This window comes from Cibotium barometz, chromosome 20, assembly GCF_041138505.1.
Source record: "Cibotium barometz isolate CiBa-2024 chromosome 20, ASM4113850v1, whole genome shotgun sequence".
Lineage (NCBI taxonomy): Eukaryota > Viridiplantae > Streptophyta > Polypodiopsida > Cyatheales > Cibotiaceae > Cibotium > Cibotium barometz.
Genome location: NC_141065.1, coordinates 55,688,608 through 55,760,696, shown reverse-complemented (window position 1 = coordinate 55,760,696; position 72,089 = coordinate 55,688,608). Strand labels below are relative to the sequence as shown.

At 43.2% G+C, this 72,089-nt stretch overlaps 2 protein-coding genes across 2 annotated transcripts; one reads left to right on the top strand and one right to left on the bottom strand.

The window, feature by feature from the left end:
* The first annotated feature begins 30,086 nt into the window (after nucleotides 1-30,086).
* LOC147628057 (uncharacterized) lies at nucleotides 30,087-30,596 on the top strand. Its single transcript, XM_086814300.1, has one exon. The coding sequence runs from the start codon at nucleotides 30,087-30,089 to the stop codon at nucleotides 30,594-30,596; it is 510 nt and encodes a 169-aa protein (XP_086670426.1).
* A 13,150-nt stretch (nucleotides 30,597-43,746) lies between these two features.
* Nucleotides 43,747-63,189, bottom strand: LOC147628056 (peptidyl-prolyl cis-trans isomerase FKBP16-1, chloroplastic-like). Its single transcript, XM_086814299.1, has 6 exons — nucleotides 63,106-63,189; nucleotides 62,736-62,965; nucleotides 62,571-62,631; nucleotides 62,439-62,472; nucleotides 62,117-62,187; nucleotides 43,747-43,824 (listed from the first exon to the last, which is right to left on the bottom strand). The coding sequence occupies exons 1-6, from the start codon at nucleotides 63,187-63,189 to the stop codon at nucleotides 43,747-43,749; spliced, it is 558 nt and encodes a 185-aa protein (XP_086670425.1).
* Nucleotides 63,190-72,089: the final 8,900 nt, after the last annotated feature.

Below are 72,089 nucleotides of genomic sequence, written 5' to 3'. Positions count from 1 at the left end.
CAAAGGAAATACCAAAGAGAGCTAAGGATGTATACTGGTGTATATGCTTGCAGAAGAGAAGCAAGGTGGAGTCTGGATTGAAGGTTCAAGTCATGGAATATTTCATCTTGTGCATGATGAGCCCACATCTAGATGGATCTCTCGAGAGCAATGTGAGGGGAAATTCCAAGAAATTGCGCTTGACCTCCTATCTGCATGTTGTATCTCCTTATCAAATCATCACATCCCTTCGTTTTAGGTCTCTTGATACTCTGCTAAAATCTTGATCAATGTCCTCATGTGTATGCCCAACAAATAAAGACCCTAATTTTATCTCGTTGAAGATTTTATGAGCAACCAACATAGAGCAAAATGAGAACATGAACACATTCTTATTCTCTCTCCAATGATTATCTGCTTGTATTCTTAGAATGCCTGGTAGATGACCTTTTGTTGCAAACATTTTGAATCGCCCGCATAATGGAAGTTATAACTTGATTGCTATAGTGGGGATGTAAGGAATCTATCCAAATGTCTCCAAGGAACTTAAATCCATGCACCAACACTCCACATAAGTGTGTCTTCAAAAAGTGCTTTCCTTGTAGTTTTGGAGGAGTACAAAACAAGTGTGGCAATGTTGTTGTATTCTGATCCATACCATCTACAATAAGGCACATGTACTTCTTTGGATGTCAAATAGCTTGCTCCTTCCAAAATGCATATTTACATCTTGCATGTCAGACAAGTCCATGGTGATATTGGCGCTTCCTTTTATACAACTCTTTTTCATCTGGATAGGGTGTACTCTCAATTGCATGCTTCAAATTATCACAATCATTACATTTTGACATCTTCTATCTCTTTGGAATCTTCACATTTGTAAAGTTTTGTCGCCACCTCACATACAAAGTGTGAGAACCAACAAGCAGTAATGGAAAAGCAAGCAAACATAAACCACACACAACACAAGGGAGTGGGAGGGAACGGGAGCTTGTATTTCTTGCAATAGAGAATGAATACCAAAGTCAAAAGACTTGGCTTTTATACATGACCTTTTCCAAAGGGAGGTACCCTAATTCCCCTTCTAGACCTAAAATGCTCTAGTTTGGTCAAAATAGACCCAAACTAAGATCTGGCAAGACTGGCCTATTCCTAGTAGGATCGAGAACAAAATACAAGGCTTCCAGGCCCTTCTCTCATTTCAATTAAATGGAGGCCGCATATATACAATAAAAGGATGCGTTTTTGCATATGTACAAAAGAATGCCAAAATTGGTGTGCCTCCTGTTAACCCTTCACTGAAGCGGTTAACATCGAGAGGATTAAAATCTCTTCTTCCCAAAATGAAACATTATGAGGTTTTTGTCGGATGCATAAACTAACATTGAAGGAGCTTCCCATTTGCTTCAATGTAACCAGGTTCAATACCTCTGTCTCCTTAGCAGTCTTAATTCAAACCAAGTTTCCATCTGTTGTGTCTCCTGAGACACACACATTTACAATATTTTAAATATAAACACAAGCATGATCATATTAAAAACACTTTGAGTGAGAAAATGCAAATAATCACGTCATATGATTACATGGGATGATCGAGACTAACAGGGTGTGATCGTGCATGCTAACTTATTGTAGCTCCTAAGACAAGCACATTGCCTTCTTAATTTACTGAGAAAAGGAAATGATTTAAATATATGTGGAGGACCAAAAATGATATAATAAATTGCCTTTTGAGTTTCCACAGCATGCTCTCTTGGACATGTAGCTCCAAGTTCACTATCATCACCCTATTATGGCAAAACTGTCGTGTCTTAGAATCTTAGATGAAGAATATGACACTTTCCAGTGTGCTAAAATTCTTTTTCCTTACCAATAAATGCAAAAGACAACATTCATACAAGTAGTCATGGTATTGGACCTATGTCTCCTTCATTGCATCCCATCAGCAAGGCATCCCATGTGTCATTCATATCCTTATCTTAAATGCACTAATCATGATTTTCACTATCACCCTCATCTCTAGTTGGGACTTCCTGCTCATCCTTTTCTATCTCAGAGTCTTCAAAACCCATGGCAATGTGAGCTCCATCATCCTTAGAAAAGGATATTGTCAGTTGAGCTTGCACTTGAAAGTAATCCATTCAATCTCTTGCTTCAATGATATTCGTAGAATATCCTTTTTTGAGAGGTGCTTCAAACATATATCCCATTTGACATAGCGTCACCTCCCATCCGGATAGGTGCAAAGATTCATCATCTCTAGCACAAGACTGACACGTTTGCATATTGGAGCTTCGGAGAAGTTTGGCTTACGGTGTGGGGATGTAGGTACATCTCTCTCCTCCCATATCGGAAAGAAAGCTCACAATGCCCTAAGCTACAAAGGATGTATGAATGAAAGAACTTTATTAAACCCTTTTTGAAGATGGTTAGCAATGCTTTGAAAGGGCATAGCCAACCACATTATTAATTTTTTTTCTTGAAAGATGAAAAGCTAGTAATGCAGTGGCAACACTATTCTTTCAATACAAAATAGGAGATGGAAGATCCTTACTCTATTTTAGCTTCGATCCCAAGCAAGGAAATGGCTCCAATGTGGGCTTGCATACATGAATCCAATGACAAAGCTCAAAGTGAAATTGATGCATTATGAGCTTTCATTGCATACAAAGTGGAAATGATGTCAAGATTTTCCCCTATCGTTATTGTCTCGAAGAAAAAGACCAACAAAATCCGCATTTGTGTTGATTTTTGCTCCTTAAACACTACCACCCTCAATGATGGGTTTCCCATTCCCTTTATGGATAGAATCCTCAAAGATGTTGCTGGCCATTCCTTATACTCCTTCATGGATGGATTCAACGGCTACAATCAAGTTGTTATCATCACTGACGAAGATCAGGACAAAACGGCATGTGTCTCTCCGTGGGGAACATACAAATATACAAAGATGCCCTTTGGCCTCAAGAATGCCCCGTCAAACTTTCAGTGCATATTATCACTCACATTTTCTACAAATACTTGACCACATTCATGTGTGCATTCCTCAATGAATTTACTTGCATGAATGGTCCCAAGTCACAGCCTTGGGAACTCTCCCTGAACAAACACTTACATTTACTCTCTTTGTGCTTCGACAAGTGTTGGACCCATGGCCTCAAGATTAACCCATTCAAATGCAACTTCTTGGTCACTCGAGTCACCCTATTAGGTCATGTCATCTCCCAGCATGGACTCGCCCCATCCCCTAAGAAAAATTTTCCCATCTTGCGCATTTCTACCACCCACTACTCTATGGGGCATCATGTCCTTTCTTGGCCATGTGGGCTACCACCGCAAATTCATTCCTCGTTATAGGAACATTGTGGTCCCCCCTAGCCTAACTCCTCCAACACGACAAACCCTTTCTTTGGGGGCCACACCAGTAGGTTTCATTTGACACGATCAAAACTGCTCTTATCACAGACCCCATCCTTACCCATCCTGATTGGGATCGTCCATTTCACGTCCACACTAATGCTACTACAGTTGCCAATGGTGTTGTCCTCGCCCAACCTGAGCCAGATGGCTCCTTACACCTCCCCTTCTTCTTTGCTAGTCGTCAGCTAAACTCTGCTGAATGTAACTATTCTACCACTGAAGCGAAGGCCAAGCCATAGTTTTCCCCTTGAACAAGTTTTGGCACTATCTCCTAGTGACCCGTTTTGTCATTCTCATCGACCAGCAACCCTTGAAATACCTTCTTAACAAAACTCACGTCTCTGGTCGTATCCAATGATGGCTACTTCTTTTCCAAGAATTTGACTTCGCCATTATCGTTCGTCCCAACCGACATCATGTGATCGTTGACCACCTCTCATGCGTGCACACTATGAACCTAGTGGTCCAGGTGTTTACAACAATCTTCCATACTCCCACCTCTTCCATGTCAGCCTCTTCCCTCCCTCTCATCCTCATATCGTCATCCCTCTGCTCTACTCTGTCGGACCACTCCACCCTAGTACGACCACATAACCTTCGTTCTTTCCACTGGCCTCCTTCCCCCTCACCTCAGAGTGCGACAAAAGCAAAACCTCCTGCTCAAATCTTCTCCATACACCCTCCTTGGAGGCCACTTGTACCTTTTATGTCAGGATGGCATTTTGCAACGTTGCATTGATCCCCAAAAGGTCCACAATATTATGGAAGATGCACATGCTGGTCCCGGTGGTGGCGGGGACATGTCTCTGCTCATCTGACTATTCACTGCATGTTGATGGCGGGCCTTTGGTGGCCTACCTTGCACAAGGAATGTCACGAGTACATGCAACAGTGTGATCCTTATCAATGCGGTGGACCACATCCCACCGGCCAAAACCAAAGCCCCCTCCATGTAGCCAAGACTTGGGCATTGTTCGAGCATTGGGGGCTCGATTTTATCGGACCCATTAATCCCCCATCAGCCTTCTCCTCCTCCCGTTACATCCTTGTGGCTACTGACTACACAAAGTGGACCAAATCCAAATCCTCTAATGACAATATTGCCGCAACTATTGCCACGTTCCCTTACGAGCAAATCTTTTCTTGGTATGGCTACCCTGTGAAAGTCATGACTGATCGCGGTAAACATTTCATCAATCACGTATTGCATATCATCATGACCAAGTATAATATTTTCCACCGCCTATTACCCATGCACCGCCAATGGTCAAGCCGAGAGCACAAACAAGGTCCTCGCTTGTCTCTTACTCAAAATTTGCAATGCCAACCCCTCTCACTTGGATGAAGCCCTTCTAGGAGCTCTCTTTGGACATACTGCACTACGTACAAGGCTACAACCCAATATACTCCATTTTCTCTCGACTACGACCTAGAGGCCCTCATGCCTTTTGAGTTCACAGTTGGGAGTCCCCGTCTTTTGTCACCTTCGACAGAGGATTTTCATGCAAGTCTGGTTGCATGCGCCGAGGCTCTCTCCCTACTTGATGAAGAATGTCTACTTGCAGAGCTTGTCGCTTACATGGAGGTTCAACGACGCAAGGCGTGGCATCATTGCCACCTTCGCCACCCACGCTTCACCCAAGGTGACTTTGTACTGCTCTATGAAGCCAAGTACCTTAAAAAGGGGTAAAAACTAGTCTATGCATGGATGGGCTGTTATCGTGCCACTGACGTCCTCCCTCATGATGCGGTCATGCTCACCAACCTTGACAGCTCTGACAAGGACATGGTCAACAAATTGTGTCCCAAGTGCTACCATCAACAGCCAATTGCATCCTTCTCCCCGTAAACCTCCTCTCCGGCTCTCTCCCTGCTTCTATCCCGTGCCAATTTTCTTCTTCTCTTTCCTACTCTCCTTTTGTCCATGCTTTCCTTGCCTCACGGAGCCTTACACCATCGACTTTCTACTCCATCCCCTCTCCACTCTCTAATCCCCTCTCTCCTCTCTCTTCTTTTCCACCTATTTTCACCATTTCCTTCCACCTTTTTTCGAGTTTCTCTCTCCTTCTTCCCTTCAATCTCTCTCTTCTTCACCCTTTATTTCTTCACATTCATTACTTACTTACATCTCAATTCCCTTCTTTATGAGATCTCATTCTTTTTATCTCATGCTTAATTTTTTGTTCATTTTCTCTTATTTTTTCTTTTTCTTTTCATTTTCTTCATTTTTCCCCCAAAAACAAAAAGAGGGGGATCCTCTTCTCACAGTCCTCCCCCGCTTCCAACTCATGCACCTCACCGTCTTGCACCCTTTTTTTAAAAAAAGAAAAACAAAAAAGGGGGCGGTGCCAAAATAGCCCCAGTGTCCCAAAATAGCCCTCTCCCCTACTATATTCCCCCTTCCCCTTCCTTTCTCGCCTCCCTCCTATAGTTATATGCTCAGCCCTCCCCCTCTAAGGTAGCCCGCTACCTCCCCAACTTGCCACTCCAACCCGCCCCCTCTGACATCCTCCTTCCCTCCTAGCCCTTGTCCGCTCCTTCGTGCACTCCTCTGCCTCCCCGCCAGCGGTGCTCCTCCTCCTTTCGATAGCCCTCCGCTCCTATTTTGGCAGTTATGATCTTGGCAATCATTTTGGCATTTATGATTTTGGCAATATTGATGTTATGCTCCACTTCTTACAGCAGTATCATCTTCTACTAGCTATTTTCCATTGCTTTCACCGAGGACAGTGAAACATTTAAGTCCGAGAGGCACATCCCACACATGTAGATGGCTCCTGCGGTCTCATGCCAGCCATTACAAATTTGGAGACACACACACATGGTAGGTGTGGAGGGGGAGAGGATGAATCAAGGCCACCCATGATTGGCTCAAGGAATTCTTTTATCCTCTAGAACCTACCTATGGGGACCTCTCCTCTCCACCACCCCTATCTTGGAAGAAGGAAGAGACTGTTGGCATTCTAGTCTTCTCTCCTTGGCACCACAAGTTTTTGGCTTGTGATGACGGCTTTTGCAATCCCTCTCCATCTTCACCCTGTAGGACCATCGCTCCTCCCTTTGGCACACCCCCCTCGTCACGTCTCCTTCTCCCCTCCTTTGGCTTCCCTCCCTTGGCAACCAACCTTGACTTATACATGCTTATATATCCATCTACATTATGCTTTACTTTGTAAACCCACTTGCATCCAATTGCCTTTTTATCTTTAGGCAAAGGCACTAGCTTATACATGCTTATATATCCATCTACATTATGCTTTACTTTGTAAACCCACTTGTATCCAATTGCCTTTTTATCTTTAGGCAAAGGCACTAGCTTTCATGTTGCACTTGAATCCAATCAGCCATCTCCGCATCCATGGCATTCTCCCATTTTGGATTCCTAACTGCCTCCTCAAAAACAAGTTGGCTCAACATCCTGTATAACCTTAACCATATATAGATAGTGGTGGGTTGTAAGGCCATCATACTTCAACCTGTCAACATGATACTTCACATGTGTGGATCTATGCAAAGTGGGCTCACTACTCAGAGTCCTAAAAGCATTACTGGTTTTCTTTACACCAGGTGTAACAACAGAGAGGATTCCCAGCTCTTCATCATCAAGGATCAGTTCTGAGCCACTGGATTCACCATCAACATGTGAATTTCCTACAAACACATCAAACAATATGGACAGATCCACCTTTTCTTTTCCCTTATGTGATACTTGCATACCACTATCTACACCATGACTATTAGAGGAATCTCCTAGTTCACTTAATACTTATGACTGTTGCTCTACATTTTGTGCAAGATTGTTATCTCTAGCATCAGCATCTGCTGCTGCAATCTTCATTCGTGCATACCAGCTACTCATCTCATCAAAAACCACATCTCTATTCACTTTCATCTGCCGAGTAGCAGGGTTATAGCATTTTGTATCCTTTCTATTGTATAGAATAACCAATAAAGACACACTTTTCTAATTTAGGGCCCATCTTTGACGTTCTCTTCTCATATGGAATGTGCGCATGTGCAATGCATCCAAAAACTTTCATGTGTAAAATATCAAGCTTCTTGCCTGTGAACTTCTCTTCAGGGGTCACTCCATGCACTATTGTAGTGGGGGATCTGTTCATGATATAAACAACAGTTGCTACCAAAAATGATTAGGTATATTTCTCTCATTCAGCATGGCATGTGCTATTTCTGCAATGTGCCTATTTTTCCTTTCTTCAACCCCATTTTGCTACGGGGTAGATTTGCATGAGTACTTTCTCTTTGAACTTCCTGAGCTTGAACCACCTCCATTTCTCTTTTCTTCACTAATCAAGAGAGCAATCACTTCGTTAAAGTCAAGAAAAGTTTCACAAACTCCAATGGATGTCCAAAACTAAGTATAATCCTTCCCAAGATCATTTAAGGTCACAGACACTAGGCCATCATCTTCCACTAGTAATCCAATAGAAGTAAACAAATTTGCAAGCTTCTTCACTTTGATGTGGTAGTCATTGATATTCATGTTCCCCCTTGATGCATTGTGCAACTCCTACTCGAGTTGCATCTTTTCGTGCCTACATATTTGTGCTATACATTCTTCTCAATGTTTTCTTCACTTTGATGTGGTAGTCATTGATATTCATGTTTTCTTCACTTTGATGTGGTAGTCATTGATATTCATGTTCCCCCTTAATGCATCTGCTCAAGTTGCATCTTTTTGCACCCATATGTGTGCTATACATCCTTGGGTGTCATGGCATCATGAATATGCACAAGGATAGAGTCTAAACTAATAACATACAGCCATTACATAACATTTCTACATTTCTCGCACCATGTCTTAAATGCTTGCAATTTCTGCATAGTGGGGGCTTTAGGAAGAGTAGGTTCTTGTTCATCTCCTATACAAGGGGGTGAGATACACAAGAGTTGGAGGCTAAAAGTATTTGCATTGGAGTGGACAAAGGAAGGGCCTTCATGACCCATCCCTTGACTAGCAGTACCCCTGGATCGTAGGGTAAGCATGCCACCAAGATCTTGACATAGGTGACGAGTTTGGAAATAGTCTCCTTGGGTCCCATATGAAGAGTGTTGAGCTCTTGCACAATTAAATTTAAAAAGTCTTAAGAAATGTGTCACAAAGACTTCCCCAAGTAGGGAAGTGGCCAAACGAGTACTACCTATACCACCCACTTGTATGCTCCATCCTCCATAGAGGAAGGGAGCAAAACCAACTAGGCATCTTCTCTCTCGACACCCTTTGACTTACATGCATCGATAAACCAATGGATGTGGTCCTCGGAATCCTCCCCAAGTGCGCCATGGTAGTGAGGAGCCTTGCTTGACATTGAGCCGGGCTAAGATATTGGAGAGTGGCTCCATCGACGGGTGGCTTGGGGTGCATTAGCCATGATCAAGCTAGGTGGGGGAGGGGTAAAGGAAGACGAAGAGAAGGAGAGATGGGGACATGGTGGTTGGGAAAGGTGGAGTGGGGAAGGGGTAGATGAGGGTGACTAAGAAAAGAGAAGTATAGGGGAAGGAGGGTGGCAATAGGGGCTCAATTTGGATGATGGAAGGATTGGTTCTTTTCAAGGGAAACCTCAACTAGAGGGAGGGTAGGAAACCTCAACTAGAGGGAGGGTAGCTATCGGCTCGACCACTACCTACTGAGTGTCCTTGGGCAAGATGGCCTATTGGGTGGGGAGGAGAAAGAACTACCAGCACGAGTAGACGACCAAGTGCATCAAAACATCAAAAGGGGAGACAACCAAGGATGGCGCCTAGAGAGGCGAGGACAACACCACACAACAACACACTACACAAACAAGAGAAAACACAAGAGACAGAAGTAGGAACATGGGTTATCACCAACAACACAAGGACATGAAATGTAACAAGTACTAGTAGGAAGAATACACAACCCAGCACCACACACAACATCAAACAATGACCAGCGATTGAAGAGAGACCACAACAAGCAACAAGAGGGGAAACAATAGCCAATCCAACATGAAGCGACAACATACAACGACCAACCCAACACAACATACAATTTCACCATCTAACCACGTGCACGATCGTGGACATCTAGAGAGTTCTTCCCCTTGAGCTCCCTAGCAAGATCGCCAAATTTTTCATAATGGTAGACAGTCACATTAGTCCCGCCCACAATGAGCGCACGGGTGGTTCAAAGCTCAAGCAATTTTCCTTGAGGGGAACCTCTCTGCAACCAAGGATGAAGGGAAGCACACACAGTGCAACGCTACTCGTTCACCAACAACACTCAAACACGTGTCAATCGTTCACACCTACACTCGTGGTGATCACTCACACCTACACACTCATGGATAGCACACACTTGCAAGATCACTCATGCCTACACACCTACACGCTCACGGGGATAGCACACACGTGACTTGTTTTCACATAGCACACATGCGCACAATCATTCATGCAATCGCTCAATATCTTAGAGAAACAGGAACATGTATCACTTATCATTTATCAATTCTTACATAAGCTCCCCCAAGTGGAGCAACAACAACGTACAATGCACAACAACAAACTCACAATTCGCAACTAAAAGGTGGCAAGAGGTTGCTCGAAGACACTGTGAAAAAGCATAACCATCCAGCTCTATCAAGCACTCTGGGGAGGCTTTTTGTAGATGAGCTCCCCAACGACTTCTGGTGGTCCTGTACCATGCATGAGTCACGTTCAAGGTTTGATTGTCAAATCTCATGTCTAATCTAGTCCAACCTCGTCCATGTACAGTGACAGTGTTGTGCATGGATCTGTGCGTGGAGGTGCTGCTCCGAAGGAGTGATTTTAGGATCCTTCACAAGATCCGTTCTTAACCTTCACCCAAGACCATAAATGTTGTGGCCCGTTGATCGGAGTGGAGATAGAGCCCAAATGGTTGGCCATCATCCAATGTCCGAGGGTGATGGAGAGGAAGCTTGGATAGTTGGGTGGAAGGAGTGGATCATCCTTGGTCATCTTGGTGGTTTATGATGCCACTTGGCCAATTCTGACACCTTGGGCGGTTATGATGCCTTGGATGGTTTTGCTGAGGGGGATTTCCATCTTGGACACCTTGGATGGCAACCGTGGACGCTTCTGGCCACTGGACGTTTCATGGCCACTTGGATTGTTCTGTGACCGGGATGATTCATGGCTACTTGGATGGTTCTATGACCAAGACGGTTCATAGAACGGTTCATGGCCAATTGGATTGTTATGTGACCATGGCCATTGGATGGTTCATGGCCACTTGGATGGTTCTATGATGCCACGATGGTTCATGGCTACCTAAATGGTCGGACGAAATAGAACCATGATAGTTCGTGGCACCAGCATGGTTCATGGCCACCTTGGCACCATGGACGGTTCAAGGAGTGACACATCACCATCAAAGAGGACTACCATGGCTGTCTATAGAATGCATGCAAGCCCATTGCCCACTATAGAAGTTTCCTAGTGTCTCATAATTTAGTTTACCACGGGAAACCCCATTAGATGATTAGCCATTTTTATGGATTTCTACATTTTTTGTTGTAAAAGGAAATGTTTAGACAAGTTGCATAGTTGGATAAAATGAAATTCTAGATTCTCCCATGTGTCCATTTTGCAATATTGCGATTTCCTATAATCCAAGAGTGCCCATTATATGCGAGTGCTTTTCTCTCCAAACATCGAGGAAAGCTGCTCAAACAAGATCCAAGGGCCCAAAGTTTCTTCTAGTCATGTGGTTCCTCTTCAATTGGTAGAATCATTGTGTGCCAAAACCATGGAATTCCTTGCACTCCTCGTTGTGGAGATGACTTTGTCTTGTTACGTCAGGCAGACCTACCTGGATGCAATGTGTTGTGGGGATGTGATGCTATGCCATCGCGAGGTGCTTTGGACCTCCGAACCGCTCGCCATAGTCGATGCACGCCTCCGTCTACTCCGATCCACGGGTGTCATGACTGCGGCCTCTAGAATCTCTCTACTCATCGCTCCACAAGAAGGGGAAAGTGGAAAGAGGGGGTAGGGGATGAGAGGATGCATAGGAGCGTGGTGAAGGGGGAATGTGTAATCGTAGCAACAATGAGAAGGCAATAACTGGAAAGCAAGCAAGCATCAACCAACAACAACCCAAGGGAGTGGGAGGGAAATGGAGCTTGTATTCCTTGCAAAAGAGAATGAAGACCAAATTCAAAAGACTTGGATTTTATACAAGACCTTTTTCAAAGGGATGGTTTAACCCTAAGCTCCCCTACTACACCTAATTCTCTAGTTTGGTCAAAATAGACCCAAACTGAGATCTGATTGGAGTGGCCTCTTCCTAGTAGGATCGAGAACAATATGCAAGGCTCCATGCCCCTCCTCTCATTTCAATTAAATGGAGATGGCTGCATATATACAACAGAATGATGTGTTTCCGCATATATATACAACAGTGTCAAAAATGGTGCCTTTTGTTAACCCTTCACCAAAGTGGTTAACATGCTCCCCGGCCTGATGTAGATCCAGTCCCTTGGATCTATGTGGCGGAGCTTTTGCATATTTTCATTAGAAGTGCAGCACGTTTGTAGTCTCGACCCATTTGATGAACTAGCATCGAGCTAGCAAGTGAGGTAGATGGCAGTTGAAGAGTTGATAGGGCCTCCAAAATACATGCTTGAACATGTCCTCGAATGTCATGAAGTCATAAGAGATGCAGTTGTGTACTCTGTAATATAGCCGAATAATCTGCCTCAGATTAGGTCCTTTGTTGAGGTCAAAGATTATCGAGGATGCTGCATCTATACCTCCATCTCCCCTTTGCTTGGGGGACTTACATCGATTAGCTGCAGAATGAGCTCGAAGAAATGCCTTTTCGCCTTGATTGTTGGATCTGGACAATGCTTGTGGCGTTTGTGAAAAGTTATGGAGCCTTGCCCAAAATGCCTCCTGGGTGGTATCGGGTAGGACTGGGCCGAAATAGGGATAATTCCAAAGAATATCCGTATCATGCCTTTGTAGTTTCCTGAAGTTGGCCCACGACCACCGGCGGTGTATCGGCATGTAAGATGGATCAACTCAGATGGATGGGGGTGCTATGCAATAGATTTGCCAATGATAGCGGTCCCTCAACCATTGGACCCGCCATTTGGGCTGCACACCATAGGCAACTTGGGAGATATGCTTAATATTAGGATCCAAAGGTTGTGCACCCCCCCGAGTGTGCCATGGGTGCTGCTTCTTCCACACAACAAAATCATCCTATATGAGCTTCAGTGTGGTCTGGATGTCAAAATGCGTCCTGGGTGCATACTCAAGGGGATCATATACCGGCTTCAGATTGGCATAACCTATTAATTGCTCTTTCATGTGGTGTGTCAACATTCTTGTGGTCCAATCATCGACCATTAAAAAGAAGGGCGGCATGTTAACCGCTTCAGTGAAGGGTTAACAGAGGCACCATTTTTGACACTGTTGTATATATATGCGAAAACACGTCATTCTTTTGTATATATGCGGCCAACTCCATTTAATTGAAATGAGAGGAGGGAGACTTGCAGCTGGACAAGCTGGGCATCCCCCTTAGTTGGCATGTGTAAGGGATAACGCGGGTGCGTAGACTCTGAAAAATCAGGCAAAAAAGTACCAGAAAATAACAAATCAGGCATGCAAAAGATGTCAGAAAAAATTAAAAAAGATTCCCGTCTGAGATCCCCGCTTGAGGTAAGATTCGTGCATGGATCTGGGCACATCCGCGCGTGGATCTCGCTTTTCTGTGTGGATACTACCGAGATCCGCGTTGACCCAGAGATACTCGTTGACCCAGAATTCAAAAATTCAAAAAATGTACGCGGGAAAATCGGTACGGCCCTGGAAGATCCGCGCGGGGATCTCAAGGGCGATATCTGTGCATGGAAGACGCGGGATTAGTGCATGGATCTCTCGAGATCAACGCGTGGATCTGGACAAATCCGCGCGTGGATCTTGTGCTCGACAAAACTGCGCGCGATTCCGTCCGCCGTCGCCCACTGCCCTACGAAAATCATCCATTTGAGTTCATTTTTTCGTGTTTTTTCAGTCTATGATTTGATGGGAGTGTAGGGGGGAAGCTACTCTATGTATGCATAACGCGAAATCAAACAAAAACATGAAAAATGACCATGAACGGAACCGTCCGTCTCCTCCTACAATTCCATCGACAAAAAGCTTAAAAATGCAAATTTTGTTTCTTCTTTGTGGGGTTTGTCTTCACTACCGGCTTAGAAATGCTATTGCCCTTCCCCTCCCGTGATCTAAGCCTATTCTATCACAAAAAACATGACAAAAAAGCAAGAAATGTCCTCCCAACCCTCTTTTTTACCCTTTTTCAAGCTTTTCACATCTCTCTCCCTCTCTCTCTCTCTCTCTCCCAATCTCTCCACCTAGCTCCTTGCGGAGCTAGGCAATGGGTATAACGGAAGAAGAAGCAAAATGAAGCATAACATGCATCTCTAATCCTCGACAACGGTGCCAAAAATGTTACGTCAGGTCCACCGAAAATCAACTACAATAGGCCAGGGGCTCTGTTTGCCCAACTACATCAAGGTGCACCTCCGAGCAAGGAAACTTCATGGAACCCCGCTCAAAAACGAAAGGCAGGGGCATCCATGCCCTATCACACTCCAGTGGGCTCACAACCTGCTTCATGGAACCCGATTGCCCCTGCACCGTGGTTCTTAGGGGATTACTCGGATGCAACGCATTACCAGGGTACCCAATACCATGAGATCTCAACCAAGCCAACCCAAGGTTGGACCTTTCCCTATCAACACCCACTCTACCCAGAGCAGAACCGGAATGACATTCCGGAAGAGACGGAGGATGTGGGCACCCGATCCCAATCAATTGCAGCTAGAATGTCAGCCCCTCCTCCCACAGTATTAATAAAAAACCAGGGGCCTGCACAAGCCCCTGCATCAATAGCAACCGCCAGTGGTCTGAATCTCGAGACCACTGCTCCCGTATACATCCCGGTGGGACCAAGGCCACAACCAATCACTCAGAACCCGATCCCGATGGTTTAAGGGCTACGACCGGTTCGCACGTAAGTACAACCACAAATGCCCATACCCCCAAATGCTAGACCAACGTGAAGTGCATTGCCACCTCAGGGGTATAACCAACCAGAATTCGCGGCTCCTAGGGCACCATATAGGGCCCCACCAGTGTATTACCCACCTCCACATCAGTATTATCCATACCCCCCACCAGCCACCAAAATTGCCAGCCCTCACGAGAGCTATAGAGGATTTGGGAAGGGGTGCAGAAGCTTTAGGTCGGGGAGCGGCTGCCGCAGCTCCCCACCCACCTAGAGAGTCCACTTATAAGGTGAGGCCGCACAATGTTGCAAAGCTTGTACGCAAGTTTACGGGTGAAGGCGACCCAATCTTCCATGTAGAGCAATTCGATCAGGTATGCTCCACCTTTGGTGATCTCGACGATCTAACCAAGGGTGGTGCATTCGGGCTACCGATGGAAGGCAAGGCAGGATGATGGTTCAGAGCCCTCAGTCCCGCCGAAACGATCACCTTCACCGCAATAAGCAAGGCTTTCATTTTGGGGTTCTCCCCTAGCGGTCATAAATGGAGTCCGATCACGCAATTATATGAGGTCAAGCAGACCCCAGGAGAGACCATGCGAGATTATATGGCCAGAATTAAACATCTTAATTCCCGCTACGAAGAACATGTGAGGTTGAGTGACACACAGTTAATGGTTCTGCTTGCATAAAACGCATGAGATCAACTCTCTTCTGGGGTACAAGTGGGGATTGGACACCCCAACTTGTTGGTCGGTCTGCTTTGCATCCTTGATGTTTTGAAGGATGAAAGACTCCATCTGCTCCTTATCCATTGGCTTTAGGTCCTTGTTTTTAGGGAGACTCTTGGAGCTTGAGGGCTTCAAGGATGCGACCGAGGCTGCATCCCTTTCTTCCTCGGACTCCTTCATGTTGTTACTAAGGTGAATGGCAAGCTTGGAGCATAGCTCGAAGGAGGTGGGTTTGTTCATAAGTAGGATTTCATGCAACCATACACTCCGAATTCCCAAGATGAATCAAGGTAGTGTGTGGACATAATTATTGGGTTATCTTTGTTTAAGTCCAAGGATGGCTCCAACCGCCCCTTACCCCGGCTCGAAAAACAAAAAACTTAGTTGGACATTATTATTAGGGTTGGTAGAGTTCGTAGCCAACTCACCAACGTTACGACACTATAAATGGGAGTCTAGGTCTTCATCATATTCATTGATTGATTAGGTAGTCATTATTGAGTCATTGAGTGCTCAGGAGTAGTGCTACCATTGAGTATCTCTATTCAGCCACACCAATTCGACATAGCGCAGGCCATGCTAGAAGAACCACAAGAACCCTCCCCAGCGCAGAACCACAAGAACCTTCACAACGTGACATGCATTTCCACGACAAGATTGCGACCACCCTACAACACTACACCACATGGTTCACCAACGCCTTCAACGGCCGCACCTCACCCAAGTAAGTGACATGTTGTTGTAGTATAGTGGTAAGTAGTATGATCATGTGCACATTACCATACACGGCACCACACACGCTTGTAAAGATTGCGGGAGAAAGGGAGGAGACTCACGAGCAGCTACTTCACAACTCACAAGAGAGAGAGGACACAAGGTGTGGAGGCTGAAGTTTATCTTCCTTAGTTGGTAATGCCACACAACAACAATACAATAGAAGAGGGGTATACCCAATATGTCTAACCCTAAAATATATGGTTCATATGTGAACCCAATCCAAAAACATACATGGCAGTCTAACTATGCCACAAGTATAGCAAACCAAAACGGTGACATAAATGAGAGTCACCTGGGAGATACATCAGGGGTAGAGCTTGATATCTCAACACTCCCCCTCAAGCTCAAATCCATCTCGAGTACACCAAGCAAGCTCCTAAATCTGCGAAGCTTCTCTATACCCAAGGCCTTCGTAAAAATGTCAGCCACCTGTTCCTCTATGCTGACATACACAAGATCAATCTCACCTACTAAACCTTCTCTCTCACAAAGTGATAATGCACCTCAATGTGCTTTGTTCTAGTATGGTAAACTGGGTTATTAGCAAGCATAATGCTGCTAATGTTGTCACAATAAATGACAACTGCTCCATGTAATGACTGTCCCAAATCTGCAAGTAGTTTTCGTAACCAAGCTACCTCACATGCAACCATAGCTACACCCCTGTACTCAGCCTCTGTGCTCGATAAGGCAACTCTTGGCTGCTTCTTGCTAGTCCAACTGATGGCAGCACTTCCAAGGGAAAACATAAAACCACTAGTAGATCTCCTGTTAGAGATACTACCAATCCAGTCAGCATCAATGTAGCCATGTACCTGTATCTGGCTCCCAACTTCATAAAACAATCCATAATGCAATGTGGACTTCACGTACCTCAATATGCGTCTAGCCACATCCAAATGTGGCTTCCTCGGTGCTTGCATAAACTGACTCACCAATCCCACAGCATAGCTCAAATATGGCCTGGTGATAATCATGTATATCAAACTACCTACTATGCGTCTGTACATAGTAAGGTCTTCAAGAAGTTCACCTGCATTTGCATTGAGCTTCAAATTCTGCTCCAATGGAATAGAAATAGGCTTACAACCTGTCATCCCATATTTGGACAGCATGTCCAAACCATATTGCCTCTGCAACAACAGCCATATCCCTTTAGAGGACCTAATGACCTCAATGCCCAAGAAGTAACACAGCTCTCCCAAATCCTTCATTTCAAATTTATGCTTCAAAAGCAGCTTCACTGCATTGATGTTTGCATCACTATCACCTCTGACAATCAAGTCATCAACATAGATGACTACAAGCACAATCTCCCTCTCTGTCCTCTTCACATAAAGTGAAAAATCTGCATTGAAAATCTGAAATCCAATGGTGACAAGATATTGCCCAAACTTGTTTTACCATGCCCTGGATGCCTATTTCAAGCCATAAAAGCCTTTGCGCAACCTATATACAAAGCTGGGTTGTGCATCATCCTCATAACCTTGTGGTTGCACCATGTACACCTCTTCTTGCAAATCACCATGCAAGAAGGCATTCTTTACATCCATTTGATGTAAAGACCATCCTTTTGTAGCAGCTATAGCAATTACAGCTCTCACGGTTGCCATCCTTGCAACCGGGCTGAATGTTTCCTCATAATTAATGCCATATGTGTGTGCATAACCTTTGGCAACCAGTCTTGCCTTGTACTTGCTCACAAACCCATCAGCATTATGTTTCACTTTGTAAACCCACTTGCAACCAATCGCCTTCTTATCCTGAGGCAAAGGTATCAATTCCTAAGTGTGGTTTGCATTCAATGCAGCCATCTCTTCATCCATAGCTGCTTCCCAATTTTTATGCCCAACTGCATCCTCAGAGCATGTGGGCTCTTATTCCTCTAGAACCTTCACCATATAAGCATAGTGGTGTGGTATGTACCCATCATATCTTAGCTTGTCAACCGGATATTTAACACGTATGGACCTGCATACAACTAGATCACTTGTAGGAGTCTTTACAGCACGCCTGCCTTTTCGTGCACCAGGTGCAACAACAAATGGAATCCCAAGTTCCTCATCAAGACTTATTTCAAAGCCACTTGACTCTCCATCAACATGAGAGCTACCAGCTGAAACATCAAACACTGGAGCATGGTCCACCTTTTCATTTCCCTTGCATGATACCTGCACACCACCACCAGAACTGCCATGAGGCAATTCACTAGATCTAAGCCTCCCTATCCATGCGTTAGATCCACTACTAGAGGACTCTCCAGGTCCACTCAAGACTTGAGAATGATGTTCCACATTTGTTGCAGCATTACCATTTCCTGCATCTTCATCTGCTAACACTATTGCTAGTGCATACCAACAGCTCAGTTCATCAAACACAACATCTCTGCTCACTTGCATTTTGCAAGTGGAAGGGTTATAACAGCGATACTCTTTCTGTTGCAAAGAATACCCAATAAAAATGCATTTTTTTGCCTCATGATCCAACTTAGTTCTCTTCTCATCAGGAACATGAACATAAGCTATACAACCAAATACTTTCAAGTGAGAAATATCCGGTTTTTCGCCTGTATACATTTCTTCATGCATCATGCCGTGGACAACTGCAGTGGGAGTTATGTTCATAATATACACAACAATTGCTACTGCTTCTGCCCAATAATAATTTGGCATATTCTTCTCATTCAGCAATGCATGTCTTACTTCTGCAGTATGTATGTTCTTTCTTTCTACAATCCCATTTTGCTGAGGGATATATGCACATTAATATTTCCTCTCAATACCTTGTTCCTTCAGATATTCACTAAATTCATTTGAGAAATATTCTCCCCCTCCATCAGATCTCATCACTTTTATGGACATCCCCGTTTCCTTTTCCACCATAGCCTTAAAGGTCTTAAAGTGATTGAACACTTCACTTTTCTCTTTCATGAAGTAGACCCACATCTTTCTTGAATAGTCATCAATAAAGCTGACATAATATTTGCAACCTCCAATAGATGGTGTCTTGGTAGACCACACATCGCTGTGAATGACCTCTAAGAGTCTCTTACTTCTATGCATACTATGTGGAAACGGTTTCCTAGCCTCCTTCCCAAATTGACAGGCTTCACACACTTCATGCATAGTGCTGACTTTGAACTTAGGCAATCCTGCCACAATATTATATGTTTGCATAGATTTCAGCCTTTGTTCATTCACGTGCCCTATGCGCTTGTGCCATATTTCAATATTTGCAATGACACATTTTCCATGCGCAAACATAGTATCTTCCACCTCAGGCATATCAACATCCACAGTAAACATCCTACCAGTTCTGTTGCCTTTTGCAACCAGGCGGCACTGATTTTTCAAATCCTCAACAAAGCATCCATCAGGATTAAATCTGACCTGCAGACCCTGCTCAACCATCTGGCCAACTGAAACTAAGTTCTTAGTGATATTAAGAACATGAAGTACATCAGGCAAGTACTTCGTTTTCCCATTCTGCATTGCGAGCGAAACTTTTCCAACTTGTGCAATTGGATGCACAGTATCATCACATGTTTTCACATATCCTGGTTTCTCCAAATTTTTGACATCATGGAACCACTCACCATGACTGGTCATGTGGTTAGAAGCACATGAATCAACATACCAAACATCATTGCAACCTGCAGCATCTCCTATCATGGAGTTAACCATATGATGCATCACAAAAAGGTGCTTATTTCTATCATCGCCATGCCCGCTTAATGATGCATAGTTGCTTTGCTGCAACTTCCCACTTTTATTATCATTCTGCTTTTTATAGAGGTATTCTCCTTGTGTCCAGGTTTCCCACAGTAATAGCATTCTGTGCTACTATCTACTTGATGGTTCCTTTGCCATGAACCACGACCTCTTTGGCTTCCCCTGCCTCTATAACGACCACGTCCTCCTCCATAGGACTGGTTTTCATGTTGTTGTTGTTAGTTTTGATTTCCTGAGCGGCCACCAAAGTGGCCTCTTTCTCTACCCTTGCCTCTACCTATATTCGAGTAGAAGGCAGACTCTTGAGAAGTTGATGTGGTAGAACCACCATTCCTTTGCTCTTGTCTCACCAAGAGAGCAATAAGTTTCTGAAAATCAAAAAAATTTTCACGGACTCCAATGGATGTCTGGAATTGTGCATATTCCTTCCTAAGACCATTCAAGGTCACAGACACCAAGTCCTCATCATCAACTGGTGCTCCAATTGACCCAAGAGAATTTGCAAGGCCTTTCACCTTCATAGAATAGTCATTTATATTCAACTTATTCCTCTGCACATTATGCAACTCCTGCTTAAGCTGCATCTTCTATGCATTGGTATTTGTGCTATACAACTTTACCAGAGTATCCCATGCCTCTTTAGGCATCTTTGCATCCTATATATGCACAATCATGGAGTCTGAAACACTCACAGACAACCAATACATGACCTTCCTTGCTTTTTCATTCCATTCTTTAAAGGCCTTCAAGTCAGTAGCAGTTGTTCTTGTCAAGCTTCTCACTGAAAATGGTAGACAGATTCTCAGACATTCTGCAACTCAAAGAGCTGTAACAACAACCTGTAAACACAACAAATGTCTCACAAGGGCAACCAACAACACTTCTGCAATAAGCCTCACTAGGGCAGTGGCAAACAACCCAAAACTGGTTTGCGTTTCTCAGAATCTCTGCAAAAGCGACACATAGTAACTTTCCTGTTGCAATTCCCACACATGCAAAAATCGAGCATACACAGTCACAAACGGCCACTTCCCTTGAGTGCCTTTTGAAACTTTGTGATGCCCATACGGACCCCGAAACGACCCCGAATCGCAATTTTTCTTCGACAAAAATTGCTTTGCAGTTTGTTTTGCCCACGGTAATGCACTCAAGCTTCACACCAGTGGGCGTCTGAAACGGTCACAGTGCACCCTGCACTCACGGCTATGTACTTGCACAGATATGCTCTCCAGCGTCCAAAATGAAAGGAGGCGTGGATCCTCTTGCCAGGCTATCGCAACTTTTGCTTGTTGCTTGAGCTCCTCACCACGAACCAAGCTCTGATACCATGTAAAGATTGTGGGAGAGAGGGAGAAGACTCACAAGCAACTTCACAACTCACAAGAGAGAGAGGACACAAGGTGTGGAGGCTGAAGTTTATCTTCCTTAGTTGGTAATGCTACACAACAACAATACAATAGAAGAGGAGTATACCTAATATGTCTAACCCTAGAATACATGGTTCATATGTGAACCCAATCCAAAAACATACATGGCAGTCTAACTACGCCACAAGTATAGCAAACCAAAACGGTGACATAAATGAGAGTCACCCGGGAGATACATCAGGGGTAGAGCTAGATATCTCAACAACGCTCGCACATGAAGAGACTAGGGGGAGACTACACCTGAACCCTGACCCCAGACAACGAGGAAGAGCTTATAGCTCTCCTCAAGGAGTTCAAGGACTGCTTCGCATGGAAGTATACGGACATGAAGAGAGTGCCTCGGATGTGGTGAAGCACGCCATACCCTTCATAGAAAATGTACGACCGGCCCAGTAGCGTCCTTATGCTATGAATCCAAAGTACACAAAGATCGTCAAACAAGAGCTTCAAAAGCTCATTGACGTAGGATTCACTTATCCCATAGAGCACACCGATTGGGTCTCCCCAATCGTGATCGTCATAGAAAAGAATGACAAGATAAGAGTTTGCGTCAACCTCAAAAAGGTCAATGCGGCCACTAGAAGAGACCACTACCCCTTGCCCTTCACAGAACATGTTCTTAAAAGAGTAGTGGGCAAGGAAGCTTATAGCTTCCTTGACGGATTTTTTGGATACAACCAAGTCCTCATAGCCCCCCAAATCAGCATAAGACATCTTTCATTATAGAATGGGGAGTGTATGCATATAGGGTCATGCCCTTCGGCTTGACAAATGCCCCAACCACGTTTCAATGGCTAATGAGCACTGCTTTTAAAGAATATCTTAGAGACTTCCTGGAAGTATTTTTAGATGATTTGTGTGTTAACTCGGCCTGGGAGGAACACCTCACATGCTTATGGAAGGTTTTTGAAAAATGTCGTTTGTATCGCATCTCACTCAACCCACTAAAATGTCAGTTTTGGGTGAAGCATGGAGTGATTCTTGGGCACATCGTGTCCAAGAACGAGATCTCCACGGACAAGAGAAAAATCCAAGTTATAGTCGAGTTACCCACGCCAAGCAATGCAAAAGGTGTCCAAAGATTTATGGGACACGCCGTTGGCTATTATAGGAGATTCATTTTTGAATATGCCACATTGGCATGCCCTCTGTACTGACTTTTAGTCATCTTTGTTGGGGTAAAGGCATAATGCCCACCCTTATAGTGTGTACAAGCCCATAAGTTATAGTACATAGTACACTTAGTACTTTTAATGTACTAAGTGCACTATGTGTACTAGTGCAATATACATGTGTGATAGGGGAGTCACACACTCACACTTGGTGAGTTGACTTATCCTCACAACTCTCTCTCTCTCTCTCCCTTGCTTCTCTCTATGTATGTCTCCCACATGAACTCTAACCTAATTCTCTCTCCCATTTAACTGGTATCAGAGCATAGGTTGCTGTCTTGATCCTCTTCCTTCTCCCTAGAGCCGTCAATTTTTTGCTGCCCTGCACTGGAGGTGTGTGAAGCGAAGGCTACAGAGGTGAAACCTGCTGTTGGCTAACTCTGGGTGTTGCAGGTGTCAGCTGAAGCAGGTCGACTAAGTGTTGACGTGGCAGAGCTACGCGTAGCACACCACAGGCGATGAACCAGTCGCAACAGCCAGGTGGACACGTAAGCCACTAGGCGGATAGGCGAAGGCAGCAAGCAGGCGTGAGCGAAGGAAAGCACTCGTAGCGCGAAGGGAAGGCAGGCGAGCGAGGAGGCCAGCGCGCACAGCTGGAGGAGTCCGGCACCGTACGGGAGAGATTCCGGTCAAATCGATAGCAGACATCTGTACCGTGGTCGGCCCAAAAGCGTCCGCCAGTTTCGCCGGCCCCAACCTCTGCTGATGTATGCTCCGTTCACACGGTTGTGCCTCAGCCAGTTTCAGATGGTAACGCCATGATCACTCGATCCAACCTTCTTCTCCTCTACGGCAAACATCACCAGCAGCTAGTGTAAGCCCCATGCCTGCGACCAGCCCAACCGACTATAAAGGTCTGCGCACGAACAGCCCACCTGCATCAGCATCAGATTTCTGCAACAGCATCAACTGAAATTCAGCTTGCAAATCAGAGAAAAAAAAATCAAAAAATTACATGAGGTATTTACTTCAATTTTTTGGAATTTGCATTTCCAATTTGCAATTGAGCAGGTACAATCATCAATTGAGCAGGTTAGGTGCCGAATTGTTCAATTTTTGAGCAAAATTGGCAAAATTGGGTGACATTGGTCACAATCAGGATCAATTTGCAGGAAATTGGATGTCGAAATTTGGGGCTTTTGATTTAATTGTGCAATTAAGCAGTCATACATGCTGTATGATGTGAGAAATCGCACATTCGGGCAAAATTGCAGCAAATTGCAGTGCAAATCAAGGGGCTTTTGTGCCGATTTGGTTGATTTGCATGCAGGCACTCGTATTTGATGCTTTGGGCAACGTTTTGTTGCCCGACAAGCACTCAATGTGCCTGTAAATCAAGGGGCTTTTATGTACTGGATGTATATGTGGCCTAGGGGAAGCACTGTGAAGACTCTAGATGCCTTCATGTGCGTCAATGTACCATGTATGATCAGCCAATTGATCTTAAATCAAGGGGTTTTTCAAGATTTTATGCTTGTTGAGCTCGGCAAAGCAGCAAGTAAGACTTTTATGCCTTGAATCCTCAGAAATCAGCTTGCAGTCAAGGGGCTTTTGCTCAATTTCAGTTCGGGACTGTTGTATGCAGTGGTCGGGACTGTAAAAGTCTAATTTTCACTCATTTGGACAGCCAGGAGAGCATTTATTGTTGTTGTACTTGCTGGTACAGATTTGGTACAGCCTTGTACAAGTTCTAGCATGGCTGCACATTGATTTGAGTGAGCAAAAATCTCAATTTCAGCTGATGTACTTGCCGGTACAGGTTTGGTACATCATTGGCGAGCACTTAGTACTGCTGTACAATACTTTGCAAGGGGAACAGAGCACATTTAAGGTGCTGTCCTAAATGTGCAACAACCAGATTTTGGTGATTTTATCACATACAGTGGGAGTAGAGTTGCATTTGTGCTTCCGCAGTGGGAGATAACTTTGGGAGAACAATTGTGAGCACTTTGTGTGCTTTTGGTGCAGTGTTTGCACATTTTGCAGGGAGTCAGGCATTGACAGGTTGCATATTGCTATGGCAACCACAGGTGAGAGCTCTTCATTGCTTCACATCAAGAAGCTTGAAGGCTCACATAACTATGATATTTGGCAAACCCAGTGCTATAATGTGTTGCTCCAGAAAAAGCAGCACAAGCCTATCAAAGAAAGGGGTGTAATGCCCGCTTCTCTTACAGCTGAAGAATGGGAAGATATGGATGAGCTGGCAAGATCTACTATCATGTTGTCTGTGTCAGACTCTTTACTTTTTAGCATTCGTGAAGAGAAGATAGCTTGGGGAACGTGGCAGAGATTGCAGGACTTGTATGCCCAGCAAAGTGTATTGGTTGAAGAAACTCATAGGTCTTCAGATGAAGGAAGGGGCGTCTATGACAGCCCATCTAAATGAGTTTAATGGTATTGTCAGCCAAGTTATTAATCAAAAGTTGGCAATGGACGATGAGTTCAAAGCCACTTTTCTTTTATGCACTTTGCCAGAGAGTTGGGACACATTCAGGACAGCCACTAGCAATTCGAATGCTATGCTGTCATATGTAGATGTTGAGGGTGCTCTTCTTCAAGAAGAGATGAACAGGAAAAACAACTCTGTTGGAAAGTCCAATGCAATGAATGCACGTGGGAGATCCCAGCAAAGGGGAAAAAGCCAAGAACGGGGAAGGAGCAAGTCTCGCTCCAAAAAGGACTTGGAATGCCATTATTGTGGCAAGAAGGGACACATCAAAAAGCAATGCTACAAATGGAAAAATGATCAAAAAGAAAAGGGAAAAGGCAAAGACAAAGACAAAGATGAAGCCAAAGATGTAAAGCCAAAGGGCAAAAGTGGAGTCAAGATTGAAGAAGTCAATGTGTCACATGCAGGCGACAGTGAGGATGAGGTCCTATTCACGTCTTCACTTGATGCCCATTCACTTCTTACAGGAGATGGTCATGGTATGCACTCATGGATCATTGATTCAGGTGCCTCCTTTCATGTCACAGGTTGCAGAGACTTGTTTGTCAGGTATACTGCTAGCAATGAAGGACTAGTTTATTTGGGTGATAACCATGCATGCAAGATTCTTGGCAGAGGTGATGTGAGGCTTGTGTTTTCAGATGGCTCACAACTTATGCTCCATGATGTCAGGCATGTGCCTGAGATCAAGAAGAACCTGCTTTCTACTGGACAGCTTGATGATGCTGATTATGTTACCACATTTGGTCGTGGAAAGTGGAAGATTAGTAAGGGCTCACTAGTTGTTGCCAAAGACTCTAAGGTGGACACTCTTTACTTCATGCATGCAAGTGTTTGTCACCATGCTAATGTAAATGCAACCGAGCTGCCGGAAATCTCTATGTGGCATAGCCGCTTGGGACACACGAGTGTCAAAGGAATGGAGCAATTGTCTCGTTTGGGTTACTTGCCTTCTCTAGAGTTTTCAAGTTTTCAGTTTTGTGAGCATTGTATATATGGCAGGCAACTCCAATGCCCCCACAAGAAAGCTCTAGGACAGAAAGATGCTCAGTTAGAGCTTGTGCATACAGATGTATGTGAGATGCCTCAGCTTTCTTTGGGAGGGGCAAAATATTTTGTATCTTTTATTGATGATACCACACGGAAGGTGTGGGTTTATCCTCTTCGTTTGAAGAGTGATACATTCTCAGTGTTTCAGAAGTTTGTTGCTCTTGTTGAGAATCAAACTGGCAAAACACTGAAGGCTTTGCGTTCCGATAATGGTGGAGAGTATATGTCCAAACAGTTTCACGACTTTTGTGATGCTAAAGGCATCAAGAGGGAGCTCTCTACTCCTTATAATCCTCCACAAAACGGGACAGCAGAGAGGATGAACACGACCATACAGGAGAAGGTCCGTTCTATGTTGTCACATGCTGCCTTACCTCATGGTTTTTGGGCTGAGCTGTTATGACAGCCGTTCATCTTATAAATAGGTCACCTAACACAAGGCTTGGTGGGAAAGTGCCAGAGGAAGTATGGACAGAGAAGCCTCCGTCCTACAAGCACTTGAGAGTGTTTGGTTGCATTGCGTACGTGCACATACGCAGGGAAATGCGCACCAAACTTGATCCTAAGTCTCACAAATGCATATTCCTAGGATATGGTGACAAAGGTGAAATGGGGTATAGACTTTGGGATCCCGTGAATAGAAAGATTATACGCAACAATGATGTCATTTTTTATGAAACATGCATGTATAAGGAGCCTGCAAGGCAACAGGAGCCTAGCAGAGTCATCTTTGATGATGATGGACATCATGGACAACAACCACGGGCTGTAAATCAGCCATTACAGCAGCAAAACCAGCCCTTAAATGGTGCTGAAAATGGTCCAAATGGACAGCCAGAGATGGCAGAAGATATCCCTATGGATATCCCACAGTTAGAGGAAATACCGGGCATGATATTTCAGCCTTATGGCATGGAACAGGAGCCACCAATGGGTGATATGCAGGCTGGACAACAACCTGCAAATGATGGTCATTGGGTACGGAGGTCCACAAGACCCTCCAGAGCCCCTGACAGGTTTGTTCCAGGGGTTGACTACTTGATGCTCACTGACTGTGGGGAGCCCTCATGTTATAAGGAGGCTTTACAGAGGACAGACAAAGCTCTATGGGAGCATGCCATGAAGTCAGAGATGGATTCTCTGCACAAAAATGGAACATGGAAGTTGGTGCATTTGGCTACAGGCAAGAAGGTTTTACCATGCAAGTGGGTTTACAGGCTCAAAGTTGCACCTGATGCAAAGCCAAGATACAAAGCCAGGTTAGTGGCTAAGGGCTTCAAGCAGGAATATGGTGTGGACTTTGATGAGATCTTCTCTCCAGTGGTCAAAATGACCACACTTAGAGCTGTGTTAGCTTTGGTTGCGCATGATGATCTGGACTTGATTCAGATGGATGTGAAGACTGCTTTTCTTCACGGTGATCTCCATGAGGAGATATATATGCAACAACCAGAGAGTTATGCAGTGACTGGAAAGGAGAAGCTTGTATGCAAGCTGAAAAAGAGTCTTTATGGGCTCAAACAGGCACCAAGGGAATGGTATCATAAATTTGATACATTCATGAAATCCCAGAATTTCAGGAGAAGTGACATAGATCATTGCTTATACACCAAGAAAGCTTTGGATGGCAGTCTATTGATCCTCATCTTGTATGTTGATGATATGTTGATTGCGGGGAAATCTCGTAAAGAGATGGATGCCTTGAAGAAGAGGCTGCATCAAACCTTTGATATGAAGGATTTGGGTGATGCAAATCACATTTTGGGTATGCGGATACTTCGGGACAGAAATCAGCATGTGTTGTATTTGTCTCAGAAGGAATACATTGGCAAAGTTTTGCAGAGGTTCAATATGGACGGGGGGAAGAAGACTAGTACTCCTTTGCCTCCATATGTGAAACTCAGTGCTATGGATAGCCCACAGTCAGATAGTGGCAAGACTGATATGGCCAAGATTCCGTATGCTTCAGCTTGTGGCAGTCTCATGTATGCCATGGTTGCTACTAGGCCGGACATTGCATTTGCAGTGGGAGTGGTTAGTAGATACATGGCCAATCCTGGCAAGAAGCATTGGGAAGCAGTGAAAGGTGTCATGAGATACCTGAAGGGCACACAGGATATGTGCATATGCTTTGGCAAACAGGATGCATTAGTGCATGGTTACACGGATTCGGATTATGCCGGTCATCCAGATAACCAGAAGTCTACTACCGGTTAATATGTATTTACATTCACAGGAGGTGCTGTGTCATGGATATCCAGGATGCAGAAGTGCACTGCCTTATCTACTACAGAGGCCGAGTATATTGCAGCCACAGAGGCTTGCAAGGAGGCTTTATGACTATCTCGGTTAGTGGTTGTTGATTTGGGTTATACAGGGGATATTCCATTGTTGCATTGTGACAGTTAGAGTGCCATCCAGTTGGCAAAGAACCCTGTCTTTCATGCAAAGACAGTCAGAGTGCCATCCAGTTGGCAAAGACGAAGCATGTGGATGTGAAGTATCACTTCATCAGAGAGGTGATAGAGAACAAGCAAATTCAGCTTGTTAAGATTCATACGGATGACAACCCGGCTGATCTGTTGACAAAGAATTTGCCTACGGAGCGGTTTGCTCATTGCAGACACTTGATGGGCATTGGATGAGGCCAGTTTCAGCCTTGATATGGCCTTGTATATTATCATGTACATGCTGATTTTTCTTTTCCTTCATTTAAGGGCACTTTGCCTTTAAGTGGGAGGTTGTTGGGGTAAAGGCATAATGCCCACCCTTATAGTGTGTACAAGCCCATAAGTTATAGTACATAGTACACTTAGTACTTTTAATGTACTAAGTGCACTATGTGTACTAGTGCAATATACATGTGATATAGGGGAGTCACACACTCAGACTTGGTGAGTTGACTTATCCCCACAACTCTCTCTCTTCTCTCTGTGTATGTCTCCCACATGAACTCTAACCTAATTCTCTCTCCCATTCAATCTTCATATGGATAGAGGAGTCCCAATACTCCTATGACAGACTAAGGAAAGCCCTTGTGTTAGCACGCATCCTTAGGACCCCAAATTGGGATGTGATTTTTCACGTTCACATAGATGCTTCAACATTTGCAATAGGGTGTGTACTTATACAACCGGGAGAGCATAAATTAGACTATCCAATAACGTTTGCCAGCCGACAACTAAATGAAGCAAAGGTAAACTATACAACCACATAATGTGAAGGATTGGCCATGGTATATGCGGTGCGCAAGCTTTGTCATTATCTTTTGGCCAACAAATTCATGTTTTTTGTGGACCATCAAGCCTTGCTTTATTTGGTCAACAAACCGTGCGCGACAGGACGCATCACAAGATGAAGGTGTTGATCCTTTAGAATTCGATTTTACAGTCACGGTATGGAAAGGGTCACAACACGTTTTAGCATACCATCTTTCACGAGTATCAAACAGAGAGCCACCCATGGGAGTAGATGATGATCTTCCCGATGCCCCATTTTTTCAGTTGGACTTAGTTCCAGAATGGGCAAAAGACATTAGTCACCATCTCGCCAAACGGCTTACCCAGTGAATGGCCGCTTAACAGAGAAAGGGCTCGCAAGCTTCTCAAAGATGCTGCCCCCTATCAACTTATAGCCGGCCAGCTTTACAAACACGGCAAAGATGGCATTTCGCGGAGGTGTGTAAGAGAGAACGAATTCATGGATGTGCTTGAACAAGCCCATTCAGGGATTGTAGGAGGACACTTCGCAGCCGAAACAACAACACGCAAGGTGCTACAGGCAGGAATTTACTGGCCATCTCTTTTTATGGATGCTACCGAGTTCGTCAAGATGTGATGAGTGCCAAAGAACATTGATTCCTTAGGCAAAAGATCGCATGCCTTTGACCCCGGTCATGGCGGATCAACCCTTCAAGAAATGGGGGATTGATTTTGTCGGACCTATTAGCCCCGCTACCAAACATACACAGGCTCACTACATCATCGTGGTGACATGTTACTGCACCAAATGGGTAGAAGCGAGAGCAACATGAAAAGCCGATGCTCGTTCCATCACAAAATTTTTATACGAGCAAGTCATAACTAGGTTTGGATGTCCCTTAGTGATTGTTAGCGATCGCAGTTCACACTTCGTCAATGAAGTCATAACCGTCCTACTAGCAGAATTCCTTGTAGTACACCGCAAATCCACACCATAATACCCCCAGGTCAACGGCCTGGCCGAAATCTCCAACAAGAACTTATGCTTGATTATGACAAGAACGATCGAGACAAGTCGCAATGATTGGGAGCATAAACTAATGGCTGAGTTGTGGGCATATCGCACGGCCTACAAAGTAGCAACAAATTGCACTCCCTTCAGCTTGACTTATGACCTAGAGGCAGTCATGCCTATGGAATTTCTAGTGCCAAGCCTACACATCACAGTCAGGGAAAGGCTTCCAGGGAACGCTTTAGCCGAAAGGCTAGTTGACCTTGAAAAGTTAGACGAGGCGCGAACGAGGTCAGTTCATGGAATGATGGTTGGAAAATTACGGCGTAAGCGGTGGTTTGATAACAATTTAAAATCCAAAGACCTTAACAAGGGGGATTTAGCCCTTTTTTTCAGCGTTCGCAACACAAAGCGGAAGTTGAAGTATTGCAGCCTCGGCCCCTATCGAGTTTCAGAGATCACGCCACAAGGTATAGTTCGCATTGAGACACTTGACGGTATCGAAATGGCGGGCTACATTAACGGTAGTAAACTAAAAAGGTATTACGGACCCCTCACTGCGGAGAGCCTTGTTCTCCATCACCATAAAAAAGAATAGGAAAGGGAGCTTAAGCTCCACAAACTGTAGGCACGGCGTGAGGCCGATGCTCGAAACAAGAAAGCACGGGAAAGGGCCACTCTTAACATCAAGGGCACCTTCACAGCGACCTTTCCCCCATCCACCGCTCTTGTACTTCCAAAAAGCGGCGACATCAAGGTTCAACCCAGCACTTCCACGATGGAGGTGGCTGTCGGCTCATCGCCGACACCAACCTCTCCTTCAAAGCAGGTGAATATTCGGCCAGGTAAACCTTCTTTCCCCCAGCTCCAAACCACGTAGAGATGGATCCGCAAGGATCTACTACCACCAAAGGAGGAATTTGGGTACCCAAACAACCTCGACACCAGAAGCCCAAACCCCTACTTCACGGAAACACATCCGGACGAGCCCGGAAACCACGACGGTCACCCCGTGAGACAGGTGGATCCCGTGCCACGTCTTAGAGGCCTAGGGCTATTACGATGGAAATCCCTATATCTGGATCCCTAAGCTGACCGCATCAAAAGGTCACCATGTGCCTGCACCCTCACATCAACATCATCTTGGGTGTGGCCACCTAAAGATAAGTGGCAGAAAACGACAACGGTGATAGCCCCACAAGAACCTATCACCCCCATAAAGAAACAGTGGCAACCCAAGGCCACATAGCTGCACCAACTCGAAGAGGTAGCCCCACAAGAACCTACCCCCTTGGACACAAAGACCCTCCAATGACAGACACACGAAGAGGTCCATGGGAAAGCCCCACAAGAACCTACCCCCATGGACAAAAAGATAATACATGGAGGTCACATCAAGCAATTCTGGTGAATAGCACCACAAGAACCTATCCCTCAAACCAAAGCAGCAAGAACCTGTGCTTTCGAGATATGCGATGACACACCACAGCCCCACTGAAGAGGTACCAGGACTAGCCCCTCGTGAACCTAGTCCCTGGTACAATGAAGCTTGTGAAAGAGAAACTGAAGAATCTTGAAATGGCCAAAGGCAAGGAAAAGATCCTTTGTTAGATCGTCAAAGTTGGAACACACAATGGACGAGTGCTGGTATAATCCAAATGCAAGAACCAATCCACCACAACCAACTTCACGAACCCTCACACCAAATCATGTTAAATCCAAACATAAATATAGGCCCATCGAGGAGATAACAACCTCTGAGCAACTAGAACCATACCAATTTTCAGATGCAAGGTACAGATCACAAATTTTACCTACTATTTACAAGTGGGTGCTCAACAAGGACCGAATTGCCCCTTGTGGTATAAACACTGAGACAATTGGGGCATACCAATCATCATGTATGATAATCACAATAGTGCAAGTAGCATGCAACCGAGAGGTGCACAACCGGCACCACAGGAAAATACAATAGTGATTTTGGAGATCCCATCTCCAAAAGGAAAAAATCATATGCATTGCATGTTGAGTGTGATTGCTCGACATGTTTGCAAATAGAAGAAGTGAAGGACAAACCATCAAAATTGGAAATACTAACCATCACTCGTGCCATGGGATCTGGGAAAGACCTGGCCACAAAAGAATACATACCTGAAGGAGAATTATGTTGAATGGAAAGATCAAGAACAAGTTTGTACCAGAGTGCTCGAGGAGATCTAGAAATTCCATGGCAACAATAACTATGCACGCACAATACTTCAATCATAGCTGCAAAATGATTGGGGGGTCACGAGTAATCCGAGTAGTTCGGAGGTGGTTTCGGAGCTAGGAAGAACAATGGAACCTATGAAAGACCGGAAAAAAAACAAAACAGAGCTATTTAAAGGACATGGTTTCAGGCGTTGAAGCGGGCTAAGATACACTACAACACAATGCTGCCATACACGCGTTTCATACACGTGATAAATTACGAACGCGTGTATGGTCGCGCCTGTATTTGAATAGACTCGGGCGCGTGTATTTTTGCATTTAAATTCGCGTGTATGTTTACATTTATCAACGCGTGTATAAACGCGTTTATATACACACAGTAATACACGCATCTATACACGGTAATATTCACGGATTAATACTCGCTATTATACACGGATAAATACACGCCACTATACACGGATTAATACACGCATGGCAGAGAAAAACTGAAGAAAAACTGAATTCCTTTACAAAATTAAAAACTATTTTCCTTAAACCATCTCATAGTACATTACAGTATACATCATTACACAATCCCACTACATGCATTTACAACAATGAAATATATTCAAAAATAAATCATGCATATGAGATGATAGAAATGTCATCAATTTAGAACATACAGTGACGGATTGGTTAGGGTTCGATCTCATCTTCAATAAGATCCATCCTTGCCAAACGATCAACATCAATATCCATTTGATCAATTGGTAAGGCTACGATTAAATTTATTCCACTATCGATATTCTGTACTCCATTGATAATGGTATCGATGTCCTGATCATCCTCATCAACATCACCATCATCCTCAATGGTAGGGTCATTCTCATGATCATGAGAAATGGCATGCTCATCCTCATTATCATGATCATCTCTTATTTCTTGATCATCGATCACAACATCTTCAATGGCATGTTCGACATCATCTTCATTGCGGCTTGTTACATCCTCCATATGCTCCATATCAGTAAATGTATTATACATCACTTTGGAACGTGGTGCAATAGGGATGACGTACCACCATTTGATGTCATGCACCATTGGTAGATAGATAACCTACTCAAATACACACAGTACAGTAATTAATTAGCATATCAAAAGTGAAGGGGTACGCGAGCTTAGATATATATGTACATGAAACACATTAGTAAAAAAATGCATACCTGCTCACATTGTTGTGGCAATACGAGCCTATCTTTCTTTATTTGCCAGAACTTTGTAGAGTCAATAGTTACATATCCACTTGCATGGCGTTTTATCGTTGCATCAGGCCCTTTTTCCACCACGTTCATTTGCCATTTGACATCCAAAACATACACAAAGAAGCGATGAAAGTCAAGCCTAAATATGTCTTGGATTATGCCACAATAATCATCCATTTTTCCATTAGCTCCCTCAAAGCTACTAATGACACCGCAATCTTGTGTATTTCTCTTTTCATCAATTCTTTGTGTTCGAAAATGCTTGCCTTCACACCATATAGCATTGAACATAGTGCACTGGACCAAAATAGAAGCAATATTTGTGTAAGCAATGTGAATAAATATTAAAAGCAAATCACTTACAACTAATGCATTACATTAGTTCTATGTACCTTTGACATGCATCCTCGTGCATACTCCCATTCTTCCGCTGTGATATGCAGCCCCTCGTCGCTCTCTGCTCTCTCCATTTCCTCATGCAACCAATCAACATGGATATCATTCGGAAGTGTTGCTAGATGCTTAGGGTACGCCTTCCGAGAGCCATGTTGCCTTCGAAAGAGAGCTCTTTCTGCTTGCCTGTTTGTCTTTGCATCCTCATATCTTGTAACCCATCTGCTCATCACATCACTATTAAGGATACAAGTGAAATTGAGATCATCAATCAATGTTCTGTCAATTACTTTACTCTATCCTTTTCCTTGAGGCACAATAGAGGTCATCCTCAAGTCCTCTTCATTGCTCCATAGTCGTGGCAAAGAGCTGTCCACCTGACCAAGAAATTCTGAAATATATACAAGAGACTCTTGTATCAACCAACCCTCGGCCATGCTTCCTTCAGGCCTTGCACTTTGCCTCACAAAGTCTTTTAAGGTCTTCATGAAGCGCTCTAGGAAAAACATCCAGCGTGCATGCACAGTACCACATAAAGCAATTTCGTCCACTAAATGCACAATGAGATGTAGTTGACTTGTGAGAATGGTTCGCGGAAAAGTCTCCTCTACCAAACAAACCACCTCCACTGCCATAACACGCGCATCATCCAACGTGGCTGGATCAATTGCTTTGGAACTAACATATCTGAAAAATAAATAAATAGTACGTTATACCTCATGCACGTTCATTTTGCAAGGTATAATGAAGGGTGATCTGAGCATGGGTTTTACATACCTCACAAGCTCGCCCATCTTATAAATACATTTTTTCAAACTCTTATTTGCACAATGGTCGACTAGTAGGTAGTATGAACTGTGCACATAAGAGCACATTTATAGTTTATGGCATTACAAAATTTAATTTCAACGTACGTACAAGACTTGAAAAACACTTACTTGAAGCATCTTGTGCCAATCGTGGGACTTCAACCCATATAGTTACTCAACGCCTCTTTTCTTTTAGTGGTTGTAAAGGCTCCCTTCAATGATCTCATGCATCCAGTGGGAGTACGCAAAGTGGTGATGGCCTGCTTTACCTGCTTCTCCTCTTTCTTTGATATAATCCATGGTGCAGGCGGAAGACGAACGTGCCCACCCACCTCTCGTGGCCAAGCTTGACGCATACGTCCTGCGACCCGCAAGTCCTCACGTACGCTAACATTGTCTCGTTTACCAATAATATGTTTCCAAATACCAGATCCCACATTCTTGAAGATGTGCATGGGATCAAGAAGATGGTTGATCTTAAGATGGGTCCAATATGGCAGCCGAAAAAAAATGGAGTACCTACACAAGGGATTGCTCTATGTGACCTTTAATCCAATTAGAGACTACACAAAACAAGATTGAAAAAACATCACTATACCTGTTCATGCCATCTGGAGGAAGAATAGTTGTAGACTCCCAAATACGCTTCCAATCTTTTGCACGAAGTGTTTGTGGAGGAATGTTACTCTTACTAGCAACATATTTAGGATGATCTGAGGGGAGAAATCGATGATGATTATCGAATATAGTCTTACACAAACCGTCAGCATACTCATGTACTAACGAAGGGCCACAAACAGGACATGTATGTTTACCCGATGTTTTCAAACCTGTTAAAATATAAATAAAAGTTAGAATAATAAAGTCAAACCGTCTAATTAATATATATAGCCAATAGTAATAGAGTAGGGAGGTAATTAGAATTCTTACCAGAACAATCGCTGTATCCTGGAAAGTCATGCATTGTCCACATCAACACTGCTTTTAAGTCGAAGTGTCGAGAGGAGGGAGGCCTACTAATGTCCACCACCGCAACACCTCTCCATAGTTCCTCCAACTCATCAATCAGTGGTTCAAGATAAACATCCATATGCTTGACTTTATGTTTCCCTGGAATTAGAAGGGATAACATAAGATGTCCCTTCTTGATCGCCATTGATGGTGGAAGGTTGTAATTCACCAACACAACTGGCCACACGCTGTATGCGGTGCTTTTGAAACCAAATGGATTCACTCCATCCATACCCAGGCCAAGTCTCAAGTTTCTGGGCTCTGTTTTAAAGCTGGGCCACTCATCTTCAATATGCTTCCAAGCAGGTGTGTCTGCGGGAATTCTCCACATGCCATCATCCGATCGATGTGAGGAATGCCATGACATGAGCTCTGCTATGGATTTGCACCTGAACATGTGTTTGATGCGAGGAATTATAGGAAAGTGTCGCAAGACTTTACGAGGTACATCAAAACTCTTCATATGTGTTCTGTACCTTGCTTCACCACAAGTGGGACAATGTAGAGCCTCCTTATGCGTCCCACGAAACAGAATGCAATCATTGACGCATGCATGTATTTTATCATAATCCAGTCCTCCAAGAGATGTCACATAGCGCCTCGCTATGTCTCTTGAGGTGGGTAGCCTATTTTCCTTTGGAAGCATGTTTGATAATAGCCTGCATCCAATATCATCAATTATAATTAGTCTTAAATCCTAAACCTTAAACCACTAATTCAAATTTGTAAGTTAGAATGCTTACTTCAACAATGCGTCAAGACTTGCATTGCTCCATCCATAAACTGTTTGTATATTAAGTAGTTCAAGTGAAGCACGTAAAACTGAGAATGTGCACCCTTCAAACACCGGTGTCGATGAAGCCTTATAAAGATGCTCTTGTTCCATATCATCGTCGTCCATACCTTTGGGATCATCCTTAAAAAGATTCCGCACCATATCATCAAGCACCTCCTCTTCCACAACTTCGTGGGGTGCAGGGCTATTGTCATCCCTTTCCCACTCATCTCTGACAATAGATCCCGAAGCTCCAGCATCATCTCGTCGACGCTTTACGTACTCTCGTCGCGCGTAGGATACCATGTTAGGGTGTGGTACTGCATCCTGCTTCAATTAGAGTTTATATATTACAACTCTATTAATTTAATTTGGATACCATGATTCATTTGAATACCATCAATTTACATCTACTCACCTCTAAACGTGTTTGATTCCATTCTTCATACATGGAGATGTGATTCATGGTAATTCGACGTGCTCGTACAATGCATCCTTGACATCGATTACACATACATTTGATCCGTTGTCCCAACCACACATCGCGATTACGATGACGCATTGTCTCATCTTCCCCAGAACTGCTTGAAGAGGTTGATGACATCCTGTGTACAAATCAGAAAACACAAAATCATAATATGTTTTTAATGAAAGCACAAAAATCGCGTGTATTGACGCGGCTATTTTCTAAAAATTGCGTGTATTAACGCGCGGCTACTTCCTAAAAATCGCGTGTATTAACGCGGGTAATTTCTGCAAAACGCGTGTATAAACGCAGCTAAAATCCATACACGCGAAAATACACGCGTTTATAAACGCGAATATAAACGCGGCGGTATGTTTAAACTAAAAATAGCCCGCCTTCCCCAAATATAGATTTTGAACAAACAAATCAACAGTGTTTGCGTTTTTCGCCTGTTTTCGCCTCTTCCAACAGCAAGGAGGGAGCAGAGAAAGGAGCACACACACGGGAGAAGGAGAGAGCAGAGAAAGGAGCACACACACGGGAGAAGGAGGGAGCAGAGAAGGAGCAGAGAAGACTCACTTTTTCAGAGGTGAGTCACTTTGTCCTATGCCTTGTCAGATTTGTTTATGCTCTTTGCTCTTTGCTCTTTGCGTTTGTCTCCGTCCTTTTGTTTATGCTATTTGCACACGATTGGGTGAATGATCCTGACAGGGGCGACAATGGTCCTTTTATAAGGACATTCTGTCTTTGTCGGGGGTCGGTCTTTTTGAAAAAAAAAATTCGCAGGTCGCGTATAGAAACGCGTGTAAAAGCGCGTGTAATCTGTCTGCAGAGTCTGTTCACGAGGATATACACGCGTTTTTGGACGGGTGTATACACGCGTTTTTTGACGGGTGTATACACGCGTTTCTGCAGAGACTGCGTTTCAGAATTCATGATTTGCAGGCAACACAACTGACTTGAATGTGAGTCAAGAGATAGCCCATGATGTACATGAAGATGTTTGTTGCAGGTTCTTTATGGATATTCCAGGTTCTTCATCCGATCCATTTGCGTACAGCAATTGGCTGATGGAGATGCTGAATACTGCGTATGCTCGCCGGCATAGCAGACGTGACACGTGGGCCATCTTCAGAGCCGAGGGACGTATTACGGATGCGCAGTTTGAGATGGCCATGAGACCATACGGTCGACAGGTACTTGAAAATTCTAAACGAATGGTTTTGGTTTATTGAATTACATATATATATACTTATATACTATATATTACTTGAACAGGCACAAGCTGCTGATGATCCACCCGGCCGCCGCCGCTGCAGAGGGTGGACGTGAGCACTACTCATCAGACATTCCGACCGATGTGAGCTCATCTGAGCATGGAGGGAGCACCGAGTCATCATCTGGGTCTGAGTAGTACTCAGACTTATAGTATCACATTCCATATTGAGGATGTGATTGTATATATTTTTTTGTAAACTCAAGCCATGGGCTACTTCGAGATATGGACTCCCTTGTATACATGTATGAAATTTTGATAGTAATATTGAATTGATTGATCGATAGTATTACATTCATGTCTGTCTTGAATCGTGTATTGACAATGTATGCATTCATGTCGTTCTTGTCTTAATCTCCCTCGTGCATATGTTCTTCGTGGATGGTCTAATGGGATGGTCTAATGCACAAAAAAAAAATCCAGAGAGTGCTATTGGGTGCTAGAATGCTGGAACAGTATTCAGGCACCAAATAGCACTCTCTGGATTTTTTTTTTCACTCTGTTCGCGTGTATAAACGCGTCAAAACTGCTAAAACTCGCGTGTATCTACGCGGATACCCTATAAAATACGCGTGTATTAATGCGTCAAAACTGGTAATTACGCGTGTATAAGCGCATCTAAATTAAAGAAACACGTGTATAGACGCAGGTATAAACGCGTCTGAGACATCTGAACTGAACAGGACGCGGCTATACACCCGTGTATAGGCGCGTCTAAAATAAGAAAAAGCGTGTATAGCCGCATGTATCAACGCGTCTGTAAAAAGAACGCGGCTCCACACCCGTGTATAAGCGCGTCTGAGAGGTGCTATACACGCGCTTTTACACGCATGTCTGTGGCCGCGATGATACACGCGCTGATACACGGGCCCGCTACTTTTTTTCACAAGTCATTTTTAGCGGCTAGGAGCGCGGGTATGAGCCCGATCCCTTGTAGTGATACATATTATGGTGGAACACTTGCTCGCAATGGTACTGGACTTATGGAAAAAGTTGGTGAAGGGATGGGATGAGAATGAAGAGAAGACCGTAAAAGTCTGTTCAGTGGAGCTGAAGGATGTTGATTACAAAGTTTGCAATGCAATGGACTAGGATTAGTTGGCCGATTGTTGGATGGTGGAATATTCAGATGGCTTTAACTAGATCCAGCACTTTTCCAATTGAAAATGGCGGATCATAGAAGGATACAACCTTTGAATATCATCCAAAAACGGCAGATCTCGGTTCAAGGATTGATGTTTTGAATGAATTCCATAGTTTTGTAGATGGAAGAAGGGAACACCCCGTACCCAATGCTACTCGAGCAACTGTGGTTCAGAATGGCAAGAGTAAAGCAGGATTAGAGAGCAATGTCCAAAATTACCATAAGAAGTTGGAAAAAGAAACTAAAGTTGGACATGATACCAAAAGTGGTGCTGCAGGAAGAGGTACATGTTGTGGTAGATCAAGGAATCAATATGGTGTCCAAAATTAATGATGATAGTCTGAAGGTCAATTCCAAAAGGATTTGATGGAAATGTTGGCAGAATTCCATGATTTTTTGCCTGGGAATACACGGATAGGAAGGGGGTGGATCCTAGTATTTGCGTGCACCGCATTTACTTGAAAAAGGATGTTGTCCCGGTAGTACAACACAGGAACAAGATGAACCCCAATTACACCAAGCTAATAAAGCAGAAGATTGACATGCTTTTGAAATTCAGATTCATATACCCGAGCTGAACTATTAAAATAACAGCAATGTGAAAGATGATGCTACTCATCTAATTAGGGAAGTGTTACATGAACTTACTGATACTTTGCTTGATGATAATAACAAAAATACTGCAAGTGTTCAGGTATAAGTAACAAGGCTACTATTTCAGATGTAGTCCCAGGTGTCGGTACAACTCAATGAAAAGTCTTAACATATTTGTTTTTTGTTCCTAAAATAGAACAGAGAGATTTACAAGATTCTATTACTTCTAGCTTCACATATAATTGATGATTCTATAGAGCCTGTTATAGTTGCTGGAAGTCATGAAGGAGAAGCCATAATTTTTAAAACATCAAAACAGTCAGAGTTCAAGTTTGTAGATTATGCTGCGAAAGGGTTGGAAAGAAACTCACCAACACATGAAGAAATTGTTGCAGTTGAGCACGAACAAAAGAATATCTCAAAAATAGAAATTGAAGGACAAAAACTCGTAAATTTCTTGGGTAGTGTTGATGAAAACTTTACTATTTTCAAAAATAAATTATGTTTTTAAACACAAACATTGTTATTATATATTTAATTTTTTGGCAAAGCGGATAGACATTGTAATAAGTTTCATGCAATTTCCTTTTGGAATTTAGGGGACAACTAGCCAAAATCTTGGTATTATACCAAGCTCTTTCTGTTATATTCCAACATGGCCTTGAATGGGTGTGATGTTACATTTGTTCAAGAGTCTACTAAATTACATTAGAATGATTTTGAAAATGTTTTGGTGGCTTCGTGTCTCAAATTCATTCCCACGAATTATAACCACCACGTGTGCCAATGTAAAAGTTGATGTATCCAGAGTGGGTTAAGAATAGTAATTAGTGTTGGAATTAGCAACGAGATATGAAAAGGTATCTTTGGAAAGATGTAAAGTCTTGGTTGTATGTTTTTTTTTTTAAAGCAGGGATTTTGTATTAGAAAAAGAAAAGGGACTGACGATTACATAGCAGATACGGGTTGTGCCCTTTCAAAAAGAACCATACTGATCTAGGGGTTACATGATTACTTGGTTGTATGTTTGTATTCGTTAGTATGAAATATTTACTTTTCATTGCTCTAAATACCAATCAGAGGATGTTTGTCTATGATTGTGTTTTACACTTGTTCCTATGATATTGATTGTCAGAACTGTAATGTCTGTTGCGGTATTATACAATCGATTTTGTTGGATAAATATTGTTTCGAAAAGGAACTATGACTGATATCTTTTCAGCTTATGATGTATTTTATGTTGACCTTATTTCGGAGTCTTGTACCTCGTTAACAATGATGACGTGTTGCTATGATTGCGCGTCCTACCTTGATATGAAATTTGTGGGAGAAGGTCCTAAGCTAAACCCATAGTGCATGAGATAGGTAGATATGTAAATATTCTAGTGACTAGATAATGCCTCTCTTCCAAATGGAGGAACTACTCTCTATAGAAGGCCACATTAGTCACATGTGGCCATGGAGGAGATAGCTAGGTCCTATGGCTGAGGGAGGTAGATTTGTAAGTATTCTAATGTCTAGATAACAGTTTTCTCCTCCAAATGGAAGAACTCGTCTTTATAGAAGGCCACATTAGTCGCATCTAGCCATGGAGGAGATAGCTAGGTCCTATGGATGAGAGAGGTAGATTTATAAGTATTCTAATGTCTAGATAAAAGTCTTTCTCCTCCATTTGAGAAACTACTCTCTCTAGAAGGCCACCTTAGTCGCATGTGGCTATGGAGAAAATATCTAGGTCCTATGGATGTGCATCTACCAAAGGTTGTCTTGAATGACCTGATGAATCTCTTGCTAGAAGGCCACCTTAGTCGCATGTGGAGGCTATGGAGAAAATATCTAGGTCCTATGGATGTGCATCTACCAAAGGTTGTCTTGAATGACCTGATGAATCTCTTGCTAGAACAAGCACAAGAAAGGGGTGTTTAATGAGTGTTGGTATGGTGGTAAATAGCCAATAGAGACACCCTACAATTAAAACCATCAACACAATCATGGATACCAACATTTCTTGTCCCCCTCATCTACATGTTGCATAGATGACGAAATGGCCCTCCAAGGTAGTCTCTACTAATAACCAACATTTACATGTTCAAAAATGTCTGTCTATGTCCAAATATGTAAGGATCTAAAATGTAGGGCTCTCACTGTAAACTCTATTAGGATGATGTCATGTGGTGTACATCTCTTCCCTCAAAAATGTGAGATAGCATCATGACGGGTAGTGTCTCAAAGCTAGTCCACTTATCCTCGCTGAGGTCTCTTCCCTCAGGTCTCACCCTTTGTATAATAGAGGCTTCTTGAGGGAACATGTAATAGCTAGTGCCCCCTTATACAACATATTAATGCATCCCACTAAAATAAAATTAAACGCTAGGGAATATCATATGTCGTAGCTAGTCTTATGAACTATTCCAACTCCTAATATTGGTGCTTATTACAATGTCATTCCTCTTAACGAACACATCTTTATGACCCCATCCAATGCTATATTAAGCTAAACCCTAAAGTATTCCTCTTGATAGAAACCGTGAGTTAGCTACTAGCTTTTCACAAGTGCTAATCCATTATTAAAACATGGAAAGTTTAATTAACCCTCCATTTTATCCAAAACACCCGACTAGTAATCTTAGCTTTTCTTATTTGTGCACGTAATGCATGCTTATTGTTTTTTAACCCAACAAAATTTTATTATTGTTATAATAAAACCATAGGAAAAAAAATGGGATTAATGGCATGCAAATATTGTTCGAATCAATGCATTATGTTTGCTCTAGTCTTTATTAATGAAATACATCCATGGAGAGGATACAATGTGATTTCCATATGCATATACAGAATTACACATATATATGATAGTTCACTACAAAAGGGCATGGTGAATGCAATGGCCACCAAACCAAAAGGTTATTCTAACTATTGGCTTAGTTCACATTCAATCCAACCTACATTTTGTTACTTGGATAACTTCTAGTGAGGTCACATAAATCCCTTGCAGTAGATGGAGTAAGTATAAGGGGTCCCACTATTTGTTGACTCATTCTACCATTATCAATATATCAAAAGTATCAACAATTAAAAATGCTTGTATGATTGTATGTCTGCATGTGTGTATAGTGCATGCATGCACGTGTGGGGTGGTGGCATTACCCACTATTGTTTCCACTCTTGAATCATAAATGTTCACATTTCCCATTTCCATGTGACTACAATTGACACACATGAAGATCTTGTCCGATGCAAGATAGTTATGAAATGATTTAACTTAGCACTTTTATAGTGGAGTTAGGATGGCATTTATGATTTCAAATCTTGCTTTTTGTACTAGTGAGAAACGACCTTTTATAGCTTTTACAAATGCACCATCATCATATTGATATGATAAGTGCTAATTTCGATACCTTTGTAGATGTACTTCATTGAAAAGTCTCAATTTAGTGTTACATTAACCCTTTTAGAAAATACATATTTTTATTGAGAATACCCTTCTTGTGAACTCATCTACAATTTAATAACCTTAAGAATATTGAGAATAGAACTAAAAAAAGTCTGAAAAAACTCACGAGTCTTGTAGCTTCAATGCAGCACAAATAACTTAAAAGGAGAAACAATGTAATTGCCTCATTCATTTAATATTTTTAGCTTTGATTAGATTTAACGTGGACAAATAATTTTGAATTATTTATTCTGCCTTATCGAGGTCTCAACATATTGTTTTACATATTTGTGTCACTTGAGAAGCCAATAAGAAATTTGACACTCATACAACACCTTTGCAAACAAATTTACCAAAAGGGTTGGCATGCAATAGATCTCATTTGCCAATAATTACTTTATCTTTAACAATTGCACTTCAAACAATAAGGGTTCTTTAGCATGAGATAAAAGACTCCTTTGGGGTCCAAACTGCCAAAAACAAGGGTTTGAACAGGCATTAATTTGTGACTTCATTTCATTACTCAATGATAATCTCTCTCTCTCTCTTTTTTTTTTTTTTTTTTTTTTTTTTTGAGGAAACACAGAGCTATAATACTGGGTATGAAAAAACCCCAAAGTGCCAGAGGTGGCCTACTGAGGGGGCATACAAACTGTGCAGTGGGAGGCGTGAAGCCTGTGAGCAGTCGGTGCTACATCACGGTGGATGATGTGATGTGTGCAATATGAACCACTGTGGGGGAGAGTACTCCCATCTAGCATGTCCTCCAACAATCCTGAAGAAGAGACCCGTGCGCCCCCAACGACGAATGAAGGCCTGGAGTCTGTCCTGAGCTGTCTGTGAAGGCCGACAGGAATCATCATACGTGGAACGCAGTGCACGGATAAGATCGAGCCAAATCAGGACTAGAGTATCACGTGTCGATTGCCGCGTGTGACTAAGGACATGGAGACAACGAGCTCTCCAAATGTTCCACATCGCAATCGCGGCAATCACCATAAAAACATCATCCCTCTGCCAATGCTCCATGTGCAAGGCGTCAGGAGGAATCATACTGAGGTACCCCCTCCGATACCCCGTCGCCGTAAGCATAAGCACAGCATCAGTGCCCTCACCCTCAAAGAACACATGAGGTCCCGGCCAAGGAAGGAGCCATAACACAGACCCCCAACTGAGGAAACCTGCATGCTGACCAGCTCTGCTGAGGAGAAGAGCCACTGCTCGCCAAACAGAGGAAGCCATAGGACACGACCAGAGGCAGTGGGTCTGAGACTCCTGAACCTGGTGATCACAGCATATACAAATGGGATCATGGCCCATCAAGGCACCCCAAGTGCCGACAGCAAGACCAGCATGAGCAGTCAACCAAAAAAAGAGAGTGATCCGCCGAGCAATCCTCAGCCTCCAAATAGATACCCAGTACTGTGCCAGGAAGGCATGAGAGAGACCTGCATGTAGCCAAGTGCCCGAACGCGTAGGTCTATGTAACTGTCGTCGAAGCAAGCAGTGCCTCCCAATCCGAACAGTATACCCGAAAAAGGAAGTATGCCTAGCGCCGGTCTCCACAGCAGGCCACTCCCATTCCCCGGGGTCCCAAGTCAGCTGCGAAAGAGGCCGTCCCTCCCAGATCCATAATCGCCAACGGGCAGCCATACCAATGTGAAAAGACGGGTCCACCTCCCGTCTTTTCCTGAAAGAGCCAACAACACGGATGGGAGTCCAGTCAGCCTGACGCAGCTCCTCTAGACAACCCAAACCATGAAACTGTAATCTGACATGGCCAAAAGCATCTGGCATGCCCATAGGGATAAAAACCATAGGCCAATAACAATGAGAGCTCCAAACAAGAAAGGGTGTACCTGCAGTGCCAAACATGCATAACCATCCTGAGTGCTCAGGCATCTCATGTAAACCCCGAATGGCACGATCCCAAAGCTCTGGAATAGCTGCATCAATCTCTGCAATCCGAGGCAGAATACCCCTGCCTATGGAGAACTCCTCCCCAATAAAATCTGCCGGCAGCTGCCGCGTCTGTGACCAAGCATGCATCGAAGCAGCCGGGCCGCTATCCCAAGCCGCCCAGTCAATGTGGGTCCTCTGGCCAAGCTGGCGACCCTCAGTATCCAACACATGGGGATTCCAGATCAAGGGCTGACGCTCAATCTCTGGCAGAGAGGCAGGAGAACGTCTATGCATGCCCTGTCTCATGGAGATCCATATCTGTAAAATGGAGCGCATGAAGGGTGACAGATGGGCTGTACGCAGAGGAGAATCTGAAAAAATATAGCGTATACACGCAGCCCAAGAATGACCATCGCGGGTTCCCAACTGCGGGGTCACTGTGTGCAAAACCGATCTGAAAAGAAGCTTCCAAGTTTCATTGCCCGGAAACAAGGCGCGGACAATGAACTTGGTAAGCAAAGCACGACACTGCATCTCTGGATCAATAATGCCAAGGCCCCCCTCTGCAATGGGCCGGATAATCGTCTCCCAACGGACTCTAGCTCTAGTGTCAACAGTGCCATCACGGCCACTCCACAGGAAGTTGCGAATCAGGCGGCGAACCTGCCGCATCACTCCCGTATGAAGCATCCAGCAGGAAGCAATGTACCAAACAGATGCCAACAGTACCTGATTGGCCACAAGGACCCGCCCTGCAAGAGACAAGTGCTGGGAAGACCAGTGGCAGAGCTTTCTGCGAAGCGACTGCAAAACCGGCGCAAACTGCTGCTGGGGAGAGATATCCAGTCCCACCTGAAAACCCAGATAGCGACAGGACTGACCCCGCTGCAACCATGTAAACCCCTCTGCCACACCCCAAGACGGGACATCCTCAGAGCCAACCAGCATACCATATGACTTGTGCCAGTTAATGCGAGCACCACTGGCCAAGCAATAAACATCAAGGACTGAACGCGTCACATCAAGGACAGCAATGGCATAACGGACCATGAGCAAAGTATCATCAGCATACTCCTGATCAATCAGGTCACGCTCGCCTGTAAGTGGCAAGGTGACTCCCTGTATATCTCTCTGCCGGGCATGAAGAAAGTCAGAAAGTGCCTCTCCCACAAATAAGTACAGAAAGACTGCAAGGGGGCATCCCTGTCTCACAGAGCGAGAGATGTCAAAAGATCTGCCAACAAAACCCCCAATAGTCACTGCACTGGCTGCTGATCTGTAAAGTGCAGATACTCCGGTGATCCACTGCTGCGGAAACCCCATGCGAGCAAGAGTACCCTCTAGGAAGGACCAATCCACCCTATCGAATGCTTTCTCAAAGTCAAGAAAAAGCAATGCTAGGGGAGTGCCAGTAGACTGAGCCCACTCTACCGCCTGATGGTAGCAAAAGATATTATCCAGGATACATCTATCCTGGATAAAAGCAGTCTGTGATCCATGAATGATGTCTGGAAGAAAGGGCCTCACTCGCACTGCCAGCATGGAAGCTAATATCTTATATACCGTAGGAAGGAGAGTAATGGGGCGCCACTGTCGCAGGAGCGTGCCATCCCCCCCCTTAGGTATAAGAGATATGAGCCCAGAGCAAAGAGACTGAGGCATGGTCCCAGAATCATAAATCTCCTGAAGCCCTCTCAGCAAGGGCCCTGAAACTGCATCCCAATGAGTAATGAAGAACTGTCTAGAGAGGCCATCATCCCCCGGACAAGAAGCAGGGTCAAGAGCCTCTACCGCCTCGCGTAACTCCTGGACTGTGAACAAAGAGCAAAGGGAACGAGACATGTCCGCAGTGACTGAACGTCGCGTGTGGGACCATACAGTAGCTCTGGCCGCCTGAATGTCATCTGTCAACGGATCAGCACTGAATAGATCAGCATAATAGACTGTAGCAATCTCCAGGACTCTATCTGGGTGAGTCTCTCTCTCTCTCTCTCTCTCTCTATGTGACGCACACATCACACAATTATTTGAATGATGGGAAACCTTGATCTTCGGTTGCATTGTTGAATCTCACCATCCAGTCACATGCAAGACTAACACAAGCCAATCTCGCTGGGGAGAGTACTAGGCTCCACGAGATTACATTGTTTGGTCCTCGTATTTTCATGCTACATTTTATAGACAAGATAGGTGTTGACAAGTGTGTCATATCTCAGACTTGATACCCCAAATTTGTCGTGTAGGTTTTCCAAGCTCACCCGTATTCTCTATCTTACAACGCATCAGCATGTCACATGCACGATCAGCAATGCCTTTGGTACAACGTTAGACCCAAGGTGTGCCCCTGACCTAGATTCATGTCTATGCCTAGTCTTGGCCCAACACTTGAACTAGTGGGCATCCATGGAATGAGAGCTTTGGTGACGACAGGAGATGGATACTTGGCTAGGCTCAAGCTTGAGGGAGATGTCACATACTAGATCTATGGCTTGGTGGTGAGCCCATCAGCTCCCTTATGGTCCACACTAATGGTTCATTATTTTGCGAGTCCAAAGCTAATCAAAGGAGCTATCCATGTAACACTCAAGTATAGGACTAGTGACCCTATACTCCGGTGCATGTTTCAGTTGGTATCAAAGCCACTCTAATTAGCGTACTTGAAGGGATTATTTTTGTTTGAGTTCTTTGATTCATTATGCACAAGGTTTACCTATAAATCATTTTCTTGCTGCAATTTTTTGTTGCAAATTCTTCTTAGAATGCCCCCATGGTTGATTATAGATTCATCCCATGAGTGAATATAAACCTAGATGAATTTGGGAAAATGCCCAAACTCATCACATAAAAAAGTGAAGTTTATAACTTCATGGTAGTCATCCACTAGATTATAAACCATCAAGTCCATTACGCACAGTTGGTACTAGCTACTATGACATCACCACTAACGTCATCAACGCCTAGTAGTGGGTGTAGAACTTTGTATCAATGTATGTTCACACACACACCCCACACTTGAGCATACATATCTACAAAGCTTTGCGTACTGAGTTTCTGTCAGAGCTCCAGAGATGCAAGGCAGACTCAGCCATAATGAAGCCTAGCACTTAGGGAGAAGGCTAATCAAACCATAATCCAAAAACTCTTCATCCAAGCTGCAATAGCTTATGAAGCAAAAATATTTATTTCATTTTAGTCTCTCCCAAATAAAAAACAAAAAGATAGAAAGAAGTATTACAAAACAAAGGGTAGTTGATAGGGCATACGCACCATTAAAAATTAGAAAGAATTGTCACAATATCAGTTGGCCGCAACTTGGACAAAAACTTCACAAATGGAAATTTGCATAATACGGCATAAATATACACCTAGATGAATCTGGGAAAATGCCCAAACTCATCACATTAAAAAGTGCAATTTATAACTTCATGGTGGTCGTCCACTAGATTATAAACCATCAACTCCATTACGCATGGTAGGGACTAGCTACTATGACATCCCCGCTAACGTCATCAACGCCTAGTAGTGGGTGTAGAACTTTGTATCAATGTATGTTCACACTCGAGCATACATTTCTACAAACCTCTTTGTAATGAGTTTCTGTCAGAGCTCCAGAGATGCAAGGCAAACTCACCCATAATGAAGCCTAGCACTTGGGGAGAAGGTTGATTCGATCACAATTGATAAATTTGACCCATGAGTTGTGCGCACCCATCTTCCCAATGATTTGCTTGAAGATGAAGACTTGGTACTTCAAGGAGAGAGTATGCAGATTTGATGAACCAATCTCTTCAATAAGGTGGAGAAAGTTTGCCAACTCCTGCACCAAATCTATCCGTAAGTGTGCTACGTATTTACCTCCTTTATCACTCCATACGACTGGACACACTGGTTGTGTCTTGTTGCTGACTTCCATTACTCGAACGTGTTTGGGTTGGTTAGATAGTCATGTAATCAGGTTGCTAATTCTCCGCACACAACTACATGCATCCTAGCACAATCCTTTGTGAAGCTACATGCTGTTGTAATCATGCTTGTTGCATGTGTTTCAACCTTTGGTACAATAATCTATTCGCCAGAATGCACTTTTTGTTTCTTGATATTTTTTCCTTTGTCACCTATCAGTGGGCCAAATACGTGCAAGCTGCGTATTGATGTTATAGCTTGTTTCACATTGTGAGAGATAGGCGACGTAGAGCAATGATACTAACTCTCCCACGATGGGCTTGAGATATATGCTATTGCTGCTGATGTCGGTGCTCGGCCCTAGTAAGGACTCTGCCATAGGGACTGACGAGAAGACATCCTCCGAAGGGGCCGTGGTGAGGTAATCAAGGGAGGAGCCGAGCTAGACCACCTGGTATGACAAGATGTCTCTGTTGCAAGAGGTGCCGGGCTGAGGTGCGGTGCTTTAGTCGAAGAAAAGGGGGAGTACACTGATGCAGAGGGGCGTACTGAAAAGGAAAGAGGAGGCCCATTGGGTTAGATGCATGTCTTGTGGAACAGTAAGTGGCAATCCAGAATTAAAAAGTCCGTGTATGGATATGCTTGGAGAATGAAGCAGTAGCGGGAAAGATCCTGAGCCCGGAAAAATACCATATACATCCAGACGTCGAATGTTAACGGGGTAGCAAACGGGGAGGCAATCTGAATACGGTAAGTCTCCACGGGAGGGGGAGAGGGGGATACCTGAAATGCAACCAAGGTAGAGGTAGGAGCCAGTGGAGCAGTAGGAGAATCCAGGAAAGGGATCAACGAGAAAGGATCATTCTCCATTGTAGGATCATTTGCGGGCAGGTAGGGGTAAATCAAGATTCCGAAAAGAGGGCAGGCTCCATGATGGCACGGCCTTCCAGATTGCTGATGCAAAGGAAGCCCAATAATCACGATGGTGGGGAACCTAATGGAGCAGCCCTGTGGGAATTCAGCATCGGGGAAAGATAACTTTGTAACTGTTTGCTACCGACGAGCAGCCCGAAGATCACGTCAACCATGGAAGGGTGCACTTCTGTGAACAGAATCACTCAATCTAATTGTCTGAGAAGCATATGCGTTGGGTCAATTTCTTATCTATGTTTCACTTTCAGATAGTGCATGTGGAGGGCAAAAAGAATGTGGTAGCTGATGCATTGTCACAGAAACCCCAGGTTTCAACAGTATCCATTGCATGCCATCATGAGTTGGATGCGATGAAGGACCAATCATAGTTACGGGAAATGGAAATGAAAACAGAAACGTTTCGGGATTTTTTGGGAGGGCCGAAACAGGGAAACACCATGTCAACAAGGGTTTTTAAGGAAGGGGAAAGGAGGCACCAATGATTATTCATAATTTTAAAAGTAGCCACATTCAAGATTCTCCCTCATTGGGTGAGCTCCCCCGGCCCCCTCTCCTGCTCAGAGATCCCACTTCCTGAAGCCATGCCCACATGTCGAGCAAAAAACAGGAAATTTCAAATAACGGGTTGCAACTTGCAACTTGCAAGTGCACACCTATCACCGAGAAGAAGCGTCGAATTTTGAATCTAGATTGTAGAATGAAAAAAACCCAAGAAACAGTAGCACAAGTAGGGGTAATGAGGGGCAAGGAGGAGGAGAGAAACCTGGAGCAATTGCTTTGCTGATTTTTGCTGCATTAAAAAACAGCAACATGTTTCCGGATGGAGGAGTGCGAAGATCTCCCACAAACCCGCGAGAAACCGTGCGTGTGCAGCCCTAAATGTTGGGCGACCAGCTTGTGGTGGAGGTGGGCAGCAAAAACCAACAGCAGGAGCGGGGAAAGAGCGGCAAAAAAAGGCACACGACATTTTAGGGTTTCACAGGGGGAAACGGCACGTTTTGGGCCCCTGGGGAAACGTTTTGGACCTAAAACGGAGTTTCGGCTTGGCCCCTCCCCCAAAAACGGCGTTTAGGGGTGACTATGGGACCAATATGCAGAGGATGAGGATTTTGCAAGGATTTATGATCAATTGTCTGATGGTCAGCGACGTGAACATTATACTCTCAGAGATGGCTTTCTTATGATGCATGGTCGCCTTTGTGTCACATAGCAATTCATGCTCCACCATATGCAGGGCATAGAGGCATTGATGCCACAATAAAGGCAGTTGAGCATTTCTCCTTTTGGCCAGCTTTGAGACGGGAGGTAGAGGTTTTTGTCAAGACATGCATTATTTGTCAGAAGGTCAAGTTTGACCAACAGAAGGCTCTTGGATTGTTACATCCATTGCCCCTTCCGGATAGACCGTGAGAGAGCACTGCTATGGATTTCGTTTTTTATCTTCCTAGGACACCTACAGAAAATGATGGCATATGGACCGTCATATGCAAATTTAGTAAGCAGCCCCATTTCATTCCGGTGAAGAAGAAGATAACAACAGATCATATCGCAAGAGTGTTCATGCAAAACATCTTTAAGTACCATGGCATGCCACAATCTATCATCAGTGACACGGATCCGCGTATGACGAGTTTATTTTGGAGAGGGTTTTTTGAGAATATGTGCACTTCTCTAAAGTTCTCATCTTCTTTTCATCCACAGACAAATGGACAGTCGGAGAGGCTTATTCCACGGTGCTTGATCTTTTGAAATGCTATGTGTCTGAGCATAAGACACAATGAAAACAGTACTTGTCCTTGATGGAGCTTGCTTATAATAACATTGTGCATACTTCCACAGGCAAGGCACCATTTGAGATTGTCAAAGGACCTATTTTGCATACAAAAGATAAGATTTTTGAGGCCGACAAGTATGTCGAGAGCACGAATGTAGCACAAGAGAAAGTCAAGCAAGCTCTCCGAAAGACTCAAGAAAAGCAAAAGAAAGCAGTTGATCGTCACCAACATGCACTAGAGTTTATAGAGGGTGATTGGGTTCTTTTGCGTTTTGAAAAGGGAAGGTTGACAAATAAAAGGGGTAAGGACCAGTTGTTCCCTACGTTGAGCATGAGATACTACGGCCCATTAGGAAGTGAATGGGGTCTTCTTGGGCCCTTTAATTTGCCCAAGCCTAATCAAGGTGATTAAGGAATAGCCAAATGGGAGGTTGCCATGTGGACTGAAATGTTGGGTTTGTAAGAGAGGTGTAAGAGTGGTCAAAGGGTGCACTTTTTTCCCCAAAAAGGGGGGGAGGCAATTTTACAATTTTTGGACCTCCATAACTTCTACATACAAGCTCCAATTTGAGCGGAGATTATAGATCCGTGATCTACGCATCAAGAGCTTTCCATAGATATGTTACATGATATGGTTTTGTCCGCTAGATTTTAAATTCCATTTTTCTCCCAAAATTCAAATTCGAATAAAGTAGCTGTTTTGAAGCTTCTAATTAGAAAACGTTTCTTCTTAAGAGAAAAGGTTTGACTCCTTAAACTGCCAAATAAAAGGGCCCAAGAAGCCTTCCATTGAGGTCCTAATGCTTTTCAAGTTTCAGAGAAGATCAGTGATGTAGCTTATAGATGGAAGCTATCAAAACATAATGCTTTTCATGTGAGTTTCCTTAAACCTTTCCATGGGATGTGCCAGAGGATATGCCTTATGAGATGCAGCCATTCGTTGAGGTCTTAGTCCCAGAACAGAACTTGGCACATAAGGGAAGGAAGATCAGAGGTAAAGTTTCCCGTCGCTATTTGGTGAAGTTTTGAAATTATTCACCATTGCATGTAATAAAGGCAAAAGGGATAGGGGAAGGAATGCCATGGAAGGCAAGGGAAGAAGGAGAAGAGAGAGAGAGACAAAGAGAGATGGAGAGAGAGCTGAAGGGGGATAGAGGGAAGTAGAGGGAGGTAGTGATGGAGACAGGAGCAGTAGGTAGCAGGAGAGCAAGGACTATTTTAGCCCCTTTTTTCCCTTCATTACAATCATCCCTCCTCAAAATTGCAAGTGATGGTAAGACCCCAAGACCCCCTATTGTTAAAACAAAACATACTCTATGGATGGCACTAGGGTCAAAAGGAAATGTGATATATCCCTTTTCCTTGAGTGTTGTGGTACCTCCAGAATCATGTGGGTGGTAATCCATCCTGGCACGGTCATCATCACAAAGCTTCATAATCACATAAGTCCCGGATGACTCCCATGGTGGTTGTTTTGCACACCCCATTATGTGTCGTTGCCCAATTATCTCCACATGGGAAGCATTCATGGCTGTGCCATATACCACACAGGGTAGTTTCTGTGAGCGCATCAATGAGTTGTCTTTGCATTGCATCTCTGGATATGTTGTCCTTACCACATGTGAAGAACTGAAAATTATATTCGTTATAGCTGCTGTGTATGGGCTCAAGCAGCTCCAAAAGTGCCTCTAATCCTTCAGCATGCCATGGACTCGCATATAAGGACTGCAATACTTGGATGCTAGCATACATATCCATCGGACGTCTTCCCAAGGAATTGTATGTGCTGACACATGGTGCATCTAGCCTCCAAACGGCCACATAATCTGAAAGTGAAAAGTCAGGCCTGCTAGGAGGCATGTAAGCACAGTCCCACAATCTTTCCTTGTCACTTACTTCAGGCTGAAAAAGGGCAGCTGTCCATGTTATTGCAGTACCAAGAAGACCACATAAACATGCACATTCCCCAAAAGCAGTCAGCCATGTGCATCCCAAAGTGTATGGGCTGATCCATAGCTGTGAGAGCCATATTGACTGCAGCTGAAAACCATTGAGCCAAGCATTTCTTCCATAATCCTCAAATGCCATGAGCCAATATCCAATCAAGCACTCTATCAAGTACACACTTCTTGGAGGTGAGGCATGAGCTTGCATATGTTCATATTCAAGATATACCGCAACCATATCTGCAATAGAGCTACCATTCATTGGCTGCATACTTTCTGCTGGCCCCTTTCCCACACAACACCAACAAGTTGCATGCAAATGAACATAAGATTTAAATGACAAGGCCGAGTCATACAATTTCTTGAAATCATCTTGGTCCAAGTGGCACCTTCAAATACAATTGGTTCTTTTGTAGGGCTGCCTCTGGTTAGGCTCTCCAAACAAAGCACACTTCCCCAAATTGATATCATTATAGAATTTTCAGTCAGCTGATAAATACCGCGCCATAAATGCTCATTTTGAATGGACTGAGTTAGTGGTCTCCACATAAGGTGGTGTAATGCATTTTCCCATGAAAATGATTGCATCAAAATGTTTGGTTCCATGGCCAAAATGTTGGAGTCTGACAGTACAATGGACCCATTTCCATCCAAGCCTGGAAATATATCTGTCAAGCAGCCAGCCATTTCAATAGCATGATTCCCATCTGCGATGGCATTTTGCAGGTGGCCATGAGCAGACTGGCAAACAAATGGGTAGCCTCCATGTGACACCAACATCCATTGACATCTATTATTGGCAAGCTGGAATAACTGCATGCAGTGTAAAGAAGCATGATGCCTTGAAGAAAAATATGCCAACATTGGCCCAAAACCCACAGCATCACACTGCATTAGGGCTGCAATCACAACAGCTGAATCTTCGGGCAGGCTCATCTCTGCAACTTGTTGGATGAGAACCCTCTTCACGTATTTCTGAATTTCCAGCTCATAAGCTAATGATATATGCATGCCAATATCAGTCAATCTTGCTGAACTGTAAATGATTTTCCGGACATCCCCCTCATGGGTTTGTTCAGCCTCATCATGGTGCATACGGAATTAGTGCCACTACATGGCTGCAATTTTTCCAAAGTTCTGTCCCTGCATATCCTATGACATGCCATTCTTCGGATTATGGATGCTAAGTGCAAGAGGCAATGCTCCCAAGTAAGCTCACCCAATGAGCAGTTGTGAAGGGCAGTTGTTACATTGAAGTCATGGCCACATTGTCAAATGTCAAGCTCTTCCTTTGTAGAGGCCATACAATACTCATTACACCCCTCTTTCACAAAAACTTTGTCCTCAAAGTTTGCATGCCAAAAAGTATTAAGTGTCAGCACTCCCAAATTCTTATGTTGCTAGTCAACACCTGCATCTTGTTTGATATCAGATATTGTCTTGTCATTACTTGGTGCATCATGTATCTGTCTACCCACCCGGTCCTCTTCATTATCACGGATATGGAGGCTTGTTCCAGCACCTTGCATAAGGCATTTCTCCGATTAGTATGCTGACTGTGAAGGCATCATCTGGAGCATTGTAGTGTTCCTGCAAAGTGATATGACAGCCCTTATCCTCTTGCTGTCCGCACTTACTTCCACGTAATGTAATGAAGGCAAAAGGGATAGGGGAAAGATTGCCACGGAAGGCAAGGGAAGAAGGAGAAGAGGGAGAAGAGGGAGAAAGAGAGAGAGACATAGAGAGAAGGAGAGAGAGCTGAAGGGGGTAGAGAGGGAAGTAGAGGGAGGTAGTGATGGAGACAGGAGCATAAGGTAGCCGGAGAGTAAGGGGATAAGATGTCACATCAATTCGTACTACATCCAATGATAGGGATTGACTTATATAGTCCCTTTAGTCAATTCCCACCAATAACCCTTTCATTTCCCATCTATTTCCCACCTTCGTTCCCCACTACGGTACCACTATTTTAGCCCCTTTTCCCCTTCATTACATTGCATGAGAAGTGGTTGGAAGAGGGTGATCTGACAGATACATCGCAGTTGTTACAACTTTACCTAGAAGCTTTTCAGTTTGAGCCAACTTTAGTTGTGGCTCGCTCAAGCTCAGCAGAGCAAGGTCTAGAGCATTGCTTAATGCTCAAGAGGGGGGTGGTACATCCATTTCTTTGGTACAAACAGGATCAGATGTCTAGAGGTTGCTTGGTGACATTGTATATATCACCCGAGGTACTACTTGCTGACAATATATCTGTCTGGAGACTTCTATGATCAGTGTACTAGTCAGTATGAGATGTTTTTTGCAGTTATGTATGTTCTGCTATCTCGGGGTCTGAAATCATACATGTAAGATTACTTATGCAATGTTAGTTTTGCAATACAAGTGGAAACATGTTTTTGGTGGCAGTAGATGCCAATGTCAACTATTCAAGTTGTTTATATACTTAAATTTATGAATGCTTGTTGTTACATTCAGATGCAATTGAGGTCGTTTGCCAAATTTAAGAGGGGGTTTGTCACGAGGATGTGATTTTAATCTACCAATGAATAAGATTCTTATTCACTAATGAAAACCCGTGGCCTCGTGAGCTTAATGTTTCAAGCCTGCAGAGCTTGTGGTCAAAGCTCGATGGCAAGGCCTAGGGGGATTTAAATGGCAAAAGGGGGCCATAGGGAGAGGCCAATTTACCCCATGGAGATAATCGAAAATCTAAGTGCATTCGAGACGGGTAAATTTTATCTTGCAAAAGCCCACACGTGGAACTTGCTAATTTCGTGTCCACTACGTGCATGGGGAGGCAATCCCTTGCGTGGAGTCGGGAGACTTTTTGGAAGGGACGGCCGTAGGAGGAATCGCCCGCACGAAGGATTGTGGAAGGGGCTGAACGGCGGTAGTAAAGATTTCGAGCATATGGCTTGTGGAGGATGGCAGCCAATTGACGGCTTCAAGAGGGTGTCCTGCACTAGGGGTATGCACGGCCAATCAATGGATGGAACGAATCTCCCGTGTATAGCTTGACTACAGCCAACCGTCGGCTTGGAGGAACTACTTGCACAAAGCGTATGCACGGCTTATGGACGGCTTGAAGGCTACCTCTCGCACACGAAGCTTAGGTACGGCCAATTTACAACGGAAGGGATTTCCAAATTAGATCACGATCAAGGTGATTGCTGGCAAGAAGGGATTTCCCAATTAGATCATGATTAAGGTGATTGCTGGTCAGAAGGGAAATTCCCATTTCAAAATCGTGACTATGGGTGATCGACGGCCGTGGAGGAAAGCTCCGATCAAAGGCTTGATGATGGAGTTAGTCGGCCTGAAGGATATTCAGATTTAGACCGTGGTTTCGGGGACCTGGCGGCCGTATAGGGGGAGTAATTTGGCATTCAACCGATGTATGGGTGATGATGGTGTGCATTTACTGCCTGAGAAATGGCAGAGAAGGATGTCTTTGGTATGCTCTCTTCCGAGGATCGTCTTGATGGGACTAGCTGCGTCCACATGCACCTTCTCCTTCGCCTTCTCGCATTACCGAGATATCGCATGCATCGAGGAGACATTGCCCATGCTTGAGGGTGACTCTATGGATAAGTACCTCACAAAGGTCAAGGACCTCAGGAAGCAATTACTCTCAATGGATGAGATTATTTTAGATGCTGCCCTAGTCTCCATTGTGTTGCAGGCCATTCCTGACACATACCAGAATGGACGTGCAACTCTCCTTCCAAAGGTAATCGACGTGGAGCTTTCGACAGCACACTCTCCAAGTATGGCTCCAGCCCAAGAAAGAAGACCCACTATTGGACAAGGAAAACAATCAGCCTGAACTGAATCGATGGCCAATCCTGCTCTAGCCTCTGATACCACTTGTTGGAACAGAGATGACAACAGAAACGGGAAACACACAGTGAACAGCAAGGGAGTGGATGCAATTGCAACAGAATGGAATGAATGGATGATGTGACATAAGTCACATCAAGAATACAAGGATAAGGTTGTGCCTACCAAGCACACCCTGCAAGTACAAAATGGCTCGGGGGCAAAAACCTCCACTAACTAGAGTAAAAAGTGTCCGGCCCACAACCTACGGTGTCACCCGACACTCCTAGCATATAGTGCTCACAAGCCTCCAGGGTTTGTTATGCCAAGGCATGAGCGTAAGGTACGCAAGCTGAAAAAGGCCTTGCATGGTTAAAAGCAAGCTCCCAGGGCATGTATGCCAAAATTGATGTTTATCTGGCCAACAAGGGCCTTAAGAACAATCCAACTGAGAGCACCCTCTACATCAAGGAGGATGGGCGGGATTTATTGATCATCACCCTTTATGTAGATGATATGTTGCTCACTTAATGAGGGAAAAATTATATACCTAGATGAATCTGGGAAGGTGCCCAAACTCATCACATAAAAAAGTGCAGTTTATAACTTCATGGTAGTCATCCAATCGATTGTAAACCATCAACTCCATTATGCATAGTAGGGACTAGCTACCATGACATCCCCACTAACGTCAGCAGCTCCCAGTAGTGGGTATAGAACTCTGTATCAATATATGCTCTCACACGCACGCACACAAGAGCATACATTCATACAAAGGTTTGTGTATTGAGTTTATGTCAGTGCTCCGGAGACTCTGGGCAGACTCGGCCATAATGAAGCCTAGCACTTAGGGAGAAGGCTAATCAAACCATAGTCCAAAACCTCTTCATCCAACCTGCAATAGCTTTTGAAGCAAAATTTTCTTATTTCATTTCACCTAATGAGGGAAAAATTGCAGATTTTAAGGCTGATTTGAGATCTACTTTCAAGATGTCAGATATGGGGTTGCTACATTATTATCTGGGCATTCAGTTTGTGTAGAGTGCAAAGGGCATCTTGATGGAACATTTCAAGTATGTATAAAGATTGTTGGAGCGGTTCAGATTGCAAGATTGCAAACTTGTCACGACTGGAGCCAGGGCAGAAATTGTCTATGCATGATGGCAGTGAACCATTTGATGCCCGTTACAGCCAAGCTGTTGGATGCCTCATCAATTTATGCAACACAAGGCCTTATATTCAGTTTGGAGTATCACAGATGAGCATGCATATGCACAGCCCAAAGACACAGCATTGGCAAGTTGTTAAGCGTGTATTCTGTTATTTACAGGGCACCAAGTGTTTTGATGTTTTCCAAGGGGGGTGACTTCATGTACATGCTTACAGTGATACAGATCGGGCAGCCACGAGGCAATCAACTAGTGGCGATTGTTTCTTCTTGGGCCATTCATGCATATCTTGGTTAAGCAAGAAGCAGTTCCAGCCATGTTCCTGTCACGTGCACGCCCTGTGCACTGACAAGCCCATCATTAGCAATCAGGTACAGTCAGTTTCAGTCATGATTTCCAGTCAGATCTAGCCTAGTATATGCTGATTTTGCCAGTATACGAGTGCCAGGACAGGAGGAGATTAGTCGGCCAGCTGACAAGGGCATTTGGGGAGACTTTGGGCCAGTCGGCCAGAGCTGGAACAGGTCAGGCCAGATCTGCAGGTTGGCCACAACAGATCTGAATATGAAAGATACAACAGATCTGAATAGATCCGTGATAAATATTGGGTAGGAGCTGCTAGATCTCGAAGAGATGCTGCCTCCAATGTCGGGCCTGATGAGCACTCTGATGGAAGATCCACAGTGCCTCGGGAAACCTCCAAGCTGGCTCATGCTGCTGCCCTCCAAGTAGGCGACAGCTGAACTGTAGATCTGCTCCATCTGCTCCAATCTAGGCACTTCTCAGCCCCTGGATGACCAAGGAACTGCCTTGTAGAAGGACCTGGCAAGGATGTAAATGTTCATGCTTTGATAGCACTATCAGTTAAGAGGGGGATTATCCCACATACCAGGTCAAGCAAGACACTAAGGACGCATGGGATGCACTTTTTGGCTTATATCAAGTGGACAATGAAGGGTGTTGCATACTTGCAAAAGCAGCTTGACTCCCTACACATGCAGGTTGGAGACATTGTGGATGAGTTCCTCAGCAACTAACCTATGTAGATGAGGTTTATCCCAGGCAGTTCTTTGGTGCCTACGGTCCTCAATGCATTGCCCGACACTTATTACAATGTTGCCTCAACCATCAGGCTCACAATGAAGGGTAACCCTAATTCCTTTTTTTTAAATAATTGGTCTCTAAGCTCTTGCAAGGAGAGCAATCAAGGTAAATATGCCAGTGTAGCTGGGTAAAGCTTTTGCTGCCAGTCATAGAGGCAAGGGAAAGGCCTCATCACATGGAGTAAACAAGCCCAATAGTGATACTACCCATTCTTCTGACAACAATGCCGAGAAAGAGGATGAGAAACCCAAGAAGAAAGGCAAATAGAATTATTGTCTTAAGCCTGTTCATTACATTAATGAGTACAGAAAGAAGATTGAGAAGGAGAAGAAGGGGGATGCTAAGCCTATGTGAGTTCAGTACTGTATGGGTCATTATGCTCTACAAGCTTCAATTCATCCACAGCCATGTGGTCAATTAAGGCCATTGTCAAAACAAAATATGGACATAACCCCTATGACTTTGAGTACAAAGTGTCATGCGAACCTAAAGAAGAGTTATGATTGGCTAGGAAGTAGTTGATGCACTAGGGCTCTTAAGTGTGATAGGAGCAGCCGTACCCAGCCTAGGGGGTGTTAGTGTTGCAGAGGCTTGTATATTCAGCTGATCTCGTATCCCTTGCTCCAGTCCGGTGGTTGCCTTGTTGTACTTGTTTTTAGAGTAATAACCAGCCCTACCTTTTCTTGCAAAATTTAAAAAAAAAAACAATAACAAACAGGGTGCTCAAGGAAGATATGGATGAATGACCTGATCTAAGGTTGGTGCTCATTAGCATATAATAGAGCTCTATAAGGACACCACCTCTATTAGAGGTTCATTGGCGCCCATGCGAGTGGTTCTTTTCATTGAGAGGCAGCTCATTGAGAAGCAGCTCACCGCAGCTTCTTTGGATATAACATCAAGGTCCAGCAAGTTGCAACTCTAGTTAAGTAATATCTACTCAAGGCTATTCGGGTCAAGGCACTGAAGGAGACTATGGAGCAACAAACACCCTTGGATGGTTTCTTATGATGATGGCATACACTAGCCTATATAGCAGATGAATCAAGATACAAGGGACATAATCATCTACCTTCGTGTAGGAATCTTTGGCACAATTAGATGAGGTAGGGAGCCAGCTAAAGCCTTGATGGGAGCACACTACAAGTACAACAAATCTCTCATTCGAGGACTCCTTTTGAGATAATCCTTTAGCTGAAAGCATGTTACATTTTTGCACTATCTACTAGAGACGAAGAAGCTACAGCACAAACACAAAGGGCAGCATGGAGTGAAAGGGAGAAAACCTCTTTTGTTTAACACGGATTGATGCACTAGAGGATTCGGTACAATGTGCAGAAGATAATACAGGTCTTGATATCAACAGCCTTGCAAGAATGCCCCTTTGGGTAGATGACATTGTAATACATCTGAAGTCTCCAGTTTTACGAACATATAAGCTATGTGACAGCCTTAGAATGTCCAAGATCATAATGTTAAGACTCAAACCATTCGTACTCTCTGTCAGCACTGCCCAGTTTCTTTAGGCAGTGGCATTGGATTCACATTTTTGTGATTTTCGTTGGTTTTGGTAAATTTTGAAACTAGATTTGCTTTTTCAAACTTTAAAAAAACATTTGTTTTATTTCTAATAGATTATATGAGTGCCTTCACTACCCTCCTTCCTTTTTGGTGTGTTGCTACCAAAAACACGCTCCCTTGTCTCTAAGGCAGTGTTGTTGAGTACCTTACTCTCTTGTTCTACTATGTTTGACATGAGGTCGAGATTACTTTCTCGCATATGTTCTAGGTTAACAGTCATAGGAGATGGCAGCAGAGTTCATAAGTAATGTAGAGGGTGAGAAAGGAACTCTTTTGTCACCTATTTTTCTTCAAGGCAGATTATGCACCAGAGAAATAACTATTTCGTGCATATGAAGATGAGATCAACTTTGGCAAAACCACTATGGTCTTGGCTTTTAATCAGAAGATGTTTTGGACATTTTCCCTTGTAGGAAAGAGGCCCCTTTTCCCTATAATGTCAACATCATGAGCTTTTGCAGGGGAGGCACAGCACACCTCACTAGGTGCGCAATGTCTCTCGTTCATGATGTTGTTGTAAGGTTTAAAACTTCCTATGACTAACACTTGAATGCTTAAAAACAATTAACATGTCACATGGCATTATTCACTAACTGCTTAGACTCTTAGCAGGGCCGAAAACTGCAATTACCTCTTTCGGTTGGGGCTCCAGGTCAGTATCAATGTATCCAACTGCTGGCGGTATTATAGCCCTTCGCTTTCCTGAGTATAAAAAAAGTTCAGTGATTATCAAGGAAACTTAAGCATTAGCAGTTTCAAATCCTTCTACACCCGCGGCATCTGTACCCATCTGCAGAAAACGAGATGGTCGTGCAGTTTATTGGCCATAGCAACAAAATGAAGGTACTTCGTATAGCGTGATTTACAATTGATTACGCGTTAAACGCATAAACACCTTTTAGAAGGTAAAGTCCCCGGTAACCGAGTTTAAGGGCGTAAAATCATCCAATTACCTCCGACAAGAACTTTCTGAAGGCCAGCTATCATCTGGGAGCAATAAAATAAGACAACGATATGTAGGTCTCATCAGTATAATATGAATGATGCCGCCTCCGTAGATCAGGAGAAAGATGCCTTCCTTTTACCTTCCTTCCATTCAAAGGTAGAGTGACGGGCCTGCTCTCTCCGCTAAATTGGTCTATGGTGCTGCATGCCAACAATGGATGGGGCGATGACCACCACATCAGACACGAACAACGTAATTTATGAGTTTCCACTTGAAGAGTGTAAAAAGGCCTCGGAATGCCAACCTATAAACAAAGTATCCATTTGACCGCCTGCACACATAGTTAAATTCAACCACATCACCGTCGCTCGCAGCAGAGCCTTTCCCTTCCACAACCTCTGCCAAGCCCCAACAGACCCTATCTTTATATTCGAAACAGTCTTCCACAGAAAGATTGATGTCGGCTTCACACAAGACGGAAGCAGGACAAATGTGGCACCTTGAATCCCAACGCCAACGTCGGTGTTGATGAACCTGAGTGAAAGCAGTTCAAATTAAGAATGCATTTTTTTTTTTCGTGTTCACGAGGCGTTACGTTACCCAGGGAGATTGGGGTCTTCCATGAGGAGGGGGGGGCGGGGGGGGCGGGGGGGGAGCTGGCCGGCCTCGAAAACTGGGAAGCGTAGCAGCAGCAAGTAGATTGCCGATGAGGACATGGCGCCTTGACAATGGGAGAGCACGTGATGATCGCGACCCATCCCCGTTGACGGGGGGAGGGGGCTGGAGGGAGGCGAGGAAGTAGCCCATCATCATGTTGGTTGATGATGCGGTGGCGGTGCACTCATTGCATTCACTTAATCTCTTGAATTATTCAAGTGAGCATTGCCTGAGCCTTGAGGCCTCTAACATGGCAATGTAATTTTGGTAGCACTGTCCAATGAAGACGCATCGTGAAGGGACATGTTTCTAATTTTTAGTGAAGTTTCTTTATGTCATGTCAATCGTGAAGGGACATGTTTCTAATAGATATGACTAGTGCTTTTCTAGTGAAGTTTCTTTATGTTCATTGATGTCATGTCCATAATTTGTTGCTTCTTGAGCAAGACATCTCAAATGCTCTTGGTATATTAATAGTAATGTAATGTCATTTTGTTTTGAATGATGGTCATCGTGGCCGTAGTTGGAAGGTTGCACACCGAGAATTGCATGAAAGTAGCTATGTTGCCACACCGTCCTTGCCTTTGCCTCACATAGCACCCATCTCCCCTAAGTAAACTCACTTTGAAGACGGAATGCAAATATAATTTTGAAATTTGATGGATTTTGGCTTATGTTCATTGATGTCATGTCAAAGAGAGGCAAATGATGTTAGGCGCATCGTTGAAGCCCTGTAGCATAGTCAAAAACACTAGTTAGACCAGAGCCATCATTGAAACTGATTGATGAGTTTGATCATTATCGACCCATGATTACATTTGTTATTTCATTTCTTGTTGCATATGTGATTGCACAATAGCCAGTTGCCCTTGTCCAAATACTTCTTGAGTAAGACATCTCAAATGCTCTTGGTATATTAAGAGTATGGTAATACTGTACACTACTTCTTGAGTATGGTAATGTCATTTTGTTTTGAATTAGGATTCGTGGCGGTAGTTGGAAGGCTACATGTATACGGGGATGTGATCAGTCCAGTAGGCTTCAGTTTTTCCTACATGGCTATTTTGCAGGGGTGTGTTTGTCCAAATGTGGTCAAGTTGGGATCTATAAATTGTGGTTGGGGTTGCATTTGCTAGGTTTAGGTTGTGTCGTTGCATGAGTTCTATTAGTTGTGTTTTCTTTGGTGAATCTTGTAGCATGTTGATGTTCAAGTCACCTATTAAAAATGTTGGGTATTCTTTTGGTTTTTGGCTTAATATTTGTTCGATTTGTTGTGAGAACATATTGAAATTGCATGCCTTGGTACGACATACTGCTATGATGAAGAGTGATTACCTTGGACATGGCTAAAAATGTGATGTGATAACTTCAAGCCCATTTGTTGTTATCATTGTGTACAGTTAAAGACAGCCTAGGCTTGTATAGAAGTGACGGGGGCTTCACATTTTGCGAGTAAATTTCTGTGAGTTTTGCGAGTTTTTTAATGAATATTCTTTATGGCTCATGGCATGCCATCAATAATCTTGGTGCAGTACAAAATAACCACAATGATCTCATGCTGTAGGATTGGTGAGACTTAATTGTTTTTTTGTGGAAAAACTAACCAGAATTATGCATTAAGCACTAAGAATTGAAAACCTTAAATATAATTACACGTTCTAGTCCTAAGCCTAGAAAAGCAATGCTCAAGTCTCGCTCAAGTAAAAGGTTTCCATGTAGATGAAAGAAAAAACACATTCATTCCAAGTTGGAATGATTCAAAAAAATCAACATCATTGATTTTACATTTAAAAGATTAGGATTAACTACAATGATTTCAAAATTAGGATTAACTACATTGATTTTACATTTAAAAGATTAGGAGTAACTACAATGATTTCAAAATTTTGGCATTTAAGATCATTAATTAATACTCTCAAGTTGCTTGCAAAATTAAAAAGAAATCTTGTTAAGCATAAATAGAATTCTCTCGTTCCCTTGAAGAGATCTAAAAACCCTCAATCGTATTCCTAAATTGGAGCATACAAAAGTATAGTCTGCTTATTACTTGTAAGGAAATATAAATAGCATCCTTTAAAAATTCACATTCACCTCAAACTGCTAAGATTCATGGTTACCAACTTTTTTGCTTTTCGACCTAGAAGCCTCCCAAGCTCGCCCAAAACATTACTCGCAAAATGTGAAAACCCAAGTAAGCTTCAGTTGAATTTTCAAGACATTCAGACCTTGCTTTCTTGGAAACACATAAAGACCTTAATGAAGAATATCTAGCCCTTCTCTTCAGCGTACGCAACACCAAGCGGGGAAGTTGAAGTATCATGGCCTAGGACCCTACCGAGTGTCAGAAATTACCCCTTAGGGGACAACCCGCATTGAGACACTTGATGGTGTTGAGATGGTGGGCTACATAAACGGTAGTAAGTTAAAACGGTACTACGGACCACTTACTGCGAAGAGCCTTGCTCTCCACCATAAAAAAGAACAAGGAAAGGATCTCAAGCTCCAAAAATAGTAGGCATGGCATGAGGCCGATGCTAGAAACAAAAAGGCACGGGAAAGGACCAACCTTAGCATTAATATGGCCACTCTTGTGGCCTTAGAACAAAAATTGATTTTAGTTTCCAATATTATAGATTCAAAAATCAAAATTTTCATTAACAATAGAAAGTGCATCATGTTCAATCGTGAAGGAGTTATGGCACAAAGAAAAGAGGATCATCCAACAAGCTCAAGTAGTAGTAGGTAGCAAACACTTGAATGATGAGAATAGGCAAGCTGAAAAATCAATGTAGTAGCAATGATGTTAAAAAATAAAATATGATTAAACAGGCCCACTAGGATTGCCTTGTTTAATGCTCTCTATAGCTTTAGTGGAAAGCATGAACATGGCACAATTGTTAGAACTAGGCTCCCTCATCTTGCAAGGTGACAAGGAAAGAACCAATCGATGCAATTAGAGCTTCCACAACCCGTTCTACCAAAAGAAGCTTGTTTCATAGCATGTTGGCGTGCCATGAAGTGCACGAGGAGGGAGATTCTTGATTCTAGAGGAGGAAGAGTCTTGATCTTCAACAGGGGGAGGAGGAGTTCAGTTGCTCCATATTTTTTTCATTGCTTTGATATTCTATGTGTTGCATCAATTCTTATTTGGAGTCTTGATGCATCTGCTTCTCCTTGTAGAAAAGCGATTGCTTGCAACACTTACATAATTTTGAAATTGTGGGAGGAATCTAGAAAAAAGAGCTATTAGATGAGAGTGTATCCTATTGGGCAATATGGGGAGGGATACAAGGGGATGATTGCAAACTAAGATAGAGTCTCATGAGCATGTACACTTGTTAGAACTAGGCTCCCCTATCCTACAAGGTGACTAGGAAAGCACCAACCAATGCAATTAGAGCATCCACAAGTCGTTCGACCAAAGAAGACCAAAACAAAAGAAGCTTGTTTCATAGCACGCCGGCATGCCATGAAGTGCAGCAGAGGAGTCTTGATGCAGGAGTTGTTTTATTTCTTTAATTTTTTTTCATCTCTTTGATACTCTATTTGTTGCAACAATTCTCTCCTTGTAGCGGATTCTTATTTGGAGGAAGCTATACATAGGAGTTGATAGATGAGAGTGCATTTTGGACATCTAAGCAATGGCTTTAGCAACCTCCATCTTTAGCTCGTGCACCACAACTATTCAAGCTCGTGATGTTGCAGCTCGTATGTGTAGGTTACTGCAAAACAAAGGTGACTTGATGTCTCGCTAGCATTCCATCAAGTCCACTACTTTTTCACTTGCCTAGCTCCACACAGGAAGGGGAAATAGGATTGTGGAATGCTCCAAGGGTTCAACCATTTAAGCAGAGCATTGAGTTATCAACTAGTCCAAGGGTTGAACATGTTATCCAGAGCATTGAATTTTTTCGAGTTGTTAGTTGATGTAGAAAACATTTCCATGAAGGCTTAGCAACCAAATATTTTCTACACGTATTCTAGGAACAGGCCGAACTGATGAGAATTCGGGGAGGCTAACAAAACTTTAGAAGCACACATTCAGGATCTTGCTATCTCATTTCAGATCAGCCATTTTGTAATTGTCACAACACACAAAGCCCTCTAAAGCAAATGTATGCAAACAATTCATGCATGGAAATTGGGTAATCGCATCCGAATGCTTGCTCAATCACGTTTGCTGCCTGTTTTCACTGTATGCTTGGAAAGCAGTACTTGAAACCATGAAGATATTGTAAATTTCAAAGGAGTCGATTGCAAAAAGGTCCAATACAATCACCTGGCGGGACAATCATTGCCCCATTTCCTAGGATAAGGTCTTTCTTGCTCTTCTACTTTACAAATACTTTTTCATTTGCAGTTGTTTGGAGATGGAGAACATTGGTTCATTTGGGCAAAGAAGCATCGTCTCTAGGATCAAATGCATGGACTTTGATGGCATGCGTACCATCAAATGACCTTTGTTAGCACTGCCCTCTTTAGAGGGTGGGCTAATGCACCAACCCAGCTAATTTGGGCTGGCATTCCCATGGCTGCCATGCTTTGTGTTGAAACTGCTCTTTTGTGAGGGTTTGGCATGCAAACTAGCACACATGTCCATCCATGCAGCCCAAAACATGTTGTCCCTTGTTTCCTCATCCCCTGGATGGGATCCGTTGTCTTTTGATAACATCATCCACAAGGACACACAGCTCATTTCAGAGTCAACTAGGGGTCGAAAAGTTCGGATATGGATGAAGCAGATACAACATATAATTGTTGGATATATCAATCATGAGGGATGGCGAGTTGCAATGGAGTAGTGACACTACTTGCACTTATGTTGAAACAAGCCAACTACAAGAAGGGGTTCTATCCTTCAAGGTGAGAGGCACAAAACACAGGGCCACTAAGACAACACAAGTGACACAATAACCATGCAAAAATGTTTTGACGTAGATTCAAAATCACCTCAATTGATGTGCGCTCTCTTTTCCATCAGCTTTCTAGAAATTGACGCTATGTTCTTCTACGTATCATTTTTTTTAGCAATGCTCGAGATTAAAAAATACTTCCAACTTATTCTCAATAGTAAACACATCCATGATTCATGTTATTAGAGGTTGGTTTGCAGATGATAATGTTCAAGTAACACCGATGTGGCTTTAACAACAAGCATGCAAATGTTTTTTGATTTCTATGTGTTTCAAGTTTGCTATTCCTGCAACCATCAACACCATTGAAAGAAAACTTGGTGAAGTGAATTCCGAGTGTGTGTATGGTAGATTTTGGATGGTGGTTTGGACCCACAACATTGTTGATATTTGTGAGCCTCTCTAGCACCTTCTTTATCATGCATGCCTTCTAGTCTATGTTGTTTGCATATCACGCATACCTTCTATTCTATGTTGTTTGCATATCTTTGTTTGTAGGTTGGGTTGCAATCATGTAGCGAACTTCTCTTTGTGCCAAAGAAGAAAGCTATCTATTCCAATGGACTTGATTGATCAACTAGCATTGGATTTGAAGAATAATCTTTTTGCAAAAGCTAAGAGTCTCTAGACCTCCCACAATGGCTAAAATCATGCATCCACCATGCAGCTCAAAGTTCCAATGATTGCCAAAGCTGGATTTTGTTATTTACGATGGTAAAAAGCATAGTATCAAACCTGTATTCGAAGCCTTTTCTTTGAGTATATTGCGGAGTACACTTTCGAAGCCTTTTGTTGAGTATATTGTGGAGCTAGAGTATTGGAGCATATCACAAGCTTAGCATACCAAAAGTAACAAGCTTAGCATACCAAAAGTAACATAAACATGAAACTCATTTAGGAACACTTCCACTCCATGGAGCTTTCCTAAGTTCATTGCACTTTGTAAACACTTCCACTTTCGAACGTTCATTGCACTTTCATAGGAACACTTCCACTCCATGGAGCTTTCGTACATTCATTCCACACTATGGAGCTTTTGTATGTTCATTGCACTATCCATTCTACGAAAGCTCCATGGAGTGGAAGTGTTCCTAAATGAATTTCTTGTTTATTATTATTAGGAATGGATGTGGTGCTTCTCGTATGATGAATTGCGCAAAAGGCATATATGTGTCCATCATCCCCTAAGTTCCACTTCCTTAACTTGAACTTGAAGCACATGCTTAGACAATGAATCCTTGTTTCCAATAAAATATACAAGCAAATGGCTATTATGGCAAGATAAGCCAAATACACGTCTAATTTCCAAGAGATGGACAATCACACTATCCCGAATGTATTGCAAGGCAATGTATTACATTTCCGTGAGTTCCAAGAGATGGACAAACTTGCATTGAATTTCTCAATTACAGTGAAAAGAATAATGCATCATAGCACTTTTGCAAAAAGATTTCTCGTGCAAATCAAAAAGGCCTTCCATTATATATTTTCATGAATCTAACTAGAAACATTTTTTGAAATCCTTTTACAATATCAAATGTAGATTTAAAACTTTCATATTTTCAAATATACCTTTGTAAAAACGATGTATGTATCTTGTGCTAAGAATATGTGTACCTTCTTTTTAATCAATTCAATAGCAATGTCTTGGTTTCTTTCATGCTTGAGCATTAGTTTTCATTACTTAGATCTTCTCGTGGTCCTCCTTTGAGAGACATATTAAATGACATTTTGAAAAGCTACCTCTACTTGCATCTTCTCATGTACTCTCATTTAAAAGGATTATTGTTCATTTTTTCCATCCTTTGAAATTATCAAGTATCCCTTCCTCACATAATTGTGTGTGTTGCTTTGACTTGTTACATAGAGGCTAAGACATCCCACATGGCAATACATGGTGAAATCTATGATACACAACCTATAAAGACAAAAAATACATTTCATTGTGTGTTTGTGAATGACATTACATTTTGGAGATGAGTTATCGGGATAGACATGGACATTATCCAATGTTTTCTATATAGTATCGTTAAGAACTCATATACTTTGTTGTTCTTGAACTAGTAATTTTGTTGGATGTTTTTCATTCCAAAGAAAGAATGCCTTTGTGTTTGTTTGAAAAGTTTATTTTGAGTGGAATAAACTAATTTAGTGCTAGAGTAGATGGTGTAGTTGTTGTTTTTCCCAAATTGTATTTCCTTTGTAGCTGGAAGTATTGTTGTCCAAGATTGTTCAATGTGTTGTTCATATAGGTGCAATGTTTGTTGGCGTGCACGAGACCCAACTTTATTACTAGAGAAGTGTATCCATACAATTGTATTTGTTTGAGATTTTGTGGTGCCTTTGAGCATACCATCAGCTCCATTTACAAGCCCATCGCTTGTGTTGTAGTGTCTTGTGCATAGTTCAATGACCATATTTTTCTTCAGTTTTATTGTTGCATGAAGCCCAATACTTTTACTGCGGTCATTTTGTAGGGAAAGTTTTTTTGGGCAATTTCATTATCATTGGTCAGTGGCATGAAAAATGTAGGTCTCTCCTTTTGTTTGCAAGAACACGTACTCATTATGTGCACGAGTTGGTTTTTTTTGTGCAAAATAAGTGTGGCAAGGTCAAGTTTGTTTGGTGTGGGCTGGTAGCATATTGAATTAATCATGTTGATGTCATCTTCGTCCTGCGTGTTTGTTCTGAACTTGTTTAAAATGTTGATAAATAACATGTCTTTTTTTCAAATAATAGTAGTAAGCTGATAGAATTTGATGTGCTATTTATAAAAATTTACTTTTAGTGGATTATGTTGTGGAAATACACATTTTTCACGCATAGGGGGTAATTGGTGCAGGTCTCTAGTGATTATTACATCTACACCACCAAATGGGATGTGGTGCATGTGCTTGATTGCATGCATCCATTTTTTGACAAATTTGAATATCCTCTTTCCAACCAAGGACACTTCATCTAGGATGATTGTCGGAACATCCACATACTGTTTTGTGAGGTTGTCCAAGGTCGCAGCTGCTAGCTCAAGCAATTTCTTACACTTTATCGATATTTTCAATGTGGAGTGGAGAGTTGTCTCGGTAATGTTGCATGCAGCTTTTCCTGTGAATGCCATTTTAAGTATTTTTGATGCAAGAGGGTCTGAATTCACTATATAGCTGAAGTAATTGTTGGATAAGAGCTTGTATGACTGTGGTTTTTCTAGTTCCAACACCTCTTGTAAGGAATAGATAAATTTATGACAATATTGTGTACAATGCTTATTGGGCAAACATTTGTTGCAAGTTCAAGAATGCAGTACTCATTTTCTTGATGCGTTCAATAGTGTCATGGTCTTGTTGGTTGGATTTTTTGACTATATCATGCAATGTTTTAGTTATTGTGTTATCCACTTTTGTGACGTATCAGGTGTAGTATGTGGCCATTGCGTATGGATCTAGTATGAGTATTTTCAAGAATAATGTTGGTCGTATTGAATTTTCTTGCATGTTATGTATTCTTCTTTGCTGATACGTACTCGTGTTAAGAATTCATCGAATGTTTCAAGAGAAGAAGGTGCTGTGTCATTTAATTATTTGTAGAAGTGGGCTAGAATTTTCTTAGTTTTTGTGGATTATGTTTGTAGTGGTTCTAAAATAGTTGGTTTTTCCATTGATGGCAATGGAAAATGGAATCTACATATAGCATTTCCCTTCTTTAAACATGTGCGTGTGTGCTTATGTCATTGTGCTGCTTCTCGGGGCGGTCACTATTCAAAAGTCCCATATATCATGTGCGTTCAAGAGATTATTAATATTACCCCTATATACATGCTATATTTACACTATGGGTGTCATAAAAAACCCCCTCCACCCCCTAATGTGTATACATAAAAAGTATACATTTTTTGAATTAAAAAATCATTCTCCGATTAACTCACGTGATATGATACATTTTTTAAAAGTGCTTGCCCCGGGCGCTACTTATAGAGTCTTAGGAATCATTATGGCATCGCATGAAAAGTATTGGTCGACAAAGTTTATGACTTCTTCGTTTGTTTGCCTACCGAAAGTGGGAGAATCTTTTGTCCAAGGAGACCGTGGTCATGT

Excerpts from the sequence above, each read along its gene's own strand:
- LOC147628057 (XM_086814300.1), top strand. The coding sequence starts at position 30,087 with ATGGCTGAGTTGTGGGCATATCGCACGGCCTACAAAGTAGCAACAAAT.
- LOC147628056 (XM_086814299.1), bottom strand. The coding sequence starts at position 63,189 with ATGGGTCGCGATCATCACGTGCTCTCCCATTGTCAAGGCGCCATGTCC. Across the intron at positions 62,473-62,570 it reads TACCTTTGAATGGAAGGAAG|ATGATAGCTGGCCTTCAGAA; the intron begins GTAAAAGGAAGG and ends TATTGCTCCCAG. Across the intron at positions 62,188-62,438 it reads TCAGAAAGTTCTTGTCGGAG|GAAAGCGAAGGGCTATAATA; the intron begins GTAATTGGATGA and ends TTTTATACTCAG.